At 38.8% G+C, this 72,089-nt stretch overlaps 3 protein-coding genes, 1 non-coding gene and 1 pseudogene across 4 annotated transcripts; 3 read left to right on the top strand and 2 right to left on the bottom strand.

Annotated features, from left to right (window-relative positions):
- The window catches only part of LOC148544988 (uncharacterized), a 2,208-nt pseudogene extending 669 nt beyond the window's left edge, over positions 1-1,539 (bottom strand).
- Positions 1,540-38,470: 36,931 nt separating this feature from the next.
- Positions 38,471-38,578, top strand: LOC148544987 (small nucleolar RNA R71). The gene has a single exon (XR_015900619.1). It is a non-coding gene; the product is annotated as a small nucleolar RNA R71 (small nucleolar RNA).
- Positions 38,579-48,251: 9,673 nt separating this feature from the next.
- On the bottom strand, positions 48,252-50,111 carry LOC107619606 (cyclin-dependent kinase F-4-like). The gene is made up of 5 exons (XM_016321905.3): positions 50,020-50,111; positions 49,887-49,939; positions 49,721-49,787; positions 48,679-48,766; positions 48,252-48,392 (listed from the first exon to the last, which is right to left on the bottom strand). The coding sequence occupies exons 1-5, from the start codon at positions 50,109-50,111 to the stop codon at positions 48,252-48,254; spliced, it is 441 nt and encodes a 146-aa protein (XP_016177391.2).
- Positions 50,112-59,846: 9,735 nt separating this feature from the next.
- On the top strand, positions 59,847-62,692 carry LOC148544986 (uncharacterized). The gene is made up of 2 exons (XM_088497978.1): positions 59,847-59,913; positions 60,816-62,692. Exons 1-2 carry the CDS (start codon positions 59,847-59,849, stop codon positions 62,690-62,692), a joined length of 1,944 nt encoding a protein of 647 aa, XP_088354104.1.
- A 3,712-nt stretch (positions 62,693-66,404) lies between these two features.
- LOC148544985 (uncharacterized) lies at positions 66,405-69,250 on the top strand. Its single transcript, XM_088497979.1, has 2 exons — positions 66,405-66,471; positions 67,374-69,250. Exons 1-2 carry the CDS (start codon positions 66,405-66,407, stop codon positions 69,248-69,250), a joined length of 1,944 nt encoding a protein of 647 aa, XP_088354105.1.
- Positions 69,251-72,089: the final 2,839 nt, after the last annotated feature.

The following is a 72,089-nucleotide window of genomic DNA, read 5'->3' as shown; positions in this document are numbered from 1 at the left end:
TAAGGACATCTGTATTGGTTTCACCTTCCCTATGCCAAGCTTTTTCACTAAGGATGATGGTATTAAATTTATGCTTGCTCCTAAGTCACACATCCCCTTGTTGATAAGTAGATTTCCAATGGTGCAAGGTAGGAAGAAACTTCCAGGGTCTTCCAACTTGGGAGGGAGTCCTTTTCTGATGAGTGCACTGCACTCTTCAGTGAGAAGCACAGTCTCCTTTTCTTGCCAACTCCTCTTCTTGTTGATAAGTTCTTTCAAGAACTTAGCATACATGGGCATTTTCTCAAGTGCTTCGGCTAAGGGAATATTGATCTCCAACTTCTTGAAGACTTCAAGAAATTTTGGAAAGTGTTGGTCCTTAGTCTCCTTGTTGAACCTTTGAGGATATGGTAAAGGTGGTGTGAAGTTCACTCCCTGCCTTTGTTCCTTGATTGGCTCTCTTATTGCTTCCTTTCCTTCTCTTGATTTTTGTGGCCGGTCTTCCTTATCTTTGAGCTCCTCTGAGGCATGCTTGCTTGCTGTTGCATTCTCATCATTGGCCTTTTCTTCCTCAGCTTATTTCTTGTCACTTTCCTTTAGTTTCTTGGTTGCTTCTTCATTTTTCACCAGGGTCTTGCCACTCCTTAGTTGTATTGCCTTGCACTCCTCTTTTGGATTGGGGATAGTGTCACTAGGTAGTGAGCTTGATGGCCTCTCAATGGTGATTTGCTTGGAGAGTTGTCCGATTTGCCTTTCCATATTTTTCATGGAGGCTTCCTGATTCCTCAATGTCATCTCTTGATTCTTCATCATCTTTTCCATCAAGAGCTCCAAGTTGTTAAGCCTCTGAGAGTCTTGTGAAATTGGTTGATTGTGAGGTGTGGAGGTTTGAGGATAAGTGTTTTGGTTTGAGGCTTGGTTATTGGATGGATGATGGTTAGAATTGGGGTAAGTGTTTTGTGGTTTTCTGTAAGTGGTTTGGCTATTATTCTGTTGGTTATTTTGGTTTGTATTTTTCCAATTGTTCTGGTTTGAGTTTCTCTGGCATGGCTGCTGAATTTGATTATGGTTGTCTCCCCATCTGAGGTTGGGATGGTTCTTCCATGAAGGGTTGTAAGTATCACCATAGACTTCATTTGGCCCAGAATTTTGGTTGTGCATGTACTGGACTTGTTCTTGCTGCTGCTCCTCTTGAGTTTCTTCATTTTGCCCCCATGTGGATGATGGTTGGCTTGTGTTGACTGCTGCAACTTGAAGGCTATCAATCCTCTTGGCCATTTGCTCAAATTGTTGTTGAATTTGCTGCTGCATCATTTTGTTTTGAGCTAGGATTGAGTCCACTCCTTCCAACTCCATCACTCCTTTCCTTTGTGATGGTTGGCGTTGCCTTTGGTGAGCAAAGAAATATTGATTGTTGGCCACCATATCAATGAGATTTTGGGCTTCCTCTGCCGTTTTTATTAGTTGTAAAGAGCCTCCTGCTGAATAATCCAAAGCCTCTTGAGATTTCAGTGTCAAGCCTTCATAGAAATTCTGCAATCTGTCCCACTCACTGAACATTCCCGATGGACACTTTCTGATTAGAGCTTTATATCGTTCCCATGCCTCATACAAGGGTTCAGCATCCATTTGTGTGAATGTTTGCACTTCAGTCTTCAATCTACTAACTCTTTGAGGTGGGTAAAACTTAGCAAGGAACTTGGTTACTAGATCATCCCAATTGTTGATGCTATCCCTTGGAAAGGATTCCAACCATTGAGTGGCTTTGTCTCTGAGAGAAAATAGAAATAGCAGTAGCTTGTAACTGTCAGGGTGTACACCATTGGTTTTGACAGTGTCACAAATCCTCAAGAAGGTGGACAAGTGTTGGTTAGGGTCTTCAAGTGGTCCTCCTCCATAAGAACAATTGTTTTGAACCAAGGTGATGAGTTGTGGCTTTAGTTCAAAGTTATTTGCATTAACATTTGGGGTAAGAATGCTACTCCCACAATGTCTAGGATCTGCACATATGTAGGAAGCCAAAACTCTTCTCTGTGGTGGATTATTGTTGTTATTGGCTGCTCCTTCTGTTCCATTTGGTGGATTTGTTAAGTGTTCCTCCATATCTTGGAATTCTTCTTCTGACTCCTCTTCTCCAACAATATTTTTCCCTCTTTCGGTTCTTCTTAATCTTCTGAGCGTTCTTTCGTCTTGTTCACAAAAAGTGGGTGTAATTCTCCTTGTACCTGACATACAACCAAAGCAAAAAAATCACACACCAGAAAGCAATAACACTTCAATCCATGGCTGAAGTGAAATGTTAATTGGCCTAAGCAAAAATTCAAACAGTTAGTGGGTTAGTCAAAAATTAAAGAAGCAGAAAATAAAAACAAAGAAAAAGTGCTTAATCTAGATCTCCACTTCACTTAATCATTGTCAATCTAATCAATCCCCGGCAACGGCGCCAAAAACTTGATACGCGAAAAATTCCTTTTACGTATAACCGGCAAGTATACCGGGTCGTATCAAGTAATAAAAACTCACATGAGTGAGGTCAATCCCACAAGGATTGAAGGATTGAGCAATTTTTGTTTAGTGGTTGATTTAGTCAAGCGAATCAAGTTTGGTTGAGTGATTTGTGCTTTGCAGAAGTCTAAATTGCTTGAAATATAAAGGGAGAGGGGTAAAGTGCAGTAAATTAAAGAGCAGGAAAGTAAAGAAGCAGATTCTTAAATTACAAGTAATATAAATTGCATAAACTTAAATTGCAAGAAATATAAATGGCTGAAGCTTAAAGTGCAAGAAATGTAAATTGCTTGAATCATAAAAGGAATTAGGAATTGGGATTGCAGAATCTGAACAAGAACAACTAAATTTGCATTAAACATAAAAGAGAAAATCTAAGTGCAATGAAGTGGATCTTAACAGAAAAGTAAAATGACTTGAAGAATTTAAAAGCAGGAAAGCAGTGCTTAATTTGCAGCAAAGTAAAAGAGGTTGAAGATCTCAGGAGTGGAGGAGACTAGATAACAATTCTAGATCTCAAATCCTTCCTTGATCCAATAAGAACAATTGCAAGAGAAATGAAGAAAAGTGAATTGCAGAAATTGTAGAAGAAGAAGCAGTAAATGGAAATTTAAATTCAATTATGCAGAAAATTAAAACAAGAGATCTCAAGGTGAGATTGAAACAGAATTTCTTCAATTCTCCACCCAAGATCCAAAGCAAGAAAATAAAAGAGTGCTCAAACAAGAACCAAGAAGAAGAGAGATCAATTCTTCTTCCAAGTTCTCTGAAATCTAAACTCAAAAACCAAAGCTCAAAATGAAAATGAAAGTTCAAAGAAAAATTCAAAATAAAATTCAGCTCCCTAATTACATCAAACTAACTCCTATTTATACACTTTCTATTCTTGGATATTGGAATTTGGATGGGCTTTTGATTTGGTGAAGATTTGAATTAAATTGGACTTTTGGTTGAATTTTCAGCCCATGGGTAATATGCTTCCAGGGGAGTGCTCAGCTCACTTTGTGAGCTGAGCTTTGATACTTAGTGTGGGAAAGCATTGGTAGCGTGCTGCTGTCTTGGGGTGCATCAGGGGAGAGCTCAGGTCACTTTGTGAGCTGAGCATTGGTGCCTTAGTGCCAATTTGTTGTGCTGCCCCTTGGACCGTGTCATGCGCGCTCCGCTCCTTCCCTGGCCGTGTCAAATTTGTTGTGTGATGAACCATGGGCCTTGTCAATTTGTTGCGTGCCGCACTCCCTGGCCGTGTCAAATTGCTTCCTTGCATCAAGGAGTAGCGCTCAGCTCACTTTGTGAGCTGAGCTTTGGTGCATCCAAGGAAGGGTCCTTGGTTCGAAACCCATGGGAAGCATGCGCTACCCTTTTTCTTGGTTGCCTTGCTTCCTTGCTTCCTCAAGGTGTGGGGTTCGATCCTTGGGGAATGCATTTGGCCTATTTTGGCTTATTTTTCCATGTGAGTAGCGCCTCCCCTCTTCCCTTTGGTCATGGGTTCAAGTCTTGGATCATGCATTTGCAAATCATTTTCCTTGAATTATTTCCTTAGTGCTCTCGATAATGCTCACTTTGTGAGCTGAGCTTGGTTCTTCTTTCCTTGTTTCTTGGCCTCATGTTGTGCTCAGCTCACAAAGTGAGCTGAGCTTTGTGCCTTGGTCCTTTGGGAGTGAGTGTAGCGCTCATTTAGTGAGCTTGGTGCTCTTGGAGTGAGCTTCATGGTTTGTTGCACCACACTTCCTCCTTTCTTTGGCCACACTTCCTCTTCCTTGAACCACGCTTCTTAGGCCACGCTTTTCTTCTTTTCTTCTTTTCTTCACCTACAAATAACCAAAACAACCAATCAAAGTATCACCAAATTCACAAGGCTTATAAATCATTAAAAATCAATTAAATTTATCTTAAACCTCATGATTTAGCATCAATTTCATGGTGGTTGTTTGATTCAAAGAAGTTGTGCATTTTCATTCCAAATTGATTTCTTAGGATGCAAGAAAGTGTATAAAACTAAATAAAAATAAAGAAAAAGGCTAGTAAAACTGGGTCAATATGACTTGTCATCGGTCACGACTTTGGGACTTTAATTATTCTCTCATTTAAAATAGATTTAGATTAGTGACAAAATTGTGACAAATTACATTAGCGTGCTTGGCAAATTTGTTTCAAACTTTTCATGAATTTTACATGGATTCATATAGATGTTAGCGATTAGTAACACCATGAAATAAGGATAGAATAAGGATTAATGTTTTCCTTCACAAATTAGAAGCAACATGAAATAAGCAAGGAAAGTCTATCAGTTATTAAGCAGTCGCTAATTCCTCACTAAATAAGCTTTTGATTAGTGACTCAATTGCGACCACTTACTTCTAACATTTTCTCGATTAGTTTTGGATTTGTTATAACTCTGCGATGGATTTCCAACGAGATTCGTGAGTAATTTGCTACAAAATAGGTAGGATATAGCTTTTGCTTTGCGACGAAATTGCAGTTGCCAAGTCGCTCGCTAAACTAAACTTGCGACAACTTAGCGACAACTATATTTCGCTCGCTAATCAGCGACTTGAAATCAGCGAACGAAGTATGTCAGTTGTTAAACGGTCGCAAATTTCTCGCTACTTAGGTCCTAGGTGCTCATCAATATTTTTATTTCCACTTTAGCAACTAATTAGCAAGGAACACTTCCCTAGCTGAATGATTTATACATTGCAACAAGTTAGCGACGACTATTTTCTGTCGTTATCCTAATTTTGAATTTGACAATATTATGCGACAAATTAGCGAGAAACTAGTTGCTCGCTAAAAATAAACACTTTGGTAACAAATTAACTAGGAAATTGTCAATCGCAAAATGTATTTCAAGTCTTCGTGACGGATTAGCTAGTAACATTGTTCCTCACTAATTAGACTTTTTGCACAAACTTTATTTAGCGACAAACTAATGTGTGAATTGTTTCTCGCTAATTGTATATCAAAAAATTGCGACAAAATAGTGACAATAATATCCCTCGCTACTTTACTTTTATTCGATTGAACCCCTATGTGACTGATTTGCTAGAACATTGTCACTCGCTAATTAATTTGTGACAAATTAGCGAAAAAATTTTCCTCGCTCTTTTTTTAGCTACAAAAGTCAATTTGCGAGAAACACAATTACTCATGAATCTCTCGCTAATCAGTCGCTTTTCTCAAGTTCGGATATTTTGTGACCGCTCATTAATTTTGTCGTTAGTGCGTCACTAATTTCTCGGAAGTTAGTGACCGATTAGTGACAAAAAATATTTCCAGCAAAAATACGTCGCAAATTTGTCAAATTCTTGTAGTGAAACCATAAACCCCACACACTAAACCATAAACCCTAAACCATAGATCCTAAACCCTAAACCTTAAACCCTAAACCCCAAACCCTAAATCATCAACCCTAAACCATAAACCCTAAACCATAAACCCTAAAGACAAAACACTAAACCATAAACAATAAAGCCTGAAGCCAAAACCCTAAACCCTAAACCCTAAAGCCTAAACACAAAACCATAAACCACCAACCCTAAACCATAAACGCTAAACACTAAACCCCACTCCCTAAGCCATAAAGCACAAACCCTAAACCATAAACCATAAACCCTAAACTCTCAACCCCAAATCCTAAAACCTAAACCACAAATCCGAAATCCTAAACTATAAACCCTAATAACTAAACCCCAAACCCTAACCCTAAAACCTAAACCTTAAACCCTAAACCATACACAAGAAACTGTAAACCTAAATTCAAAAACCCTAAACCACAAACCCTAAAGCAAAAATCCTAAACCTTGAAACCTAAACCCTAAACCCTAAACAACAAACACTAAAGCCTAAACCCTAAACCCTAAATCCTAAACCATTAACACTCAACCCCAAACTATAAACCATAAACCATAAACCCTAAACTCTAAATCCTAAACCCTAAACCACAAACCCTAAAGCCACAACCCCAAACCATAAACCCTAAACCCTACACCCTAAACCATAAAACACAAACACTAAAGCCTAAACCCTAATCCCTAAACCCTAAACCATAAACCTTCAACCCCAAACCATAAACCCTAAACCCTACACCCGAAACCCATAAGCCACAAACCCTAAACACCAAACCCAAAACCCTAAACCTTACACCCTAAACCATAAACCACAAACTGTAAAGCCCCTAAACCCTCAACCCGAAACCATAAACCCCAAACTCTAAACCACAAACCATAAATACTAAAGCATAAACCCTCAACCCCAAACCATAAACCTTAAACCCAAAATCCTACACCCTAAACCATAAACCACAAACCCTAACGCAAAACCCTAAACTATAAATCCTAAACCCTAAACCATAAACCATAAACCCTCAACCCCAAACCATAAACCCCACACACTAAACCATAAACTCTAAACCATAGATCCTAAACCCTAAACCTTAAACCCTAAACCCTAAACCCTAAACCCTAAATCATCAACCCTAAACCATAAACCCTAAACCACAAACCCTAAGGACAAAACACTAAACCATAAACCCTAAAGCCTAAAGCCAAAACCCTAAAGCCTACAACCTAAACCCTAAACCCTAAACATGAAACCCTAAATCCTAAACCCCTAAACCCTAAACCACAGACCCTAAAGCATAAAGCCTAAACCCTAAACCCCAAATCATAAAGCCTAAACCCTACACGATAAACCCTAAACCCTAAAATCAAAATCCTAAACCCTAAACCATAAACCCTCAACCCCAAACTATAAACCATAAACCAAAAAACCCTAAACCCTAAATCCGAAACCCTAATCCACAAACCCTAAAGCCTCAACCCCAAACCATAAACCCTAAACCATGCACCCTAAACCATAAACCACAAATACTAAAGCCTAAACCCTAAACCCTTAACCCATAAACCTTACACTCTAAACCCTAAACCCTAAACCCTAAACCATAAACACTAAACCCTAAACCCTAAACCCTAAACCACTAAACCACAAATCCTAAAGCCTAAAGCCTAAACCATAAACCCTCAATCCCAAATCCTAAACCCTAAACCATGAACCCTACACCCTAAACTATAAACCCTAAACCATAGATCCAAAATCCTAAACACTAAACATTAAATCATCAACCCTAAACCCTAAAGCCTAAACCTCAAACTCTAAAGCCTAAAGCCTAAAGCCTAAAGCCAAAAGCCTAAAGCCTAAAACACTAAACCCTAAATCCTAAACCCCTAAACCCTAAACCACAAACCCTAAAGCCTAAAGCCAAAACCATAAAGCCCAAACCCTAAAGTCTAAACCCTAAACCATAAACCCTAAACACTAAATAACAAACATTAAAGCCTAAACCCTGAAATATAAACCCTAAACCATAAACCATAAACCCTCAACCCCAAACTATAAACCATAAACCATAAACCATAAACCCTAAACCATAAATCCTAAACCCTAAACAACAAACCGTAAAGCCTAAACCCTAAATTATAAACCATAAACCCTCAACCCTAAAGCCTAAACACTAAAACATAAATCCCAAACCATAAACCCTAAACCATAAACCCTAAACCACAAACCCTAAAGCCTAAACACTAAACTATAAACCACCAACCCCAAACCATAAACACTAAACCATAAACCCTACTCCCTAAGGCATAAACCACAAACCATAAACCCTAAACCCTCAACACATAACCCAAAACCCTAAACCCTAAACCCCAATACCTAAAACCTAAACCACAAACCCCAAACCCTAAACTATAAACCCTAATGCCTAACCCCAAACCCTAAACCCTAAATCCCGACCCCAAACCCTAAACCATAAACCCTCAACCCTAAAGTCTAACCACTAAACCCTAAAACCATAAAGCTTGAACCATAAACTCAAACCCTAACCCTAAACCATAAACCCTACACCCTAAATCCTAAACCCTAAATCCCTAACACATAAACCCTAAACCATAAACCATAAACCCTAACACATAAACCCTAAACCCTAAACCCTAAACCCTAAATCCTAAACGCTAAACACTAAACAACAAACACTAAAGCCTATACCCTAAACCCTAAATCCTAAACCATAAACCCTCAACCCCAAACTGTAAACCATAAACCATAAACCTTAAACCCTAAATTCTAAACCCTAAACTACAAACCCTAAAGCCTCAAGCCTGAACCCTAAACCCTAAACCCTAAACCATAAACCTTTGACCCGAAACCATAAACCCTAAACCCTACACCCTACACCCTAAACCCATGAACCACAAACCCTAAAGCCTAAAGCCTAAACAAAAAACCCTCAACCCCAAGCCCTGAACCCTACTCTAAACCATAAACCTCAAACCCTAAAGCCTAAAGCCTAAACCTCAAACCCTAAACATAAAACCATAAACCCTAAACCATAAACACTCAATCCAAAACCCTAAATCCTAAACCCTAAATCCTATGCCCTAAACCCTAAACCACAAACCCTAAACACTACACCCTAAACCATAAACCACAGGCCCAATGGTAAACCCTAAACTATAAACGTTAATCCCTAAACCATAAACCCTAAATCCTAAACCCTAAATCATCAACCCTAAACCATAAACCCTAAACAACAAACCCTAAAGACTAAAAACTAAATCATAAACAATAAAGCCTAAATCCTAAACCCCAAACCCTAATGCCTAAAGCCTAAACCCTAAAGCCTAAAGCCCAAACCCTAAAGCATGCAACATAAACCCTAAACCCTAAACATGAAACCCTAAATCCTAAATCCCTAAACCCTACACCATAAACCCTAAAGCCTAAAGCCTAAAGCCTAAACCCCAAAATCATAAAGCCTAAACCCTACACGATAAACCCTAAACACTAAACAACAAACACTAAAGCCTAAACCCTAAAATCTAAACCCTAAACCGTAAACCGTAAACCCTCAACCCCAAACTATAAACCATAGACCAAAAACCCAAAACCCTAAATCTGAAACCCTAATCCATAAACCCTAAAGCCTCAACCCCAAACCATAAACCCTAAATCCTGCACCCAAAACCATAAACCACAAATACTAAAGCCTAAACCCTAAACCATTAACCCCTGAACCCTACACTAAAAACCCTAAACCCTAAACCCTAAACCCTAAACAATAAACCCTAAACCACTAAACCACAAACCCTAAAGCCTAAAGCCCAAACCATAAACCCTCAACCCCAAACCCTAAACCCTAAACCATGAATCCTACACCCTAAACCATAAACCCTAAACCATAGATCCTAAACCCTAAACACTAAACCCTAAATCCTAAATCAACAACCCTAAACGCTAAACACTAAACCACAAACCCTAAAGACTAAATACTAAACCGTAAACAACAAAGCCTAAAGCCTAAAGCCTAAACCCTAAAGCCTAAACCCCAAACTCTAAATCCTAAAGCATAAAGCCTAAAGCCTAAAGCCTAAAACACTAAACACTAAACCTTAAATCCAAAACCCCTAAACCCTAAACCACAAACCCTAAAGCCTAAAGCCAAAACTATAAACCCCAAACCCTAAAGTCTAAACACTAAACCATAAACCCTAAACACTAAACAACAAACATTAAAGCCTAAACCCTGAAATCTAAACCCTAAACCCTAAACCATAAACCCTCAACCCCAAACTATAAACCATAAACCATAAACCATAAACCATAAATCCTAAACCCTAAACCACAAACCCTAAAGCCTAAACCCTAAATTATAAACCATAAAGCCTCAGCCCTATAGCCTAAACACTAAACCATAAATCCCAAACCATAAACCATAAACCCTAAACCCTAAACCCTAAACCCTAAATCCCTAACACATAAACCATAAACACTAAACCCTAAACCCTAAACCCTAAACCCTAAATCCTAAACGCTAAACACTAAACAACAAACACTAAAGCCTATACCCTAAACCCTAAATCCTAAACCATAAACCCTCAACCCCCAAACTGTAAACCATAAACCATAAACCTTAAACCCTAAACACTAAATCCTAAACCCTAAACTACAAACCCTAAAGCCTCAAGCATGAACCCTAAACCCTAAACCATAAACCATTGACCCCAAACCATAAACCCTAAACCCTACACCCTAAACCCTGAACCACAAACCCTAAAGCCTAAAGCCTAAACAAAAAACCCTCAACCCCAAACCCTGAACCCTAAACCCTATACCCTAAACCATAAACCACAAACCCTAAAGCCTAAAGCATAAACCTTAAACCCTCAACCCAAAACCATAAACCCTAAACCCTAAACCCTCAATCCAAAACCATAAACCCTAAACCCTAAATCCTATGCCCTAAACCCTAAACCACAAACCCTAAACACTACACTCTAAACCATAAACCACAAACCCAACGGTAAACCCTAAACTATAAACGTTAATCCCTAAAGCATAAACCCTAAATCCTAAACCCTAAATCATCAACCCTAAACCATAAACCCTAAACCACAAACCCTAAAGACTAAATACTAAATCATAAACAATAAAGCCTAAATCCTAAACCCTAAATCCTAAACCCCAAACCCTAATGCCTAAAACCTAAACCCTAAAGCCTAAAGCCCAAACCCTAAAGCCTACAACCTAAACCCTAAACCCAAAACATGAAACCCTAAATCCTAAACCCATAAATCCTAAACCACAAACCCTAAAGCCTAAAGCCTAAACCCTAAACCCCAAATCATAAAGCCTAAACCTACACGATAAACCCTAAACACTAAACAACAAACACTAAAGCCTAAACCCTAAAATCTAAACCCTAAACCGTAAACCGTAAACCCTCAACCCCAAACTATAAACCATAGACCAAAAACCCTAAACCCTAAATCCGAAACCCTAATCCACAAACCCTAAAGCCTCAACCCCAAACCAAAAACCCTAAATCCTACACCCAAAACCATAAACCACAAATACTAAAGCCTAAACCATAAACCCTTAACCCCTAAACCCTACACTCTAAACCCTAAACCCTAAACCCTAAACAATAAACCATAAACCCTAAACCATAAACCACTAAACCATAAACCCTAAAGCCTAAAGCCCAAACCATAAACCCTCAACCCCAAACCATAAACCCTAAACCATGAACCCTACACCCTAAACCATAAACCCTAAACCATAGATCCTAAACCCTAAACACTAAACCCTAAATCAACAACCCTAAATGCTAAACCCTAAACAACAAACCCTAAAGACTAAATACTAAACCGTAAACAACAAAGCCTAAAGCCTAAAGCCTAAAGCCTAAACCCTAAAGCCTAAACCCCAAACTCTAAATCCTAAAGCCTAAAGCCTAAAGCCTAAAGCCTAAAACACCAAACCCTAAATCTTAAACACCTAAACCCTAAACCACAAACCCTAAAGCCTAAAGACTAAAGCCAAAACCATAAATCCCAAACCATAAACCCTAAACCATAAACCCTAAACCACAAACCCTAAAGCCTAAACACTAAACCATAAACCACCAACCCCAAACCATAAACCCTAAACCATAAACCCTACTCCCTAAGGCATAAACCACAAACCAGAAACCCTAAACCCTCAACCCATAACCGAAAACCCAAAACTCCAAACCCCAAACGCTAAACTATAAACCCTAATGCCTAAACCCAAAACCCAAAACCCTAAATCCAAACGCCAAACCCTAAACCATAAACCATCAACCCTAAAGTCTAACCACTAAACCATAAAACCATAAACCTTGAACCATAAACTCAAACCCTAACCCTACACCATAAACCCTACACCATAAATACTAAACCCTAAATCCCTAAACCCAAAATCCATAAACCCTAAACCCTAAACCCTAAACGCTAAACACTAAACAACAAACACTAAAGCATATACCCTAAACCCTAAATCCTAAACCATAAACCCTCAACACCAAACTGTAAACCATAAACCATAAACCTTAAACCCTAAACCCTAAATCCTAAACCCTAAACCACAAACCCTAAAGCCTCAAGCCTGAACCCTAAACCCTAAACCATAAACCTTTGACCCCAAACCATAAACCCTAAATCCTACACACTAAACCCCTGAACCAAAAACCCTAAAGCCTAAAGCCTAAACAAAAAACCCTGAACCCCAAACCCTGAACCCTGAACCCTAAACCCTACACCCTAAACCATAAACCACAAATCCTAAAGCCTAAACCCTAAACCCTAAACCCTCAACCCTCAACCCTCAACCCTCAACCCTCAACCCAGAACCATAAACCCTAAACCCTATGCCCTAAACCGTAAACCCTCAACCCAAAACCATAAACCCTAAACCCTAAACCCTAAACCCTAAACCCTAAACCACAAACCCTAAACACTACACCCTAAACCATAAACCACAAACCCAACGGTAAACCCTAAACTATAAACGTTAATCCCTCAACCATAAACCCTAAATCCTAAACCCTAAATCATAAACCCTAAACCCTAAACCTTAAACCACAAACCCTAAAGACTAAATACTAAATCGTAAACAATAAAGCCAAAATCCTAAACCCTAAACCCTAAATTCTAAACCCCAAACCCTAATGTCTAAAGCCTAAAGCCTAAACCCTAAACAATAAACCCTAAATCCTAAACCCCTAAATCCTAAACCACAAACCCTAAAGCCTAAAGCCTAAAGCCTAAACCCCAAACCCTAAAGCCTAAACCGTAAACTATAAACCCTAAACACTAAACAACAAACACTAAAGCGTAAACCATAAAATCTAAACCCTAAACCCTAAGCTGTAAACGCTCAACCACAAACTATAAACCATAAACCCTAAACCCTAAACCCTAAACCACAAACCCTAAAGCCTAAACCCTAAACGATAAAACCTAAACCCTAAACCATAAAGCCTAAACACTAAACCATAAATCCCAAACCATAAACACTGAACACTAAACCCTAAACCACAAACCCTAAAGCCTAAACCCTAAACCATAAACCCTAAAGCCAAAACACTAAACCATAAACCACCAAAAACCCTAAACCGTACTCCCTAAGCCATAAAACACAAACCTCAAACCCTAAATCCTCAACCCTCAACCCTAAACCCTAAACCATAAACCCCAAATCCTAAAGCCTAAACTATAAACCCTAACACCTAAACCCCAAACCCTAAACCCTAAATCACAACAGCAAACCCTAAACCATAAACACTCAACCCTAAAGTCTAACCCATAAACCCTAAAACCATAAACCCTAAACCATAAACTCCAAACCATAACCCTAAACACTAAACCTTAAACAATAAACCCTACACCCTACACCCTAAACCATAAACCCTAAAACCTAAACCACAAACCCTAATGCCTAAACCCTAAATGATAAACCCTAAATGATAAACCATAAACCCTAAATCCTAAAGCCTAAACACTAAACCATAAATCCCAAACCATAAACCTTAAACCTTAAACCCTAAACCACACACTCTAAAGCCTAAACTCTAAACGATAAACCACAAACCCTAAACCCTAAAGCCTAAACACTAAACCATAAACCACAAACCCCAAACCATAAACCCTAAACCCTACTCCCTAAGCCATAAACCACAAATTCTAAACCCTAAACCCTAAACCCTCATCCCACAACCATAAACCCTAAACCCTAAACTCCAAATCCTAAAACCTAAACCACAAACACCAAACCTAAACTATAAACCCTAATGCCTAAACCCTAAACCCTAAACCATAAATTATAACCACAAAACCAAAACCATAAACCTTCAACCCTAAGTCTAACCCATAAACCCTAAAACCATAAACCCTAAACCATAAACTCCAAACCCTAACCCTAAACACTAAACCTTAAACCTTAAACCCTACACCCAAAACCATAAACCCTAAATCCCTAAACACTAAAGCCTAAAGCCTAAACCCTAAACCCTAAACACTAAGCACTAAACAACAAACACTAAAGGCTAAACCCTAAACCCTAAATCCTAAACCAAAAACCCTCAATCCCAAAATGTAAACCATAAACCCTAAATCCTAAACCCTAAATCCTAAACCATCAACCCCAAACCCTAAAGTCTCAACCCCAAACCATAAACCATAAACCCTGCACCCTAAACTATAAACCACAAACACTAAAGCCTAAACCCAGAACCCTAAACCCTAAACCATAAACCTTCAACCATAACCATAAATCGTAAACCCTAAATCCTACACCCTAAATCCCTAAACCACAAACCCTAAAGCCTAAAGCCTAAGCCATAAACCCTCAACCCCAAACCCTAAACCCTACACCATACACCCTAAACTATAAATCGCAAACCCTAAAGCCTAAACCCTAAACTATAAACCCTAAACCCTAAACCATAAACCTTAAACCCAAAACCACGAACCCTACGACCTAACCGCTAAACAACAAACCCTAAACACTAAACCATAAACCATCAACCCTAAACCATAAACCTTAAACCCTAAACCGTAAACCCTACACCTTAAACCATAAACCACAAACCCTAATGCTAAGCCCTAAACTATAAACCCTAAACCCTAAACCATAAACCCTCAAACCCAAACCATAAACCCTAAACCCTAAACCCTAAACCCTACACACTAAACCCCAAATCCTAAACCATCAACCCTAAACCCTAAACCCTAAATCCTAAACCCTAAACCCTCAATCCAAAACCATAAACCCTAAACCCTAAATCCTATGCCCTAAACCCTAAACCACAAACCCTAAACACTACACCATAAACCATAAACCACAAACCCAACGGTAAACCCTAAGCTATAAACGTTAATCCCTAAACAATAAACCCTAAATTATAAACCCTAAATCATCAACCCTAAACCCTAAACCCTAAACCACAAACCCTAAAGACTAAATACTAAATCATAAACAATAAAGCCTAAATCCTAAACCCTAAACCCTAAATCCTAAACCCCAAACCCTAATGCCTAAAACCTAAAGCCTAAAGCCTAAAGCCCAAACCCTAAAGCCTACAACCTAAACCCTACACCCTAAACCCTAAACCCTAAACACTAAACCATAAATCCCAAACCATAAACATTGAACACTAAACCCTAAACCACAAACCCTAAAGCCTAAACCCTAAACCATAAACCCTAAAGCCAAAACACTAAACCATAAACCACCAAAAACCCTAAACCGTACTCCCTAAGCCATAAAACACAAACCTCAAACCCTAAATCCTCAACCCTCAACCCTAAACCCTAAACCATAAACCCCAAATCCTAAAGCCTAAACTATAAACCCTAACACCTAAACCCCAAACCCTAAACCCTAAATCACAACAGCAAACCCTAAACCATAAACACTCAACCCTAAAGTCTAACCCCTAAACCCTAAAACCATAAACCCTAAACCATAAACTCCAAACCATAACCCTAAACACTAAACCTTAAACAATAAACCCTACACCCTACACCCTAAACCATAAACCCTAAAACCTAAACCACAAACCCTAAAACCTAAACCACAAACCCTAATGCCTAAACCCTAAATGATAAACCCTAAATGATAAACCATAAACCCTAAATCCTAAAGCCTAAACACTAAACCATAAATCCCAAACCATAAACCTTAAACCTTAAACCCTAAACCACACACCCTAAAGCCTAAACTCTAAATGATAAACCACAAACCCTAAACCCTAAAGCTTAAACACTAAACCATAAACCACTAACCCCAAACCATAAACCCTAAACCCTACTCCCTAAGCCATAAACCACAAATTCTAAACCCTAAACCCTAAACCCTCATCCCACAACCATAAACCCTAAACCCTAAACTCAAAATCCTAAAACCTAAACCACAAACACCAAACCTAAACTATAAACCCTAATGCCTAAACCCTAAACCCTAAACCATAAATTATAACCACAAAACCAAAACCATAAACCTTCAACCCTAAGTCTAACCCATAAACCCTAAAACCATAAACCCTAAACCATAAACTCCAAACCCTAACCCTAAACACTAAACCTTAAACCTTAAACCCTACACCCAAAACCATAAACCCTAAATCCCTAAACACTAAAGCCTAAAGCCTAAACCCTAAACCCTAAACACTAAGCACTAAACAACAAACACTAAAGGCTAAACCCTAAACCCTAAATCCTAAACCAAAAACCCTCAATCCCAAAATGTAAACCATAAACCCTAAATCCTAAACCCTAAATCCTAAACCATCAACCCCAAACCCTAAAGTCTCAACCCCAAACCATAAACCCTAAACCCTGCACCCTAAACTATAAACCACAAACACTAAAGCCTAAACCCAGAACCCTAAACCCTAAACCATAAACCTTCAACCATAACCATAAATCGTAAACCCTAAATCCTACAACCTAAACCCCTAAACCACAAACCCTAAAGCCTAAAGCCTAAGCCATAAACCCTCAACCCCAAACCCTAAACCCTACACCATACACCCTAAACTATAAATCGCAAACCCTAAAGCCTAAACCCTAAACTATAAACCCTAAACCCTAAACCATAAACCTTAAACCCAAAACCACGAACCCTACGACCTAACCGCTAAACAACAAACCCTAAACACTAAACCATAAACCCTCAACCCTAAACCATAAACCTTAAACCCTAAACCGTAAACCCTACACCTTAAACCATAAACCACAAACCCTAATGCTAAGCCCTAAACTATAAACCCTAAACCCTAAACCATAAACCCTCAAACCCAAACCATAAACCCTAAACCCTAAACCCTAAACCCTACACACTAAACCCCAAATCCTAAACCATCAACCCTAAACCCTAAACCCTAAACCCTAAATCCTAAACCCTAAACCCTCAATCCAAAACCATAAACCCTAAACCCTAAATCCTATGCCCTAAACCCTAAACCACAAACCCTAAACACTACACCATAAACCATAAACCACAAACCCAACGGTAAACCCTAAGCTATAAACGTTAATCCCTAAACAATAAACCCTAAATCATAAACCCTAAGTCATCAACCCTAAACCCTAAACCCTAAACCACAAACCCTAAAGACTAAATACTAAATCATAAACAATAAAGCCTAAATCCTAAACCCTAAACCCTAAATCCTAAACCCCAAACCCTAATGCCTAAAACCTAAAGCCTAAAGCCTAAAGCCCAAACCCTAAAGCCTACAACCTAAACCCTACACCCTAAACCCTAAACCCTAAACCACAAACTCTAAAGCCTAAACCCTAAATAATAAACCCTAAACCCTAAACCCAAAAGCCTAAACCCTAAACCATAAAGCACCAACCCCAAACCATAAACACTAAATCATAAACCCTCAACCCACAACCCTTAACCCTAAACCATAAACTCCAAGCACTAACTCTAAACTCTAAACCTTAAACGATAAACCCTACACCCTTAACCCTAAACCCTAAATCCCTAAACCCTATACCACAAACCCTAAACCATAGATCCTAAACCCTAAACCCTAAATCATCAACCCAAACCCCTAACCCTAAACCACAAACCCTAAAGACTAAACTCTAAACCACAAACAAGAAAGTCTAAAGCCTAAACCCTAAACCCTAAAGCTTAAACCCCAAACCCTAAAGCCTAAAGCCTCAACACTAAACACTGAACCCTAAATCCTAAACCCCTAAACCCTAAAACATAAACCCTAAAGTCTAAAGCCTAAACCCTAAACCCCAGACCCTAAAGCCTAAACCCTAAACCATAAAGGCTAAATACTAAACAATGAACACTAAAGCCTAAACCCTAAAATCTAAACCCTAAACTCTGAACTGTAAACCCTCAGCCCCAAACTATAAACCATAAACCCTAAACGATAAACCCTAAACCCTCAAGCCTAAACAGTAAACCATAAACCACTAACCCTAAAGCCTAAACACTAAACCATAAAGCACCAACCCCAAACTATAAACCCTAAATCCTAAACCCTCAACCCAAAACCCTAAACCCTAAACCCTAAACCCTAAACCCCAAATCCTAAAACCTAAACCATAAACCCCAAACCATAAACTATAAACCCAAATGCCTAAACCCCAAACCCTAAACCCTAAATCACAACCCCAAACTCTAAACCATAAACCCTCAACCCTAAAGTCTAACCCCTAAACACAAAAACCATAAACCCTAAACCATAAAATCTAAACCATAGCCCTAAACCCTAAACCTTAAACCCTAAACCCGAAACCCTACACCATAAACCATAAACCACAAACTCTAAAGCCTAAACCCTAAACTATAAACCCTAAACCCTAAACCCTAAACCCTCAACCCGAAACCATAACCCCTAAACACTAAACCACAATCCCTAAACACTAAACTATAAACCCTAAACCCCAAACCATAAACGATAATCCCTAAACCCTAAATCCTAAACCCTAAACCACAAACCCTAATGCTAAGTCCTAAATTATAAACCCTAAACACTAAACCATAAACCCTCAACCCCAAACCATAAACCCTAAACCCTACACCCTAAACCATAAATCCTAAACCATAGATCCTAAACCCTAAACCATCAAACCTCAACCCTAAACCCTAAACCACAAACCCTAATGACAAAACACTAAACCATAAACAATAAAGCCTAAAGCCTAAACCCTAAATCCTAAAGCCTAAACCCTAAATCCTAAAGCCTAAACCCCAAACTTTAAAGCCTGAAGCCTAAACCATAAACCATAAACCATAAACACTAACCACTAAATCCTAAACCATAAACCATAAACATTAAACCCTAAATCCTAAACTCCTAAACCCTAAACCACAAACCCTAAAGCCTAAAGACTAAAGCCAAAACCATAAACCCCAAACCCTAAAGTCTAAACCCTAAACCATAAACCCTAAACACTAAACAACAAACATTAAAGCCTAAACCCTGAAATCTAAACCCTAAACCCTAAACCATAAACCCTCAACCCCAAACTATAAACCATAAACCATAAACCCTAAACCATAAATCCTAAACCATAAACCACAAACCCTAAAGCCTAAACCCTAAATTATAAACCATAAACCCTCAACCCTAAAGCCTAAACACTAAACCATAAATCCCAAACCATAAACCCTAAACCATAAACCCTAAACCACAAACCCTAAAGCCTAAACACTAAACTATAAACCACCAACCCCAAACCATAAACACTAAACCATAAACCCTACTCCCTAAGGCATAAACCACAAACCATAAACCCTAAACCCTCAACACATAACCCAAAACCCTAAACCCTAAACCCTACTCCCTAAAGCCTAAACACTAAACCATAAATCCCAAACCATAAACCCTAAACCATAAACCCTAAACCACAAACCCTAAAGCCTAAACACTAAACCATAAACCACCAACCCCAAACCATAAACCCTAAACCATAAACCTACTCCCTAAGGCATAAACCACAAACCAGAAACCCTAAACCCTCAACCCATAACCCAAAACCCTAAACCCTAAACCCCAATACCTAAAGCCTAAACTCAAAATCCCAAACGCTAAACTATAAACCCTAAAGACAAAACCCCAAACCCTAAACCCTAAATCCCAACCCCAAACCCTAAACCATAAACCATCAACCCTAAAGTCTAACCACTAAACCCTAAAACCATAAACCTTGAACCATAAACTCAAACCTTAACCATACACCATAAACCCTACACCATAAATCCTAAACCCTAAATCCCTAAACCCATAATCCATAAACCCTAAACCCTAAACCCTAAACCCTAAACGCTAAACACTAAACAACAAACACTAAAGCCTATACCCTAAACCCTAAATCCTAAACCATAAACCCTCAACCCCAAACTGTAAACCATAAACCATAAACCTTAAGCCCTAAACTCTAAATCCTAAACCCTAAACCACAAACCCTAAAGCCTCAAGCCTGAACCCTAAACCCTAAACCATAAACCTTTGACCCCAGACCATAAACCCTAAATCCTACACCCTAAACCCCTGAACCAAAAACCCTAAAGCCTAAAGCCTAAACAAAAAACCCTCAACCCCAAACCCTGAACCCTAAACCCTACACCCTAAACCATAAACCACAAATCCTAAAGCCTAAACCCTAAACCCTAAACCCTCAACCCTCAACCCTAAACCCAGAACCATAAACCCTAAACCCTATGCCCTAAACCGTAAACCCTCAACCCAAAACCATAAACCCTAAACCCTAAACCCTATGCCCTAAACCCTAAACCACAAACCCTAAACACTACACCCTAAACCATAAACCACAAACCCAACGGTAAACCCTAAACTATAAACGTTAATCCCTCAACCATAAACCCTAAATCCTAAACCCTAAATCATAAACCCTAAACCCTAAACCTTAAACCACAAACCCTAAAGACTAAATACTAAATCGTAAACAATAAAGCCAAAATCCTAAACCCTAAACCCTAAATTCTAAACCCCAAACCCTAATGTCTAAAGCCTAAAGCCTAAACCCTAAACAATAAACCCTAAATCCTAAACCCCTAAATCCTAAACCACAAACCCTAAAGCCTAAAGCCTAAAGCCTAAACCCCAAACCCTAAAGCCTAAACCGTAAACTATAAACCCTAAACACTAAACAACAAACACTAAAGCGTAAACCATAAAATCTAAACCCTAAACCCTAAGCTGTAAATGCTCAACCACAAACTATAAACCATAAACCATAAACCCTAAACCCTAAACCACAAACCCTAAAGCCTAAACCCTAAACGATAAACCCTAAACCCTAAACCATAAAGCCTAAACACTAAACCATAAATCCCAAACCATAAACACTGAACACTAAACCCTAAACCACAAACCCTAAAGCCTAAACCCTAAACCATAAACCCTAAAGCCAACACTAAACCATAAACCACCAAAAACCCTAAACCGTACTCCCTAAGCCATAAAACACAAACCCTAAACCCTAAATCCTCAACCCTAAACCATAAACCCTAAACCATAAACCCCAAATCCTAAAGCCTAAACTATAAACCCTAACACCTAAACCCCAAACCCCAAACCATAAATCACAACAGTAAACCCTAAACCATAAACACTCAACCCTAAAGTCTAACCCCTAAACCCTAAAACCATAAACCCTAAACCATAAACTCCAAACCATAACCCTAAACACTAAACCTTAAACAATAAACCCTACACCCTAAACCATAAACCCTAAAACCTAAACCACAAACCCTAATGCCTAAACCCTAAATGATAAACCCTAAATGATAAACCATAAACCCTAAATCCTAAAGCCTAAACACTAAACCATAAATCCCAAACCATAAACCTTAAACCTTAAACCCTAAACTACACACCCTAAAGCCTAAACTCTAAATGATAAACCACAAACCCTAAACCCTAAAGCCTAAACACTAAACCATAAACCAATAACCCCAAACCATAAACCCTAAACCCTACTCCCTAAGCCATAAACCACAAATTCTAAACCCTAAACCCTAAACCCTCATCCCACAACCCTAAACCCTAAACCATAAACTCCAAATCCTAAAACCTAAATCACAAACACCAAACCTAAACTATAAACCGTATTGCCTAAACCCTAAACCCTAAACCATAAATTATAACCACAAAACCAAAACCATAAACCTTCAACCCTAAGTCTAACCCATAAACCCTAAAACCATAAACCCTAAACAATAAACTCCAAACCCTAACCCTAAACACTAAACCTTAAACCTTAAACCCTACACCCAAATCCAAAAACCCTAAATCCCTAAACACTAAAGCCTAAAGCCTAAAGCCTAAACCCTAAACACTAAGCACTAAACAACAAACACTAAAGGCTAAACCCTAAACCCTAAATCCTAAACCAAAAACCCTCAACCCCAAACTTTAAACCGTAAACCCTAAATCCTAAACCCTAAATCCTAAACCATCAACCCCAAACCCTAAAGTCTCAACCCCAAACCATAAACCATAAACCCTGCACCCTAAACTATAAACCACAAACACTAAAGCCTAAACCCAGAACCCTAAACCCTAAACCATAAACCTTCAACCATAACCATAAATCGTAAACCGTAAACCGTACACCCTAAACCCCTAAACCACAAACCCTAAAGCCTAAAGCCTAAGCCATAAACCCTCAACCCCAAACCCTAAACCCTAAACCCTACACCCTAAACTATAAATCACAAACCCTAACGCCTAAACCCTAAACTATAAACCCTAAACCCTAAACCATAAACCTTAAACCCAAAACCACGAACCCTACGCCCTAACCGCTAAACAACAAACCCTAAACACTAAACCATAAACCCTCAACCCTAAACCATAAACCTTAAACCGTAAACCCTACACCCTAAACCATAAACCACAAACCCTAATGCTAAGCCCTAAACTATAAACCCTAAACCCTAAACCATAAACCCTCAAACCCAAACCATAAACCCTAAACCCTAAACCCTAAACCCTTCACACTAAACCCCAAACCCTAAACCATCAACCCTAAACCCTAAACCATAAATCCTAAACCATAAACCCTCAATCCAAAAACCATAAACCCTAAACCCTAAATCCTATGCCCTAAACCCTAAACCACAAACCCAACGGTAAACCCTAAGCTATAAACGTTAATCCCTAAACCATAAACCCTAAATCCTAAACCCTAAATCATCAACCCTAAACACTAAACCCTAAACCACAAACCCTAAAGACTAAATACTAAATCATAAACAATAAAGCCTAAATCCTAAACCCTAAACCCTAAATCCTAAACCCCAAACCCTAATGCCTAAAACCTAAACCCTAAAGCCTAAAACCCAAACCCTAAAGCCTACAACCTAAACCCTACACCCTAAACCCTAAACCCTAAACCCTAAACCAGAAACATTCAACTCCAAACCATAAACCCTAAACCCTAAACCCTACACCCTGAACGCATAAACCACAAACCCTAAAGCCTAAAGCCTAAACCATAAACCCTCAACCCAAAACCATAAACCCTAAACTATACACCCTAAACTATAAACCACAAACCCTAAAGCCTAAACCCAAAACTATAAACCCTAAACCCTAAACCATAAACCCTAAACCTAAAACCATAAACCCTAAACCCTAAACGATACGGCCTAAACCCTAAACCATAAACCATAAACACTAAACCATAAACCCTCAACCCAAACCCTAAACCTTAAACCCTAAACCATAAACCATAAACCACAAACCATAACGCTAAGCCCTAAACTATAAATTAAACCCTAAACCATAAACCCTCAACCTCAAACTATAAACTATAAACCCTAAACCCTACACCCTAGACCATAAACCCTAAACCATAGATCCTAAACCCTAAACCCTAAATCATCAACACTAAACACTAAGCCCTAAACCACAAACCCTAAAGTCTAAACCATAAATAATAAAGCCAAGAGCCTAAACCCTAAACCATAGGGCTTAAACCCCAAACCCTAAAGCATAAAGCCTAAAGCCTAAATCCTAAATAATGAACCCTAAATCCTAAACCCTTAAACCCTAAACTACAAACCCTAAAGCCTAAAGCCTAAAGCCTAAACCCCAAATCATAAAGCCTAAACCCTAAACCATAAACCCTAAACACTAAACAACAAACACTAAATCCTAAACCCTAACATCTAAACCCTAAACCCTAATCCCTTAACCCTCAACCCTAAAGTATAAACCATGAACCTTAAACCCTAAACGATAAACCATAAACCCTAAACCCTAAACCCTAAACCCTAAACCACAAACTCTAAAGCCTAAACCCTAAATGATAAACCCTAAACCCTAAACCCAAAAGCCTAAACACTAAACCATAAACCACCAACCCCAAACCATAAACACTAAATCATAAACCCTCAACCCACAACCCTTAACCCTAAACCATAAACTCCAAGCCCTAACTCTAAACTCTAAACCTTAAACGATAAACCCTACACCCTTAACCCTAAACCCTAAATCCTAAAGCTTAAACCCCAAACCCTAAAGCCTAAAGCCTCAACACTAAACACTGAACCCTAAATCCTAAACCCCTAAACCCTAAAACATAAACCCTAAAGTCTAAAGCCTAAAGCCTAAACCCCAGACCCTAAAGCCTAAACCCTAAACCATAAAGGCTAAATACTAAACAATGAACACTAAAGCCTAAACCCTAAAATCTAAACCCTAAACTCTGAACTGTAAACCCTCAGCCCCAAACTATAAACCATAAACCCTAAACGATAAACCCTAAACCCTCAAGCCTAAATAATAAACCATAAACCACCAACCCTAAAGCCTAAACCCTAAACGATAAACCATAAACCCTAAACCCTAAAGCCTAAACACTAAACCATAAAGCACCAACCCCAAACTATAAACCCTAAATCATAAACCCTCAACCCAAAATCCTAAACCCTAAACCCTAAACCCCAAATCCTAAAACCTAAACCATAAACCCCAAACCATAAACTATAAACCAAAATGCCTAAACCCCAAACCCTAAACCCTAAATCACAACCCCAAACTCTAAACCATAAACCCTCAACCCTAAAGTCTAACCCCTAAACCCAAAAACCATAAACCCTAAACCATAAACTCTAAACCATAACCCTAAACCCTAAACCTTAAACCCTAAACCCGAAACCCTACACCATAAACCATAAACCACAAACTCTAAAGCCTAAACCCTAAACTATAAATCCTAAACCCTAAACCCTAAACCCTCAACCCAAAACCATAACCCCTAAACACTAAACCACAATCCCTAAACACTAAACTATAAACCCTAAACCCCAAACCATAAACGATAAACCCTAAATCCTAAACCCTAAACCACAAACCCTAATGCTAAGTCCTAAATTATAAACCCTAAACACTAAACCATAAACCCTCAACCCCAAACAATAAACCCTAAACCCTACACCCTAAACCATAAATCCTAAACCATAGATCCTAAACCCTAAACCATCAACCCTCAACCCTAAACCCTAAACCACAAACCCTAATGACAAAACACTAAACCATAAACAATAAAGCCTAAAGCCTAAACCCTAAATCCTAAAGCCTAAACCCCAAACTTTAAAGCCTGAAGCCTAAACCATAAACCATAAATCATAAACACTAACCACTAAATCCTAAACCATAAACCATAAACATTAAACCCTAAATCCTAAACTCCTAAACCCTAAACCACAAACCCTAAAGCCTAAAGACTAAAGCCAAAACCATAAACCCCAAACCATAAACCCCAAACCCTAAACCATAAACCCTAAACACTAAACAACAAACATTAAAGCCTAAACCCTGAAATCTAAACACTAAACCCTAAACCATAAACCCTCAACCCCAAACTATAAACCATAAACCATAAACCCTAAACCATAAATCCTAAACCCTAAACCACAAACCCTAAAGCCTAAACCCTAAATTATAAACCATAAACCCTCAACCCTAAAGCCTAAACACTAAACCATAAATCCCAAACCACAAACCCTAAACCATAAACCCTAAACCACAAACCCTAAAGCCTAAACACTAAACCATAAACCACCAACCCCAAACCATAAACCCTAAACCATAAACCTACTCCCTAAGGCATAAACCACAAACCAGAAACCCTAAACCCTCAACCCATAACCCAAAACCCTAAACCCTAAACCCCAATACCTAAAGCCTAAACCCAAAATCCCAAACGCTAAACTATAAACCCTAAAGCCTAAACCCCAAACCCTAAACACTAAATCCCAACCCCAAACCCTAAACCATAAACCATCAACCCTAAAGTCTAACCACTAAACCCTAAAACCATAAACCTTGAACCATAAAATCAAACCTTAACCCTACACCATAAACCCTACACCATAAATCCTAAACCCTAAATCCCTAAACCCATAATCCATAAACCCTAAACCCTAAACCCTAAACGCTAAACCCTAAACCCTATACCCTAAATGCTAAACACTAAACAACAAACACTAAAGCCTATACCCTAAACCCTAAATCCTAAGACATAAACCCTCAACCCCAAACTGTAAACCATAAACCATAAACCTTAAGCCCTAAACCCTAAATCCTAAACCCTAAACCACAAACCCTAAAGCCTCAAACATGAACCCTAAACCCTAAACCATAAACCTTTGACCCCAGACCATAAACCCTAAATCCTACACCCTAAACCCCTGAACCAAAAACCCTAAAGCCTAAAGCCTAAACAAAAAACCCTCAACCCCAAACCCTGAACCCTAAACCCTACACCCTAAACCATAAACCACAAATCCTAAAGCCTAAACCCTAAACACTCAACCCTCAACCCTCAACCCAGAACCATAAACCCTAAACCCTATGCCCTAAATCGTAAACCCTCAACCCAAAACCATAAACCTTAAACCCTAAACCCTATGCCCTAAACCCTAAACCACAAACCCTAAACACTACACCCTAAACCATAAACCACAAACCCAACGGTAAACCCTAAACTATAAACGTTAATCCCTGAACCATAAACCCTAAATCCTAAACCCTAAATCATAAACCCTAAACCCTAAACCTTAAACCACAAACCCTAAAGACTAAATACTAAATCGTAAACAATAAAGCCAAAATCCTAAACCCTAAACCCTAAATTCTAAACCCCAAACCTTAATGTCTAAAGCCTAAAGCCTAAACCCTAAATAATAAACACTAAATCCTAAACCCCTAAATCCTAAACCACAAACCCTAAAGCCTAAAGCCTAAAGCCTAAACCCCAAACCCTAAAGCCTAAACCGTAAACTATAAACCCTAAACACTAAACAACAAACACTAAAGCGTAAACCATAAAATCTAAACCCTAAACCCTAAGCTGTAAACGCTCAACCACAAACTATAAACCATAAACCAAAACCCTAAACCCTAAACCACAAACCCTAAAACCTAAACCCTAAACGATAAACCCTAAACCCTAAACCATAAAGCCTAAACACTAAACCATAAATCCCAAACCATAAACACTAAACACTAAACCCTAAACCACAAACCCTAAAGCCTAAACCCTAAACCATAAACCCTAAAGCCAAAACACTAAACCATAAACCACCAAAAACCCTAAATCGTACTCCCTAAGCCATAAACACAAACCCTAAACCCTAAATCCTCAACCCTAAACCCTAAACCCTAAACCATAAACCCTAAACCCTAAACCCTCAAATCCTAAAGCCTAAACTATAAACCCTAACACCTAAACCCGAAACCCTAAACCCTAAATCACAACAGCAAACCCTAAACCATAAACACTCAACCCTAAAGTCTAACCCCTAAACCCTAAAACCATAAACCCTAAACCATAAACTCCAAACCATAACCCTAAACACTAAACCTTAAACAATAAACCCTACACCCTACACCCTAAACCATAAACCCTAAAACCTAAACCACAACCCCTAATGCCTAAACCCTAAATGATAAACCCTAAATGATAAACCATAAACCCTAAATCCTAAAGCCTAAACACTAAACCATAAATCCCAAACCATAAACCTTAAACCTTAAACCCTAAACCACACACCCTAAAGCCTAAACTCTAAATGATAAACCACAAACCCTAAACCCTAAAGCTTAAACACTAAACCATAAACCACTAACCCCAAACCATAAACCCTAAACCCTACTCCCTAAGCCATAAACCACAAATTCTAAACCCTAAACCCTAAACCCTCATCCCACAACCCTAAACCCTAAACCATAAACTCCAAATCCTAAAACCTAAACCACAAACACCAAACCTAAGCTATAAACACTAATGCCTAAACCCTAAACCCTAAACCATAAATTATAACCACAAAACCAAAACCATAAACCTTCAACCCTAAGTCTAACCCATAAACCCTAAAACCATAAACCCTAAACCATAAACTCCAAACCCTAACCCTAAACACTAAACCTTAAACCTTAAACCCTACACCCAAAACCATAAACCATAAATCCCTAAACACTAAAGCCTAAAGCCTAAAGCCTAAACCCTAAACACTAAGCACTAAACAACAAACACTAAAGGCTAAACCCTAAACCCTAAATCCTAAACCAAAAACCCTCAACCCCAAACTGTAAACCGTAAACCCTAAATCCTAAACCCTAAATCCTAAACCATCAACCCCAAACCCTAAAGTCTCAACCCCAAACCATAAACCATAAACCCTGCACCCTAAACTATAAACCACAAACACTAAAGCCTAAACCCAGAACCCTAAACCCTAAACCATAAACCTTCAACCATAACCATAAATCGTAAACCGTAAACCGTACACCCTAAACCCATAAACCACAAACCCTAAAGCCTAAAGCCTAAGCCATAAACCCTCAACCCCAAACCCTAAACCCTAAACCCTACACCCTAAACTATAAATCGCAAACCCTAAAGCCTAAACCCTAAACTATAAACCCTAAACCCTAAACCATAAACCTTAAACCCAAAACCACGAACCCTACGCCCTAACCGCTAAACAACAAACCCTAAACACTAAACCATAAACCCTCAACCCTAAACCTTAAACCTTAAACCGTAAACCCTACACCCTAAACCATAAACCACAAACCCTAATGCTAAGCCCTAAACTATAAACCCTAAACCCAAAACCATAAACCCTCAAACCCAAACCATAAACCCTAAACCCTAAACCCTAAACCCTTCACACTAAACCCCAAACCCTAAACCATCAACCCTAAACCCTAAACCATAAATCCTAAACCATAAACCCTCAATCCAAAAACCATAAACCCTAAACCCTAAATCATATGCCCTAAACCCTAAACCACAAACCCAATGGTAAACCCTAAGCTATAAACGTTAATCCCTAAACCATAAATCCTAAATCCTAAACCCTAAATCATCAACCCTAAACACTAAACCCTAAACCACAAACCCTAAAGACTAAATACTAAATCATAAACAATAAAGCCTAAACCCTAAACCCTAAGCCTAAATCCTAAACCCCAAACCCTAATGCCTAAAACCTAAACCCTAAAGCCTAAAGCCCAAACCCTAAAGCCTACAACCTAAACCCTACACCCTAAACCCTAAACCGTAAACCATAAACCACAAATACTATACCCTAAACCCTAAACCCTAAACCCTAAACCAGAAACATTCAACTCCAAACCATAAACCCTAAACCCTAAACCCTACACCCTGAACGCATAAACCACAAACCCTAAAGCCTAAAGCCTAAACCATAAACCCTCAACCCCAAACCATAAACCCTAAACTATACACCCTAAACTATAAACCACAAACCCTAAAGCCTAAACCCAAAACTATAAACCCTAAACCCTAAACCATAAACCCTAAACCTAAAACCATAAACCCTAAACCCTAAACCATACAGCCTAAAGCCTAAACCATAAAACATAAACACTAAACCATAAACCCTCAACCCAAACCCTAAACTTTAAACCCTAAACCCTAAACCATAAACCACAAACCCTAACGCTAAGCCCTAAACTATAAATTAAACCCTAAACCATTAACCCTCAACCTCAAACTATAAACTATAAACCCTAAACCCTACACCCTAAACCATAAACCCTAAACCATAGATCCTAAACCCTAAACCCTAAATCATCAACACTAAACACTAAACCCTAAACCACAAACCCTAAACTCTAAACCATAAACAATAAAGCCAAGAGCCTAAACCCTAAACCATAGGGCTTAAACCCCAAACCCTAAAGCATAAAGCCTAAAGCCTAAATCCTAAATAATGAACCCTAAATCCTAAACCCTTAAACCCTAAACTACAAACCCTAAAGCCTAAAGCCTAAAGCCTAAACCCCAAATCATAAAGCCTAAACCCTAAACCATAAACCCTAAACACTAAACAACAAACACTAAATCCTAAACCCTAAAATCTAAACCCTAAACCCTAAACCCTTAACCCTCATGAACCTTAAACCCTAAACGATAAACCCTAAACCCTAAACCCTAAACCCTAAACCACAAACTCTAAAGCCTAAACCCTAAATGATAAACCCTAAACCCTAAACCCAAAAGCCTAAACACTAAACCATAAACCACCAACCCCAAACCATAAACACTAAATCATAAACCCTCAACCCACAACCCTTAACCCTAAACCATAAACTCCAAGCCCTAACTCTAAACTCTAAACCTTAAACGATAAACCCTACACCTTAACCCTAAACCCTAAATCCCTAAACCCTATACCACAAACCCTAAACCATAGATCCTAAACCCTAAATCCTAAATCATCAACCCAAACCCCTAACCCTAAACCACAAACCCTAAAGACTAAACTCTAAACCACAAACAAGAAAGTCAAAAGCCTAAACCCTAAACCCTAAAGCTTAAACCCCAAACCCTAAAGTCTAAAGCCTTAACACTAAACACTGAACCCTAAATCCTAAGCCCCTAAACCCTAAAACATAAACCCTAAAGTCTAAAGCCTAAAGCCTAAACCCCAGACCCTAAAGCCTAAACCCTAAACCATAAAGGCTAAATACTAAACAATGAACACTAAAGCCTAAACCCTAAAATCTAAACCCTAAACTCTGAACTGTAAACCCTCAGCCCCAAACTATAAACCATAAACCCTAAACGATAAACCCTAAACCCTCAAGCCTAAACAGTAAACCATAAACCACCAACCCTAAAGCCTAAACCCTAAACGATAAACCATAAACCCTAAACCCTAAAGCCTAAACACTAAACCATAAAGCACCAACCCCAAACTATAAACCCTAAATCCTAAACTCTCAACCCAAAACCCAAAACCCCAAATCCTAAAACCTAAACCATAAACCCCAAACGATAAACTATAAACCCAAATGCCTAAACCCCAAACCCTAAACCCTAAATCACAACCCCAACTCTAAACCATAAACCCTCAACCCTAAAGTCTAACCCCTAAACCCAAAAACCATAAACCCTAAACCATAAACTCTAAACCATAACCCTAAACCCTAAACCTTAAACCCTAAACCCGAAACTCTACACCATAAACCATAAACCACAAACTCTAAAGCCTAAACCCTAAACTATAAACCCTAAACCCTAAACCCTAAACCCTCAACCCGAAACCATAACCCCTAAACACTAAACTATAAACCCTAAACCCCAAACCATAAACGATAAACCCTAAACCCTAAATCCTAAACCTTAAACCACAAACCCTAATGCTAAGTCCTAAATTATAAACCCTAAACACTAAACCATAAACCCTCAACTCCAAACCATAAACCCTAAACCCTACACCCTAAACCATAAATCATAAACCATAGATCCTAAACCCTAAACCATGAACCCTCAACCCTAAACCATCAACCCTAAACCCTAAACCCTAAACCACAAATCCTAAAGACAAAACACTAAACCATAAACAATAAAGCCTAAAGCCTAAACCCTAAATCCTAAAGCCTAAACCCCAAACTTTAAAGCCTGAAGCCTAAACCATAAACCATAAACCATAAACACTAACCACTAAATCCTAAACCATAAACCATAAACATTAAACCCTAAATCCTAAACCCCTAAACCCTAAACCATAAACCCTAAAGCCAAATGCCTAAACCCTAAACCCCAAACCCAAAAGCCTAAACCCTAAACCATAAACCATAATCACTAAAAACCAAATACTATAGCCTAAACCATAAACCCTAAACTGTAAACCCTCAACCCCAAACTATAAACCATAAACCATAAACCCTAAACCCTAAATCCTAAACCCTAAACCACAAACACTAAAGCCTAAACCCTAAACGATAAATCTTAAACCCTAAACACAAAGGCCTAAACACTAAACCATAAATCCCAAACCATAAACCCTAAACCTTAAACCCTAAACCACAAACCCTAAAGCCTAAACCCTAAACGCTAAAACACTAAAACCTAAACCATAAAGCCTAAACACTAAACCATAAACCACCAACCCCAAATCATAAACCCTAAACCCTACTCCCTAAGCATAAACGACAAACCCTAAACCATAAACCCTAAACCCTAAACCATCAAACCATAACCCTAAACCCTAAACCCTAAACACCAAATCCTAAAACCTAAACCACAAACCCCAAACCCTAAGCTATAAACCCTAAAGCATAAACCCCAAACACTAAATCCTAAATCACAACCACAAACCCTAAACCATAAACCTTCAACCCTAAAGTCTAACCCATAAACCCAAAAACCATAAACCGTAAACCATAAACTCCAAACCCTAACCCTAAACACTAAGCCTTAAACCCTAAATCCTAAACCATACACCCTATACCCTAAATCCTTAAACCCTAAAGCCTAAACCATAAACCCTAAACCCTAAACCCTAAACACTAAACAACAAACACTAAAGTCTAAACCCTAAACCCTAAATCATAAAACAAAAACCCTTAACCCCAATGTGTAAACTATAAACCATAAACCCTAAACCCTAAAACCAAAACCCTAAACCACAAACCCTAAAGCCTCAACCCCAAACCCTAAACCCTAAACCATGCATCCTAACCATAAACCACAAATACTAAACCCTAAACCCTAAACCCTAAACCCTAAACCATAAACCTTCAACTCCAAACCATAAACCCTAAACCCTAAACCCTAAACCCTACACCCTGAACGCATAAACCATAAACCCTAAAGCCTAAAGCCTAAACTATAAACCCTCAACCCCAAACCATAAACCCTAAACCGTACACCCTAAACTATAAACCACAAACCCTAAAGCCTAAACCCAAAACTATAAACCCTAAACCATAAACCATAAACCCTAAACTTAAAACCATAAACCCTAAACCCTAAACCATATGCCCTAAACCCTAAATCATAAACCATAAACACTAAACCATAAACCCTCAGCCCAAACCCTAAACCTTAAACCCTAAACCCTAGACCCTAAACCATAAACCACAAACCCTAACGCTAAGCCCTAAACTATAAACAAAACCCTAAACCAAAAACCCTCAACCTCAAACTATAAACTATAAACCATAAACCCTACACCCTAAACCATAAACCCTAAACCATAGATCCTAAACCCTAAACCCTAAATCATCAACCCTAAACCCTAAACCCTAAACCATAAACCCTAAACTATAAACCATAAACAATAAAGCCAAAAGCCTAAACCCTAAACCCTAGGGCTTAAACCCCAAACCCTAAAGCATAAAGCCTAAAGCCTAAATCCTAAATAATGAACCCTAAATCCTAAACCCTTAAACCCTAAACTACAAACCCTAAAGCCTAAAGCCTAAAGCCTAAACCCCAAATCATAAAGCCTAAACCCTAAACCATAAACCCTAAACACTAAACAACAAACACTAAATCCTAAACCCTAAAATCTAAACCCTAAACACTAAACCCTTAATCCTCAACCCTAAAGTATAAACCATGAACCATAAACCCTAAACGATAAACCCTAAACCCTAAACCCTAAAGCCTAAACACTAAACCATAAATCACAAACCATAAACCCTAAACCCTAAACCCTAAACCACAAACTCTAAAGCCTAAACCCTAAATGATAAACCCTAAACCCTAAACCCAAAAGCCTAAACACTAAACCATCAACCACCAACCCCAAACCATAAACCCTAAATCATAAGCCCTCAACCCATAACCCTTAACCATAAACCCTAAATCCATAAACCATATACCACAAACCCTAAACCATAGATCTTAAACCATAAACCCTAAATCATCAACCCTAAACCCTAAACCACAAACCCTAAACTCTAAACCATAAACAATAAAGCCAAAAACCTAAACCCAAAATCGTAAAACTTAAAACCCAAACTCAAAACCCTCAACCTCAGACCATAAACCCCATACACTAAACCATAAACTCTAAATCATAGATCCTAAACCCTAAATCAACAACCCTAAATCATAAACCCTAAACCACAAACCCTAAAGACAAAACACTAAACCATAAACAATAAAGCCTAAAGCCTAAACCCTAAAGCCTAAACCCCAAACCCTAAAGCATACAACCTAAACCCTAAACCCTAAACATGAAACCCTAAATCCTAAACCCATAAACCCTAAACCACAAACCCTAAAGCCAAAATCCTAAACTCTAAACCCCAAACCCTAAAGCCTAAACCCTACACGATAAACCCTAAACACTAAACAACAAACACTAAAGCCTAAACTATAAAATCTAAACCCTAAACCCAAAACCGTAAACCCTCAACCCCAAACTATAAACCATAAACCAAAAACCCTAAACCCTAAATTAGAAACCCTAATCCACAAACCCTAAAGCCTCAACCCCAAAACATAAACCCTAAACCCTGCACCCTAAACCATAAACCATAAACCTAAACCCTAAACCCTAAACATTAAACCATAAACCATAAATCCTAAACACTAAACCCTAAACCCTAAACCATAAACCCCTAAGCCACAAACCTTAAAGCCTAAAGCCTAAACCATAAACCCTCAACCCTAAACCCTAAACCCTAAACCATGAACCCTACACCCTAAACCATAAACCCTAAACCATAGATCCTAAACCCTAAACCCTAAATCATCAACCTTAAACCCTAAACCCTAAACCACAAACCCTAAAGACTAAACACTAAACCATAAACAATAAAGCCTAAAGCCTAAACCCTAAACTCTAAAGCCTAAACCCCAAACCCTAAAGCCTAAAGCCTAAAGACTAAAGCCTAAACACTAAACCATAAATCCTAAACCCCTAAACCCTAAACCACAAATCCTAAAGCCTAAATCCTAAACCCTAAACCCCAAACCCTAAAGCCCAAACCCTAAACCATAAACCCTAAACACTAAACAACAAACATTAAAGCTTAAACCCTAAAATCTAAATCCTAAAAGCTAAACCATAAACCCTCAACCCCAAACTATAAATGCTAAAGCCTAAATCCTAAATCCTAAACCACAAACCCCAAAGCCTAAACCCTAAACACTAAATGATAAACCCTAAACACTAAACCCTAAACACTAAACCATAAATCCCAAACCATAAACCCTAAACCCTAAACCACAAACCCTAAAGCCTAAACCCTAAACGATAAACCTTAAAGCATAAACACTAAACCATAAACCACCAACCCCAAACTATAAACCCTAAACCCTACTACCTAAGCCATAAACCACAAACCCTACACACTAAACCCTCAACCCACAACCCAAAACCCAAAATCCTAAACCCTAAACCTACGACCCAAAACCCTAAACCCAAAACACCAAATCCTAAAACCTAAACCACAATCCCCAAACCCTAAACAATAAACCTTAATGCCTAAACCCCAAACCCTAAACCCTAAATCACAACCACAAACCCTAAACCATAAACCTTCAACCCTAAAGTCTAACCCCTGAACCCTAAAACCATAAACCATAAACCATAAACTCCAAACCCTAACCCTAAACACTAAACCTTAAACCCTAAACCCTAAACCATACAACTTAAACCCTAAATCCCTAAACACTAAGGCCTAAACACTAAACCCTAAACCCTAAACCCTAAACACTAAACAACAAACACTAAAGCCTAAACCCTAAACGCTAAATCCTAAAACAAAAACCCTCAACCCAAATGTGTAAACCATAAACCATAAACCTTAAACCCTAAATCCGAAACCCTAAACCAAAAACCCTAAAGCCTCAACCCCAAACCATAAACCCTAAACCCTGCACCCTAACCATAAACCACAAACACTAAAGCCTAAAGCCTAAACCCTAAACGCTAAACCATAAACCTTCAACCCCAAACCATAAATCCTAAACCATAAACCCTACACCCTAAACCCATAAACTATAAACCCTAAAGCCTAAAGCCTAAACCATATTCCCTCAATCCCAAACCATAAACCCTAAACCCTACACCCTAAACCAAAAACCACAAACCCTAAAGCCTAAACCCTAAACTATAAACCCTAAACCCTAAGCCATAAATCCTAAACCTGAAACCAAAAACTCTAAACCCTAAACCCTATACCCTAAACCCTAAACCATAAACCCTAAACACTAAACCATAAACCCTCAACCCAAACCATAAACCTTAAAATCTAAACCCTACACCCTAAACCATAAACCACAAACCCTAAACTATAAACTAAACCCTAAACCATAAACCATCAACCCTAAACTATAAACTATAAACCCTAAACCCTACACCCTAAACCATAAATCCTAAACCATAGATCTTAAACCCTAAACCCTAAACCCTAAATCAACAACCCTAAACCCTAAACCACAAATCCTAAAGTCTAAACCATAAACAATAAAGCCAAAAGCCTAAACCCTAAACCATAAAGCTTAAACCCCAAACCCCAAACCCTAAAGCCTAAAGCCTAAAGCCTAAACCCTAAACACTAAACCCTAAATCCTAAACCCCAAACCCTAAAGCACAAACCCTAAAGTCTATAGCCTAAACCCTAAACCCCAAACCTTAAAGCCTAAACCCTAAACCATAAACCATAAACACTAAACAACAAACACTAAATCCTAAACCCTAAAATTTAAACCCTAAACCCTAAACCCAAAACCCTCAACCCAAAACTATAAACCATGAACCATAAACCCTAAACCTAAAATGATAAACCATAAACCCTAAACCATAAATCCCAAACCATAAACCTTAAACCCTAAACCCTAAACCACAAACCCTAAAGCCTAAACCCTAGTTGAAGGACCAACTCTCCTCTGTCAACATCAATCACAGCTTTTGCTGTGGCTAGAAAGGGTCTGCCAAGGATGATGGATTCATCCTCATCCTTCCCCGTGTCTAGGATTATGAAATCAGTAGGAATGTAAAGGCCTTCAACCTTTGATAGCATGTCCTCTACTAGTCCATAAGCCTTTTTCATTGATTTTTTTACCATCTCTAGTGAGATTCTTGCAGCTTGTACCTCAAAGATTCCCAGTTTCTCCATTACAGACAGTGGCATGAGGTTTATCCCTGACCCCAGGTCACACTGAGCCTTCTCAAAGGTCATGGTGCCTATGGTACAAGGTATGAAGAATTTTCCAGGATTCGGTTTCTTCTGAGGTAATGTCTGCCTCATTAATGCATTCAGTTCATTGGTGAACAAGGGGGGGTTCATCCTCCCAAGTCTCATTACCAAATAACTTGGCATTCAGCTTCATGATTGCTCCTAGATATTTAGCAACTTGCTCTTCAGTGATGTCTTCATCCTCTTCAGAGGAAGAATATTCACCAGAGCTCATGAATGGTAGAAGGAAGTTCAATGGAATCTCTATGGTCTCTGTATGAGCCTTAGATTCCTTTGGTTCCTCAAAGGGAAACTCCTTTCTGTCCAGAGGACGTCCCATGAGGCTTTTCTCATTGGGACTCACGTCCTCCTCACTCTCTCCAGGTTCAGCCATGTTGATCATGATTATGGCCTTGCACTCTCTCTTAGGATTTTCTTCTGTATTGCTTAGGAGAGTACTGAGAGGAGTTTTAGTAATCTTCTTACTCAGCTGACCCACCTGTGCCTCCAAATTTCTAATGGAGGACCTTGTTTCATTCATGAAACTTAGTGTGGTCTTGGATAGATCAGAGACTATGGTTGCCAGGCCAGAATGGTTCTGTTCAGAATTCTCTATCTGTTGCTGAGAGGATGATGGAAAAGGATTGCTATTGCTAAACCTATTTCTTCCACCATTATTGTTGAAGCCTTGTTGAGACTTCTGTTGGTCCTTCCATGAGAAATTTGGATGATTTTTCCATGAAGGATTATAGGTGTTTCCATAAGGTTCTCCCATGTAATTCACCTCTGCCATTGCAGAGTTCTCAGAATCATAAGCTTTTCTTTCAGAAGATGCTTCTTTAGTACTGTTGGATGCAGCTTGCAATCCATTCAGACTCTGAGAAATCATATTGCTTGTTGAGTCAATATTTTGTTCTGAGCCAATATGGCATTCAGAGTATCAATTTTAAGAACTCCCTTCTTTTGAGGCATCCCATTGTTCATAGAATTCCTCTCAGAGGTGTACATGAACTGGTTATTTGCAACCATTTCAATGAGTTTCTGAGCTTCTGCAGGTATTTTCAGATGAAGGGATCCTCCTACAGAATGGTCCAATGACATTTTTGACAACTCAGACAAACCATCATAGAATATACATATGATGCTCCATTTTGGAAGCATGTCACTAGGACACCTTTTGATCAATTGCTTATATCTTTCCCAAGCTTCATAGAGGGACTCACCTTCCTTCTGTCTGAAGGTTTGGATTTCCACTCTAAGCTTGCTCATCTTTTGAGGTGGAAAGAATTTGGCCAGGAAAGCACCGACCAACTTTTCCCAAGAGTTTAGGCTTTCCTTAGGTTGTGAATCCAACCATGTTCTAGCTCTGTCTCTTACAGCAAAAGCGTAAAGCATAAGCCTGTAGACCTCGAGATCAACTCTATTGGTCTTGACAGTGTCACAGATTTGCAAGAATTCAGCTAAGAACCGATGAAGATTTTCCAATAGAAGTCCATGAAACTTGCAATTGTGCTGCATCAGAGAATTCTTGGGCAAAGTATGGACTATGATATATTGCTGGATGTATACTTTCCAACGCGATTGAGAGTGCGCCAAATGGATTTCTGTAGCTCCAGAAAATCCACTTCGAGTGCAGGGAGGTCAGAATCCAACAGCATCTACAGTCCTTTTTCGGCCTCTGAATCAGATTTTTGCTTAAGTCCCTTATTTTCAGCTAGAAAATACATGAAATCACAGAAAAACACACAAACTCATAGTAAAGTGCAGAAATGTGAATTTTGCATAAAAACTAAAAAAAACATAGTAAAAACTAACTAAATTATACTAAAAAATACCTAAAAACAATGCCAAAAAGCGTATAAATTATCCACTCATCACGTGCGTGTAAATTGGAGTTCGCATGGCGATGCGTGCGCGTGCTTGACGTGTACGCGTGACACGAGAAGCTGACCAGCGACGTGTACGCGTGACTGACGCAGAAATCGCAGAAAACGCTTGGGGCGATTTTGGGCCGAGTTTGGACCCAGTTTTTGGCCCAGAAACACAGACTAGAGCCAGGGGACAAGCAGAGACTCAACACACATTCTCATTAGCATAGTTTTTAGTTTTAAATTAGAATATTAGAGAGAAATCACTACTTCCTCTAGGTTTTCTTCACATTCATAGATTTCTAGTTTTTATGCTTTTGATGCTTTTGCTTTGGATATTGAGAAGAGATACTACCTCTATTGAAGTCGCTATTATTCTTGTTTGCTTTCTTAGCCCATTAACCCTGTTCAGATAAGGATGTTGCATTTTGGGATTTATTAATGCAAAGAATTACTTTTACCTTTAATTAATTTTTAGTTCCTGTTTTATTTAATTTATCATGTCTTCTTCTTATATGTTTTTGAACGTTGTATTCATGTCAATGCGTAGACTCCCAACTTGACTTGGGGTATGATTAAAAAGAGACCCTTGAGTTGGAATACTCAAGTGATTAGTTCAATTGGAAGTTGTTGGCTAACTATCTATTTACTAACGCTAATGCTTCCTTAAGGAGAGGATTAGGACTTGCGAATAAGAGTTAGCTTAATCCCTTGACTTTCCTTTATTTAGTAAGGGTTAACTAAGTGAAAATAACAACCTCTTGATACTACACTTGGGAAAATCCAACAAGGATAGAACTTCCAATTAATCTTTCCCCAGGTCAAGGCTTTTTATTCAGAATACATAAATCTCTTTTAATTTACATTGCTTTAATTCACAACCCTTTATTTTTCTGTTCTCCAACTCTCAAAATTTCTCGAAAAATTCCTGGCTGATAAAATAGCACCCTTTTGTCAACTTATTGGGAGACGACCTATGATTCATACTCCCAGTATTTTTATTCTAAATTTGTGACAACCCTTTTAAATTGATAAGAGGATTTTGTTGGTTAAGAACTGTACTTGCAATGCTGTTCTTATTATAAATTCTTAATTGGCTAATTTCCACCGCATCAATTTTTGGCGCCGTTGCCGGGGTGTTGCAATAGTGTGCTAAATTATTGGTTGGTGTACATATTTTTAATTTTTGCAAATTTTATTTTATTTTATTACCATGAGCTATATGTTTCTTTCGTTGAATGACGCGTTCACTGCCTGACACGAGCTTAGCTGCGTTTGATCCTGAAATTGAAAGAACTATTTCACGTATTAGGCGAGGTCGGCGTCGGTTAGCCTTTAAGGGTGGTGAAGTGGTTACTACCAATTCACCAGTCTCTTTTGAAGGCAAATCTGAAGCGCCATCTAAGGAAGAAACAAGCTCCACTACTACTGATTCTGTTGATTCACGTGCAGGTAATATGGCGGAGCCCAGAAGGATTACTCTCCTGGAAGAAGGAGCTCCAGACTTTACACTGCAACCATATCTAGTGCGTCACCCAAATTTGGCTGCAGAATTTGAACTGAAGACTGTGCTAATCAACCTAATAACAAAGTTTCATGGCTTACCTGCTCAGGAGCCTATCAAGCACCTCAGGGATTCTCAGACATCCTGCTCTACTGCTAGGCATCACGGTGTAGATGAAACTACTATTTTGCTGTCTGCCTTCCCATTTTCTCTTGAGGGAAAGGCAAGTCTACACTCAACCTGAAGTAGTCGTTACCAACTGAGATCTACTCAGAAGGGAGTTCCTGGAAAAATACTTTCCAGCTGAAGTTACAGATAGACTGAGGAAGGAGATTTCCTGCATTATCCAAGGCGAGTCAGAGACCCTTTACGAATATTGGAAGCACTTCAGAAATCTCCTAGACTCATGCCCCACCACAAAATTGACCAGATGGTGTTGATCAGCTACTTCACACAAGGCTTGAAGCCTCAGGATAAGACTACATTAGATGCTGCAAGTAGTGGCTCTCTGAAGAAGTACAAGACGTCGACAGAAGCGTGGTCAACTGATCACCGATCTAGCTGAATCTACCCAAAATGTCAGGCACAGGAACAACCATTCCAAGGCTGTTGTGGAGGTTTCCTCTAGTAGTGAGACTGCTGCTCTCACTCAGACTCTGGGAGAGATGACCAACATACTGAAGCAGCTACAGCTGAATCAACAACAACCTCAGCCTCCCCCATCAAAACACAGTCAACAGTTGGTTCCTCAAAGAGTATGCAGAATATGTGCCAATTATACTCATTACACTGATGAGTGTCCGCAGCTCCAACAAGAAGACAACACCTTGGCAACTACTCATAACTTCTATGACTGCCCGAATCAAAGATACTATCAACAAGGCGACAATTATAACCAAGGTGGGAACCATAACCAAGGTTGGCAAGACAACTCTAACCAGGGGTGGAGGGATAACTCCAACCAAGGATGGAGGGACAACTATAACAGAGGAGGCAGAGACAACCAGGGAAATTAGAGGTGGAATAATAATAATAACAATCAGCAAAACTGGTATCAGCAGCATCCTCCCTATCAACAGCAGAACCAAAACCAGCCTTACAGAGCACCTCACTAAAGGCAGTCTCAAGTGCCTCAAAAGAACCAACAGCAGGCCCTTCAAATCACTTACCCCCCTTCTTCTTCTAATGATGAGATGCTTCGCACTATGACGCAGGACACCAAGACATTCAGAATATACTTAACTCTACCATGAATGGTCTGAATGCTACTTTACAAGCTCTCGTCTCCCGGATGGATTCACTAATTGCCTCCAACAATCAACCTTCAAGCTCCGGTACCATTCCTTTTCAGCCTTTACCCAACCCCAAAGGCGGCGTCAATGCCATCACTTTGAGGTCCGGAACCACAGTACAAGAGAGGAATCATGAGGAACCAAGCTCAAAGGAGAACATTCAAGTTAAAGATGTTGTTGAGGTAGAAGATGCTAAAGAGGAGGATGAAGTACAAGACATGGTTGAAGAAGAAGCAGCTCAACCAGAAAATAGCGCACCAATGGAAGCTGAAGCTACAAGAGATGCCATCCCTATCCCCTTCCCACACCTTGCTAGGAAGTCCAGAAAGCAGATGGAACTCGACCCCAAGATGGTAGAAATCTTCAAAAAGGTTGTGGTAACCTTTTCCCCTTTTTGATGCCATTAGCTAGGTATCTAAATATGCGAAGTTTCTAAAGGATTTATGCATGCATAAAGATAGAATTCAGGATTTAGAAACCATTCCCATAAGTAGCTCAATATCTACTTTAATGGGTACTATACCAGAAAAATGTGGGGATCCAGGGCCATGTATGGTTACGTGTACCATTGGGGTGTAACATTTTCTGACTGCATGTGTGATTTAGGAGCGTGTGTGAGTATTATGTCCTTGTCTGTATATGATGCTTTGAGGCTCCCTCTCTTCAAAAACGTCGGCAACTTGTTTTGTTTTGGCAGATAAAAGCATAATCACAGTGGTTGGAATTACTGAAGACGTGCTGGTGAGCATTAAGGGGCTCACATTTCCTATTGACTTCTATATTTTGGAAATGCCCCCTAATGAGTCAGGAAGACCATCATCCATCCTGCTCGGAAGGCCATTCCTGAAGACTTCAAAGTTCAAATTAGATACCTTCTCAGGAACTTACTCTTTTGAGATAGATGGTAGAGTAGTGAGCTTCAACCTGGATAAAGCTATGAAGCACCCTCCGGAAGATCATTCCATTTTTTAGTGCGACATCATTGTTGAGACTGTAGCTGCAGTTCACCAAGAAGAAGTAGAAGAGATGCACATGGAGCAAGATACAAGTGTGGGAAAACCCTCTGAACATAATGCGGACACTTTGCCATCATCACTAGCTCCAGATGATCAAGTGCCCAGTCATGAGCAAACAATGGAGTTAAAGCCCCTTCCACCCCATCTCAAGTATGCTTACCTTGAGGACAACCAGAAGCTCCCAGTTATCATTGCAAGGGAACTCACTTCCCAGCAGGTGGAACAGTTGCTTAGTGTGCTGAGAAGACACAAGAAAGTAATTGGGTGGAGCTTGGCGGATATAGTAGGCATCAGCCCTAAAGTTTGTGAGCACATGATATTTTTAGAAGAGGGAGCAAGACCTGTCCATCAACCTCAATGGAGATTGAACCCCACTATCTTAGAAGTTGTCAAGAAAGAAGTGACCAGGCTACTTGAAGCTGATATTATCTACCCCATCTCAGATAGTGAATGGGTCAGCCCAGTACAAGTGGTGCCCAAGAAGTCTGGAGTCACAACAGTGAAGAATGAGCATGGAGAGCTCATAGCAACTACAGTGCAGAATTCATGGAGAGTTTGCATTGATTACAGGTGCCTCAACCAAGCTACTAGCAAGGATCATTACCCCTTGCCATTTATTGATCAGGTGCTTGATCGCCTATCATGTAAATCACATTACTTCTCTTTAGATGGTTATACATGCTATTTTCAATTTCATATAGCTCCTGAAGATCAGGAGAAGACTACTTTTACATGTCCCTTTGAAATGTATGCATACAAAAGGATGCCTTTTGGCTTGTGTAATGCACCGGCTACTTTCCAAAGGTGCATGATGAGCATTTTCTCTGATCTTATTGAGAGCTGTATGGAAGTTTTCATGGATGATTTTAGCGTATATGGTGATTCATTTAACCTTTGCTTGGATAGTTTAGCCAGAGTATTAGACAGGTGTGTTTGTTCAAACCTTGTATTAAATTTTGAAAAATGCCATTTTCTGTTAAAACAAGGTATTGTTCTAGGACACGTTGTTTCTAATATTGGTATTTCTATAGATCCAGCAAAGGTAGATGTAATTTCTAGTTTGCCTTATCCCTCCTCCGTGAGGGAAGTCCGTTCGTTCCTTGGCCATGCAGGTTTTTACCGGAGATTTATCAAGGACTTCAGTAAGGTAGCATTGCCTTTATCCAGACTGCTGCAGAAAGATGTTGAGTTCGAGCTGAGTGAGGACTGCATGAATGCATTTGATAAGCTGAAGATCGCCTTAACTTAAGCCCCGATTGTGAGAGGACCAGACTGGAGCCAGCCTTTTGAGATTATGTGTGATGCCTCCAACCATGTTGTAGGAGCGGCGCTAGCTCAGCGTGAAGGTAAGGATCCTTTCGTAATTGCTTATGCTTCTAAGACCTTAGACGCTGCTCAGTCTAATTACACTACCACTGAAAAAAAGCTTCTGGCTATTGTTTTTGCTCTGGATAAATTCCGAGCCTATTTACTTGGTACTAAGGTAGTAGTGTACTCAGACCATGCAGCTCTAAAATATTTATTAGCTAAAAAAGAGTCCAAACTAAGGCTAATATGTTGGATATTATTGCTGCAAGAATTTGATTTAGAGATTAGGGATATGAGTGGTTTCCAGAATTTAGTGGCAGACCACTTGAGTCGCCTTGAGCACATTAAGGATGACTCCACTCCTATCAATGATGCTTTTCCATTAGATAGCTTACACGCAATATCTGAAGTAGTTCTTTGGTATGCACCTATAGCAAATTATTTAGTCAGTCATACCTTCCCTCCCAATTTTACTAAGCATCAAAAGGACAAGCTCAAAAGCGAGTCCAAATATTATATATGGGATGACCCATATTTATGGAGGTATGGTGCTGACTAGATAATTAGAAGGTGTGTATCTCAATCAGAATTCCAGTCCATTTTAGAAGCCTGCCACTCTTCTGAGAGTGGAGGACATTTTGGCCCTCAAAGAACGGCTAGAAAAATTTTAGACTGTGGATTCTGGTGGCCTACTCTTTTTAAGGATGCTACTATCTTTCGTAAATCTTGTTCCCCATGCCAAAGGTTTGGTAATATATCCAAGAGGGATGAGATGCCCCAACAGCTTATGCTATTCTGTGAAATTTTTTATGTTTGGGGCATTGACTTCATGGGTCCATTCCCAAACTCTAGTGGTTTCTTATATATATTGTTAGCTGTAGATTATGTTTCTAAATGGGTGGAAGCAATTCCTACTTGCACCGATGATGCTAACACTACTGTCTCCTTTGTTAGAAACCATATTATCTGTCGCTTTGGATCACCACGAGCAATTGTGAGTGATTAAGGCACTCACTTTTGTAATAGGAGATTAGCAGGACTACTGAAGAAGCATGGGATTGTCCACAATATAGCAAAAGCTTACCATCCCCAGACTAATGGAAAAGCAGAGGTATCTAACAGAGAGATAAAGCACATTCTGAAGAAGATAATCAATCCTCATAGGAAGTACTAGAGCACCAGACTTGTTGATGCGCTCTGGGCTTATCGTACAGCGTACAAGACATCCATTGGGATGAGCCCGTTCCGCTTATTGTACAGAAAAGCTTGTCACCTCCCCCGTGGAAGTGGAACACAAGGCTTTCTGGGCTGTAAGAGAATGCAACATGGGATTTGAGAAGGCTGGTGCTGAAAGGAAGCTGCAACTGGCAGAACTAGAGACCCTTCGACTCGAAGCATATGACAAATCCAGACTATATAAAGAGAAGGCGAAGGCTGTGCATGACAAGCATATCAAGAGAAGAGAGTTCAGACCTGGGGAGCTAGTTCTCCTTTACAACTCAAGGCTGAGACTCATGCCAGGAAAGCTGAGATCCAAATGGGAAGGCCCCTACAGAGTAGAGACGGCAAAGCCATACAGAGTCTTCTACCTGAGTCATCCTTCGAGTTCCAAATTTATCAAGGTCAATGGACATCGCTTAAACCTATATCATGGTGAGAAGATGAAGGAAAATAAAGAGCTAGAGGTCTTCCTCTTGGAGGATCCACCAACAGAAGCAGATTGAGCTTGTAGACCGTCCAACTTAAGGACGTAAAAGTAAATTGCTCGGTGGGAGACAACCCACCATGGTATGATCGTTCCTTTTCATTCCCAGTTTTATTTTCTTTTGTTTTCCATGGTGTTCATTCATGATTTCTGAATATTCATCTGCATGCTGCATTTTGCATTTTGCATAAAAAATAAAAAAAAAGAGCACACGACATGCAAGCATTGATGACGCGTACGCGTCATATGTGCGTGCATGAAAAATAAAATTGAACAGAGAGTTGGGGAGGAGTGGTGCTGGTGGCGTCCCTAGCGCACAAGCAAGTCCACGCGTACGCGTCTATCACGCGTACGCGTCGCTTGCGTTTTCACCAGTCCATGCGTACGCGTCCCTCACGCGTACGGGTGACCCTGCAAATCGGCGTAAATAGGGTGTATGGCCAGAGAGTTATGATGGTGTGGGGTTGGAATTGTGCTAGCAACACAAGCCCCATCACGCGTACGCGTCCTTGACGCGTGTGCGTCATTTTCCCAATAGGGCCATCCACGCGTGAGCGTACCTGATGCGCACTCATCGTATGCCATTTTTGCCCCACGCCCAGAGCGAACAGAGAGTTGTGCGTACGCGTCCTTCACACAATTCACAAAATCCAAGGCACGCGTACGCGTGCCTGACGCTTATGCATCGCTTGGAAATCGCGCAACCCACGCGTACGCGGTATGCACGCCTACGCATCGCATACGACGCACAATTAAACCACCTCAGTGCCTGATTTCAAATCATCCACCCCCTAATCCTAATTCTTTTCAATTCTAATTATTTCTTCTTTCTTCTTTCTTTCTTCTTCCCTATTCTTCCTTCATATCTATTACTTTCTTCTTTTCTTCTTCATCTTCTTCATCAGGTTTCTCTTCCCCCTCCCATCTACTCTTTCATTATTGCATTTATTTATGTTTCTTCCTCTCTATTTTTCTTTTAGCATAATTACTTATAGTTTCTTCTTCTTTTCTTTTTCTTGCATTCTTATGTTGGTATTGGAATTTTATTTGGGTATTACGTTACTATACTAAAGCTTGTAGATATTATGAGGAGTGATTTGACAATTGATATTTTAATTTGGCTCTCATATAAATTTGGATTATATTATTTTCATTCCTACTTTAACTTGCTCACCAAGTGTTTGTGAAAAAGCCTATGGCATCTTGAACTCTATTTTGTTTTACTCTGTTACTTGAATACCTCTTTTTCACAACACTTGTACTCCACATGTATTTGGGATTATCCTTCACAATTGTCATTATACACATACTCTCTAATTTGGCACATTTAATTATTGATGCTTGAATTATGACTCTCATGCCCCTTTTTTGCATGCTTTTACCTCTTGCATCTATTGAATTATGAATTGCTTTCTTGCTCTTAATTGAGCACTACAAGAAAAACACCCATTCAGATACACTTGAAAAGTGTAGCCAAAAGTGAAAAAAAATGATGCCTTAGGCTACGGCTACGCTTTTTGGGCTACGGCTACGCTTTTTGGGGTGATTCCTATTTGGCCGTTGCCTATTCTCAAAGGCTACGCTTTTCTGCACCAAAGGCTACGCTTTTGGCGTTTGGGAATAGACTACGCTTTTCAAGTGATGCTGTCCAGGATCAAAGGCTACGCTTTTCAGCTTTCATTTTTTCAGAATAGGCTACGCTTTTCAACGCTACTGCATCACTTGTAAAGCGTAGCCACATTGTATACCATAGCTACTTTTTATAAGCGTAGCTTTAGGTCCCTCTTTTTTTTTTTTGTATACTATAGCTACTGTATATAAGTGTAGCCTTAGGTCCCTCATTGTTTTTTTTTTTATTTTCTATATATATATATATATATTCTAATAATTTTTTTTAAAACCTAATATTTAGTAATATGATTATATATATAATCCTATTTTTTTAATTAAATTGGTCAAAAATTATAAAATAAAAATAAATACATAATAATACCATATAATATTCTTTAAATAATAAAAATTATCCTTTAACAAAATATATTTATAATGAACTAAAAATATTGAGATGATCATAAATGAGTATTCATACATCTCACACTAAATTAAATATACCCATATCAAAATATACATTAGACCACTTAGAATTTACTACTAATAAATTATAAAAAACCAAAATATTGTATTCTACATAAGTATCTTCTAATAAAAGTTATTAATCTTCTGATAGAAGAGAAAAAAACAAATTAATGCCAAATAGAGCACCTAACATCTGCGACTGAATTGAACATATATTGAAGCAAATTCTTGGCTTCTCCCATTGAGCGCAACTGATTCCGGCGTCCTCTATTCGTAAAGGCCCGCTCTCGTTTTTTTGCCTCGGAAAGCTGAGAAGTCATTGCCACAAGTTAATTAGATGATATGCTTAACATGCCTTCAAAGAAAAGAGTGCAGGTGTCTCCATATGTCAGCGATCATTAGTGACATAGTAGTAAAGTTAACTTACCAACTTGACACATAGTGATATCTTTCAAGAACTAAATTGAAAGTATTGAATCTTTAATCAGTTTAATGAACCATATCGACTTATGTGTGATTTTTGATAATCCAATTTTAATATTATCTCGTGAATCAAGTCACGTGAGACCAAATAGGTTAATTGACACTACTTACCAATACCTTCAATGATAGTTTTTCATCACTTAGAATAGGCAATTTGCTTCCGAAAACTAGCTTTGATACATCAGGTGCTTTTGATGACCTGCATTATTATCCAACAACTCATATATTTTGTCACTTTCTCCTAATAAAGGAAGAAACAAATATGAATGATGATGATTCATTAGTTAATAGTACCTAGTTTCATCAACACAGAAGGAAGTAGAAGTAGAAGTAGTAATAGTTGTAGTAGTTGAGGTTCCATTTCCATAATTTGAAAGACAGAAATAAATTGGTGTTAGTTCAGAAAGTTGGTCATTTGCAATAGCCAAAATGCCAAATGGTCCAAAAAATATGTCCAACTGAACAACAAAAAATAAATAAATAAATAAAAATCAGGAAAATGTAAAGTAAAACCATGATTACTGTGAGATACAAGTTGTAACAATGCAACCAATAACTATGGAAAAATCCTGTGTTGCAGCGCCAATGTGTAATGGCACTACTGTGCCAGGTTTAACCAATAATTCCTTAAATTCATCACTGCTAAGTCTCAAGCTCTCTATTTCTTCCACTGGCCATTGAAGCAAATTAGTTCCAGTCTTCTTGTCATACAATACTGTTCACGAAATAATCTGATTCCAGCAGCCAAAACACAAACATTTGTGGATTAGAGATTCTTACTAATTAATGTAATTTACCCATCAATATATAAGATCAAATTACAATGTGTCAAACTTTTAAAGTTGACTCTTTGTGCTACTAAAGTACTTGTTTTCTATTTTCTTTCTTTTCCTTTTGAATTCAGGCATTATCATATTGAAATTGGTACAGTAGGCCAGTAGCACATGTTTGAAAGTGCCATTTGAAACTTGAAGTAGATTCACAAAAACCAGGACTAAAAATTATTAGATAAACATTACCAATCAAGAACACATAACACAACATAAGGAACCAAAAAAAGATAAACATTACCAGACACTTAACATCGATAAAATGACATAAGATCTTTGACGGAAGATCGTATTTGAGAGAGAGAGAGAGAGAGAGAGACTACCTGGCACCAGGGAAAAGAGGACGAAGAGAGAACAGTTTAGCCATTATAGCACCCATTGCCCACATGTCTAAATGAGTGACAGAAAATTCAGTAAATAAAATGGTACTTATCATTACTCCAAACAGTATTAATTTGATCATTATCGCTGTTTAAAGCATATACTTACCAACTTTGGAGCTATACAGATAAGATTGAAGTAGCACTTCAGGAGCACGATACCTAACAGAAGCCAGCGTACAACTTATAAACTGCACAATACACAACTGAACAAATTACATACAAAAGTTGAAAGCACTTACCACCGTGTGGAGACATACTCAGTGTAGGGTGGTTGTGAACTGATCTCACGTGCTAGGCCAAAATCAGAATAGACCATAGTATAAATCTCCATTTGCTGCACAATAACAACTTCATTAAAATGTCAACCTAAATGATTCATAATTGATAGACAAAGCTAGGTAATTCTTGAGAAGTTTGAAAAAAAAAAAAGCTAACATACTCAAAAAGCATGTTCTCTATTTTATCATATAGCACATTTAACAAAGGATTCGGATGCAATGATAAACGTACCAGGCTTCAGATAACGGTGGAAGTATCCCACTGGTGCATATAAGCAAGACCTTGGAAAACTTGAAAACACCAATTCCTAACTTCACCCTCAGAAAACATCTTCTCCCTGTCTTTCATAAGTTGGTACAGGTTGCATTCCAAAATCACCCAAAAAATTGAAACATCAATTACTGGACTTTGCACAAGATGATGCAGACCACATCTAATGAAGAACTGGCCACCCACCATGTACTCAAAAACAAAGTACAGAATGTCACTTTCTTGAATAACTTCCTTTAGCTTCACAATATTTGGGTGGTTCATTTTTCTTAGTGACTGCAAACCAAGAGAAATTGAAGTAAGTTATAAACAGAAAATAAAAAGCCATATAGCGATAATGTTAGTCCTCACAGCAGTGGCCATGGTTGCAGCAAAACAGAATATTCAAATTGGATAGGAATTAAAAGCAATTACAACCCTGGGGATTCAAGATAAAGTAAGGACTAGAATTAAAATCAGAATATGGAAACCATAGCGGTGATAAAACAGAGCATACAAATTCAATCTAATCGATGGCAGCAGCGGTGGCGGAGCAGGACGGCATGAGAGCAGACCTCGCCCTTCTCCCCCTTGTCGCGTTTCTGCTCCTCTGTCTTCCGTGCATCTCTCATGCTTTCCACTCTCCTCTGCCCTAATCAGCGTTGACTATGTCTGTGGTGACGAAGACTTCGGCGGTTACCATGAAGTGCGGCGGCGCGTCGGTGGCCATGGAAGTACCGCGACAACAAGGCGTCACCTCCCTCCTGCGCGACGCTCCTCCTGATTCTCCCTCTCTCAGGCACGACTCTTCCTCTCCAAACGACGCGATGGCAGTGACAGCACCAAGTCCCGCAGCGAGATGGCGACGCGGCGAGACACGAGCGGCGGGCTCCAGGCCGGCGGTGGCGGCTCGCGAGGACGACGACAACGAAGCGGCGATGGCCAGTGGCGCCGGCGCAACCTTCCTCTTCTCTTCTTCCCCCTCGGTTCTCTCTTTCTCTCCGCTATCCCTTTTCCCTCTTTTCCTTTTACTGCTGCTGTGTCTTAGGTTGAATTAGGAAGAAAGGAAAACTGCTGCTGTGTATTGGTCAGAGAAGGGAAACATTGGCGGTGGCTAGGTTAGAAGGGGTTAGGGCTTTTTGGGGATTAATTTAGGAATTAGGGTATAATTTGGGACAAAAGTAAAATTAAAAATTTCGGATAAATTGGGGTTTGGTCAATTTTAATAAAATTAAAGTATATTATAAAAAATTAAAATCTAATTTGCTCTTTTAAAATTATTTTAAAAATACTACTTAATTATCAATTTATTAATCAGTTTTTAATCAAATAATCTAATTTTAAAATTAGAAATATAATTTATTTTCTGTTTATAAAAATTAAAGTATTAAATTCTAAAATCTCAATTATTTAACTAAATCGTATAAAATTCTTATTCTTTTACAACTGTTAAGTTGTATAATTTAAATATATAAAATTATTCAATAATTATAAAATTAAGTAAAATTTTCAATTTAATTATCAAAACTTGATTTAATTACTTTTAATAAAATAATTTCTAAAAATAAAATTTTTAATGAATATATAAGTTGAAATTAACTCATAGTAATATTTTTCGAAAATTTTGGATCTTACATCTTTTTTGATGGTGAGAGGTTTCTGAAGGCTACTAAGTGTGAGTTTTGAAGGGACAAAAATTTGACTAAGTGTGTGAGTTTGCTTTTGAGAAAGTGAGGAAAAAAATTTATCAAGTGTAAGCTTTTGGCTTTAGATACATTAGGCATCACTTTTAAAGTGCACCCAAAACTTAATAAATAGGCTACCCTTTAAAAGCACTCTCTTTAATACAAAAAGTGAACTCATAGATATCAATATACGGCTACGCTTTATAAATGATTTCTATAATACCTAAGGCTACACTTTTTAAATGATGCCAGAATTGTGTTTCCTTTTTTCTTATAAAAAGGCAACACTGAGAAAAGCGTAGCCTATTCTATGAATAGGCTACGCTTTTCAAATGTAGCTTAAAAAAAGTGTGGCTGAATGGGTATTTTTCTTGTAGTGGAGGTCTTACCTACGTGTTGTAGCTACCATGTATTTAGGCTAACATCTTTCCTTTGGCATTCATTACCACTTGGAATTTTCTCCCTTCCGATTCTTTAGTTATCTACACTTCACATTCTTCCTTTTTCTTGCTTCCTTAGGCATGGGTACCAAGAAAGGAAAGGAGAAGGCCACTGACAAGACACCAGCAAAGAGAGGAACCAAGAGAACACTGGAAAAAGCACTTCCATCTACCAGTGTAAAGCCACCAACAATGCGGGTGAAAAGGATCATTAAAGTTGATTATCCGAGAAAGCCTTTCCCGCCCAGGATTCCACACGGTTTGCTAACCGTTATTGCGAACAGATGTTTCCCATCCTAGCTGAGAGGAACTACAACAATGAGCATCTGCTCATTCTCCCAACACACTTTATTGATTTTGTGGAGCCCCGAATTGAGAGGAGACAGTGGGAATTTTTGAGGAGACAGCCACGGGAGGCCAACTTATCATGTGTAGTTGAATTCTACTCAAACTTCTACTCACCTACTCTGCAGACTGTCTTCGTCTGTCAACAGCAGGTCCATGTCTCCGAGAGTGCCATACAGAGAGTACTGGACCTTCCACCTAGTCCAGATGGATGGGATGCATATCAAGAGGCATCTCGTAAGCGTCAGATGTATCAGTTCAACTGGGATATCATACTTGGAGTTATAGCCCAACCTGGCAGCACCTGGATCTATGGGTAGCATCGTTCAAAACCCAAGAGCATCTCAGCCCAGTCACTCACACTGGAGGCTCGCGTGTGGGCACAGATTATGTCCCACTATGTCTTTCCGAGCACTCATGAAGACCTTCACAGCGGACATGGCTGTTCTCATCTGGTGCATCCTGAAGAGCAACCCCTCAACCTACCCCGACACATCGGCAAGCAATGGGACATGTACAGATTATGGGTAACCTGCCTTTCTCTGCCTTGGTTTTAGACTTAGTCTCTGCAGCAGGTGCGTCCTATCGGGCAGGAGACACGAAGGTCATGATCCCTAAAGCCGACCAGTATGTCCCGAACGGGAAGTACATCAGGCTGCCAGTCTCCTCTGCGAGCCGGCCTGCATGCCCATCTTTGGGTACTCCTCCTACCTCTACTCCACCATCATCCACACCACAAGCACCATCCATCCATCCATCAGATGTTCCTTCAGATCCTTGAGAGGTTCGACCGGCAAGACCGGTGAATGGAGCAAATGGAGCGTCGTAACAAGCGCAGATACAACTATCTGAAGGACCTCATAGCTGGTACTCACCCACCTCCAGAACAGAAGGACACCCCAGACTCTCCTTCATCCAGTAGCACAGGTAGCCAAGGCGAACAAGATACTGGAGGCGACGCTTCCAGCCTTCCCTTGCTCCTTACTGATGGCATGGAGGACCGTGCCAAGCCTTAAGTGTGGGGAGGTCAGTCCTTAACTTCCAGAGATAACTTTTCTCTCTTAACACCAATATTCGACTTTTTCTTTTGATTAGATAGATAGATTGCATAATAACAATTGTTTGCATGTATGTTTTGCTTGGTTGAAGTAATGAGTTTCTTTTCAAGACCCTTTTTCTAGCATTTCACTAATTTAAATTGAAAATTTGTGTTACACTTGTTTGAAGATTGTAATCTGGAACATGAATTATAGCTAAGAACACAAAACCTGTGAGATTTGAGCTTAATTACATGGTTACATTATTTAACTATAATATTTTATTCTTGTGTGTTTTTTTCTCTATGATTGTAACCTATATTTTGTTCCATTCTATATTTCCATTGTTTAGTGTATTTACATGCTTGCATATGATTGAGGCCATCGTTTGTTATTAGCTCACTTATCCCAAATAGCCTACCCTTTCAATTACCTTTGTTTGCCACTTTGAGCCTTTTAATCCCCTTTTGTTCTATATTTTACCACATCACTAGCCTTAAGCAGAAAAACAATTAATTATCCCAAGTGAATCTTTGGTTAGTTTAAGATAGAGATTGTGTATTAATTAAGTGTGGGGAACTGTGGGAAAGACCTAGAAAAGACCTCATGATGTTTGCATTGGTATACTAAATATCTGTTGATTAGTTAGATGAAGAACAAAGTCTAGAAAGCATGACTAGAGAAGAGTAGAGTGATTAACCCTAGACACTTGAGAGATTAGAGTGCATTTACACTAACAGTGAGGGTTCAATGCTTGATTCTATGTTCCCTGCTTTCATGAGCTATCTTCTTACAAGTTTACTTGTCTTTTATTGTATGATTTGAATTAGTGGAATCTGATTTACTTTTGTCTTGGAAAGCTTATTTACTTTTAACCAAGTAGACAAAATCATCTTAGCATATAGTTGCATTCATAGGTTGCATCTCATGAGTCTTACTTTCCCCCATTCATTCTTTATATCTCCTTGAGCTTAGCATGAGGACATGCTAATGTTTAAGTGTGGGGAGATTGATAAACCACTATTTTATGGTTTATTTTGTGTTCAATTGAGTGGTTATATCAAGTCTTTACACACTTATTCATACAATTTGCATGAATTTACAATTCCTTCCCAATTTTACTCTATGGTTGAAAACTTGCTTCCTAAGCCTTTAAATTATGTATTTTTAATCCCCTTTATACCATTCGATGCCGTGATCTATGTGTTAAGTGTTTTCAGGCTTTATAGGGCAGAAATGGCTTAGAGGATGGAGAAGAAGCTTGCAAAAATGGAAGGAGTACAAGAAATAAAGGAGATAACCAGTGAGGAGCAACGCACACGCATGGCTCACGCGTGCGCGTAAATTGGAGTTCGCACGGCGACACATGTGCGTTCCTGACGCGTACGCGTGACACGCGAAGATGACTAGCGACGCGTACACGTGACTGATGCAGAAATCACAGAAAACACTGGGGGCGATTTTGGGCCAAGTTTGGACCCAGTTTTCGGCCCAGAAACACAGACTAGTGCCAGGGGACAAGCAAAGACTCAACACACATTCTCATTAGCATAGTTTTTAGTTTGAGATTAGAATCTTAGAGAGAAATCACTACTTCCTCTAGGTTTTCTTCACATTCATAGATTTCTAGTTTTTATGCTTTGGATGCTTTTGCTTTGGGTGTTGAGAAGAGATACTACCTCCATTGAAGTCGCTATTATTCTAGTTTGCTTTCTTATTTCTTTACTCTTTTAACTGCCCATTAACCCTGTTCAGATAAGGATGTTGCATTTTGGAATTTATTAATGCAAAAAATTACTTTTACCTTTAATTAATTTTCAGTTCCTATTTTATTTAATTTATTATGTCTTCTTCTTATATGTTTTTGAATGTTGTATTCATGTCAATGGAGTAGACTCCCAACTTGACTTGGGGAATGATTAAAATGAGACCCTTGAGTTGGAATACTCAAGTGATTAGTTTAATTGGAAGTTTTTGGCTAACTCTCTATTTACTAATGGTAATCCTTCCTTAAGGAGAGGATTAGAACTTGTGAATAAGAGTTAGCTGATGAGCGGATAATTTATACCCTTTTTGGCATTATTTTTACATAGTTTTTAGTATGTTTTAATTACTTTTTATTATATTTTTATTAGATTTTATTCAAAAATCACATTTCTGGACTTTACTATGAGTTTGTGTGTTTTTCTGTGATTCCAGGTATTTTCTGGCTGAAATTGAGGGACCTGAGCAAAAATATGATTCAGAGGCTGAAAAAGGACTGCAGATGCTATTGGATTCTGACCTCCCTGTACTCGAAGTGGATTTTCTAGAGCTATAGAAGCCCAATTGGCGCGCTCTTAATTGCGTTGAAAAGTAGACATCCTAGGCTTTTCAGCAATATATAATAGTCTATGCTTTGCCCGAGATTTGATGTCCCAAACTGGCGTCCAAAATCAGCCTAAAACATCTTGGCGTAAAACCCCCAAACTGGCACCAGAATTGGAGTTAAACGCCCAAACTGGCACCAAAGCTGGCATTTAACTCCAGAAACAGCCTATGCACGGAAAAACTTCAATGCTCAGCCCAAGTACACACCAAGTGGGCCCCGAAAGTGGATTTCTGCACTATCTGCACTTAGTTACTCATTTTCTGTAATCCATAGTAACTAATTTAGTATAAATAGCACTTTTTACTATTGCATTCATATCGAGTTTTAATCTTTGATCTTTTGATCATTGTTGTTCATGTTTGGAGGCTGGCCTCACGGCCATGTCTAGACCTTTTTCACTTATGTATTTTCAACGGTGGAGTTTCTACACACCATAGATTAAGGTGTGGAGCTCTGCTGTTCTTCATGAATTAATGCAATTACTAGTGTTTTCTATTCAATTCATGCCTACTTCTTCTCCAAGATATACTCTCGTACTAGGCCAGTATGATAGTAATGACCATGCGATCATCATGTCCTGGGATAATGCCTGTTGCATCTTCTTGTGTAAAGGTAATAGTGGGGAGGTCAGATGACCTCTCTCCTTCCCCTACATGATATACTTCTTTAAGGTGTTTTTTGCAAGATGATTTAGAGATCCCTCCTCCTGCGAATCCTCCATTTATCATATGGACAAGTCTCTTAGGAGTGTGAGGTCGTCGTTCAACCTGTCCGACCTCTTCATCCCTTCTTCTTTTTCTTGGTTCATCCGTTTTGTTGGCTAAGTACTGATCTAGTCGCCCTTCCCTTGCCAATTTCTCTATGACATTCTTCAGGTCGAAGCATTTGTTAGTAGGATGTCTATAAATTTGGTGGTACTCACAGTACTCTGTCCGACTTCCCCCTCCTTTTTTGCTTTTGATGGATCTTCTCAGTGTTGCATATTTCTCGGTAAACATCTACAAGAGACACCCGAAGAGGGGCGTAATTGTGGTATTTTCTAGGCTTCTCATTGAGTTTAGCTCCTTTTTTTTCTTGGATTTTTTATCCTTGACCCGAGAGAGGTAGAAGAATCCAGGTTTTGAGGTTTTTTCTAATCGAGAGTTCTCCTCTATGTTAATATACTTTTCTGCCCATTCTTATACCTCGTTCAGGGATGTTGGATGCTTTTTCGATATGGAGTGGCTAAAAGGTCCTTCTCTTAGGCCATTGATGAGACCCATGATGGCTGCTTCTGTTGGCAGACATTGTATATCCAGACACGCTTTGTTGAATCTTTCCATGTAGCAGCGAAGACTTTCCCGTTCTCCTTGCTTGATCCCTAACAGGCTCGGGACATGTTTGGCTTTGTCCTTCTAGATGGAGAATCTGACAAGGAATTTTTTAGCTAAGCCATCAAAACTTGTGATGGATCTAGGAGGAAAACTGTCAAACCACTTTATTGCTGTCTTTGTCAGGGTAGTCGGGAAGGCTTTGCAATGAACGGCGTCTGAGGCATCAAAGAGACACATTCTGCTTCTGAAATTGCTTAGATGATGGCTGGGATCCGAGGTGCCATCATATAATGTCATATCGGGAGCTTTAAAATCCATTGGAACTTTAGCTTTCATGATCTCCTTGGGGAATGGATCTTGGTCCTTGTGGGAACTGTCATCGGGACTGAATTGAACGGTTTTAGCTTTGAGATCAGCCTCAAACTTTAGGAGCTTGTCCTCTAGCTCTTGTCGTCGCCTAGTTTCTCTCCGGAGGTTTCTCTCAGCTTCTCGTTGATGTTCGGCCTCTTTTTTGAGCTGTTTGAGACGATCCTGCTGAGATTGTATGGCTTCTAGGATTTCTGTATTTGGCGAATGCTTATCTCCATTTGGTTGAGATGTATCTTTTGGTGTGATGTCCGCGTTCTTATGTGGCATTCTATTTTCCAAATCAGTGTTGTGGTCGTTGGCAAGGTTGTCGACCACGATGATGGAATGACTTCCAGGTTCCCCAGCAATGACGCCAATGTTCTGAGGGTTAATTGAAACTGAAGGTCGATCTCGGATGAGATCTGCTGTGGTGGCCGGAGCTGTTGTGTCCAACTTGTTGGACTTGGTGGTGCTGCTGATCCTTCGTTACCGAAGGGTGGTGGTACCTGCAAGAGACTCTGATGCTTAAGTTAGCATGGGCTTTAAGGAGGTTTTTATGTAGAATTAGAGTATAAGTTATACCTGGGTGCTCCAGTGTATTTATAGTAGTGTGGGCTGACCTTTCTGGATAAGATAAGTTAGTCATCTTATCTTATCTTTAAGTGAGGTCATCTTTACCTCTTAGGGGAACCGCCCTTATATTTTTAGGCTTTAGCTGCCTTTAGATTGGGCTGTGTCCCTTCATTTGGGCCTGCTTGGGCCTCTCATGGCAGTTTGGCCGACGTCTTTTGAGAAGAGGTTGGGGCGACCTATCTAAAGAGGTCAGTCACTTTATCTTTAATCAGTCCGGGTCGGAAAGCTCGACCCAGGGTATGAACAATGTTACTACTATAAAATTGTACACATACAATATGAAAATAATCCATATAGGTAGCAGGTCCCTTATTCTGAATGCTTGTTCTTTATAAACTAACAAATGTTTAATTTAACCTTACCATCCTTTACTCTGAGTAAAACTAAACAGAATGCTGATATCAATATCATGGTCCAATCCAGAAAAGAAAAAGAAAAAGGAACAAATATATGTTATATAAGGATAAGAAACACTTAAAAATATAAAATTGAAGATGCTACTTTATTCATAGCTGCCATCCAGAAGAATGGGCATGCATAGTGACAAACCCCATTTGTAGGGTTTATCTTGTATTGATTTTTGGGGATTTTATCACCTTTTACCCATATTTATTCAAGAAATAGCATGGTTTTGTATATTCTCCTTTAATTGTGCTTAAGAGTGAAAACATGCTTTTTAGGACTTAAAATAGCTAAATTTAATTCACCTTGATTCTATTGGATGCCTTGATATGTTTGTTAAGTGATTTAAGGTTTAGGAGGCAAAGATTGGATCAAGGGAATGAAGAAAGAAAGCATGAAAAGTTGGAGAACTTATGAAGAAATGAAAGAACCGGAAAGCTGTCAAGCCGACCTCTTTGCACTTAAACGACCATAACTTGAGCTACAGAGGTTCAATTGATGCGGTTCCAGTTGGGTTGGAAAGCTAACATCCGGGGCTTCGAAACGATATAAGATTTGCCATAGTTGCATCGCGCATAGGGGCGCGCACGCGCACGGTACGCGGACGCACCGATGGTGGCACATGACCCACTTAATGCAAACGTGGCCAGCGATTTTAGAAGCCTTGTGGGCCCAATCCAACTCATTTCTGATGCTATTTAAGCCAAGGATTGAAAGGGAATCAACATACTTTTACATACTTTTCATACTTTAGAAGTTAGTTACCATTAGTTTAGTTTTAGCTTAGTTTAGTAGTGAGAGTTAGTTTCTAGAGAGAGAAGCTCTCTCTTCTCTCTAAAATTAGGATTAGAATTAGGTTTAGTTTTTAGATCTAGGTTTTAATCTTTGCTTTCTTCCACTTCTATCTCTCAATTCTTTGTTGCTACATTCAATCTTCTTCTATTCCTTTGTTGTAATTTCCTTTATGTTGTTCTTATATTTTGTTGTAGATCTAGTATTGTTCCTTCTACATTCTTCCAATTCAATAAGAGGTAATTCATAATAATTGTTCTTCTTTGCTTTTCTATTGTTGATCTCTTGCCTTTGTAGTTGTAGATTCCTTTAATTCTTGCAATTAATAATGTTTACTTCTATTGCACTCTATGTGTTTGTTGAAATGCCTCTTCTAGATATAGTGTAGATTTTGTTCCTCTTGGCCTAGGTAGAGTAATTAGTGACACTTGAGTTATCTAATTCCTTTGTTGATTGATAATTGGAGAGATTGCTAATTGGTTTGGAGTGCACTAAAGCTAGTCTTTCCTTGGAAGTTGGCTAGGACTTGTGGCTCAAGTCAATTCATCCACTTGACTTTCCTTTGATTAGTAAGGGTTAACTAAGTGGTAGCAATGAACAATTCTCATCACAATTGAGAAGGATAACTAGGATAGGACTTCTAGCTCTCACACCTCTCCAAGAGCCTTTTATAGTTTTTAGTTTATTTTCATCGCCATTTACTTTTCATGCTTCTTATCCAAAACCCCAAAATAACTCATAACCAATAACAAGACACTTTATTGTAATTCCTAGGGAGAACGACCCGAGGTTTGAATACTTCGGTTTATAAATTTTAGGGGTTTGTTTTAGTGACAAACAACTTTTTGTATGAAAGGATTAGTGATTGGTTTAGAAACTATACTTGCAACGAGATTTCATTTGTGAAATTCTAAACCATCAAAAATCCATTCATCAAAATGGCGCCGTTGCCAGGGATTTGCAATGGTGTTATGTTATTGGTTATTGTACATATGTGAATAGTGTGAATATCTTGCTTTTTGCTTTATTTGCTAGTTGTAGAATTTTGTTTCTTTTGTTTTCTATTAGCTTTTGTTTTTATTTTATCTTTTCACCATGAATTCTCATTTTGGGTATGAGTGTGATTACAACTATGTTGTAGGTGATGGGAGCTACAATGAAGATGTGTATCAAGGATGGGACAACCAAAGGTGGGAGGAGCCATATGCATATGATCAATCCCCATGGCAACAACCTCCACCAATGCACTATGAAGAAGAGCCATTCTATGATGCATACCAACCCAATGGCTATGGTGAATCTCCTTGTGACTTTCAAGAACCACCACCATATGCCTATGAGTCATATCCTCAACATGAACCTCAACCACACTCACAAGCCTATTTTCACCAAATACCTCCATATGACCCTAATTCTTATCCACCATACCAACCACCTTATGAGCCATATGAACCACACATAGAGCCACCACCACGCCAACATCAACATTTTCAAGAGCCACCTCCTTCACATTATTACCAAGATGAACCACCTCCAATATATGAAAATTTTCAACCACAAGATGAATACTACTTTCCACCACAACCTTCCATGGAAGAATACTCATATCCATTGACCCAAGAGCCACATGACCCTAATCATATTATCCAAGAGGAACAAGAGTCAAGGGATCGTCTCAAGGAAGCATTGGATCAATTTCAAGCAACCATGGAGTGTGTTGTGCAACAAGTAGAAAGAGTGGAAAATATAGAACCACCACAACTCTACCAAGAAGAACCACCTTCCTACTATGAACCCTCCCCCCAATTTAATGAAACCTTTCACCCACCCCAATCTCTAAGGGATGAAACCCTTGGTGTTCTTGTTCAAGGGCAAGAAGAGATGAAAAGGGATGTGCAAAATTTCATGGCCGCCTTGGATGCGGTAACAAATCAATTAGCCTCCCAATGCTTGAACACTCAAGGAACTCCCATGGCTACATGTGGAGAATCAAATGAAGAACATAGCATGAAGGAGAGATTGGAAACTCCGGTGGGAAATGAGGGAAGTTGCTTTGTATTGGAACAATTGGAGGAAGCTTTAATTGTTGAAGACAAGGAAGAAGTGGTAGAAGACTTAGGAGATGCGGAGCTTCCATGGGAACATAGAGTTGAAGAAAACCCCTCCAAGATGATTGAAATTGATGCTAGGGAGGAAAGTGCACACCTTCCAAGGCATATTCCATATGAAGACTTGGATGGGATAGAGCAAGAACCGAGTTCCCATGGCAATAAAGAGCAAGCATCAAGTCCTAGTAGTGGAGAATCCTTTGAACTTGAAAAACCTTCTCCCGGTGCATTTGAAAAGGTTGTGGAGGTAAACTCCTTTCACCCTCCCAATTATAGTTTGATTAAGGGAAAAGGCTTAGATAGTTTGATTATTAATGAACAAAGGATTGAATTAGAAAAATCTTGTGAAGAGGTGGCAGTCCCTAGAAATAGAAGAACGGGGGTTGGTTATGCTTTGTCAAGATCTTTGGAAGCATCTTTGCCTAGGTGGTCATCTACTCCTTCACTTGAGTGGGTAAAATTCATCTCTATTAGCTTTATTGTCCCACTTGAGTATGGCTTGCTTGAAACGGATGGTCAACTTAGGATCCTTTGTGGGATGAAGCGTAAGCGAAAGATGTTTCGTGGTTGGCGTTGCAAATCAAGGATCATTATGGTTGATGCATCAAACATGAGATATAAAGGTTGGAGTAGTGCTCAATTAGATGGGTCTAGGAGGATTGTTGGCCACTATATAGAGAATTCACCTCACTCACCACCCGGTTGGACTAATAATGATGATCAACCTCAAGACGGGTGTGAAAACAAAGTGTGGGATCCCGGATTACAAGAAGAGGATCAACTTTGGGAGCCCCAAGCTTGTGAAGAACTCCATCAAGACTTGGCTCAATCCATGAAGAATCTTGGGGCACAATGGAGAACCAAGCATTGGTGGGAGTTCCAAGATGAATACAAGCACAAGCCACCTTGATGAGGAGCTCCCCATAAGTCCAACTTAAGGACAATAAACAAAAGTGCTAGGTGGGAGACAACCCACCATGGTAAAATCCTCTCATTTTCTCTTTTGTACATATTGATAGAATTAGTTTAATTTCATGTTTTGTTTAGATAGTTGAGTTTAATTGGTAGTTTAGTATGTTAAATAAAGTTTTAGGGTGTTTTGGTAGATGCTTGGAGGTTTAGAATGCTGAGATTGGTGCAAAAAAAAAAAAAAAAAAACGGCCATCGGCGCGTTAGCACGCTGTGCGCGCGCGCGCACATTGCACTTCCGCAACTTCTGGTACAAAAACCAGAGAGTTGTGCGTGCGTTGTGCCAGCATTGTGCTGGGAGCACAAGCTCATCCACGCGTAAGCGCGCTGTGCGCGCGCGCGCGGATCGTCCCTGTTGCATCCACGCGTAAGCGCGCTGTGCGCGCGCGCGCGGATTTGCTCCCTGCTTTTCTCCTTCCTCCTTTCTCCTTCCTCTTTCCTCCTCTCTTCTTCTTTCTTTCTAATTTTTTTTCTCCTTCCTCTCTTAGAAATTTTTTTTCCTTTTAATATAAATGAAATTTTTTTTTAATAAAAAAAAAATAATAATAATATAATAATAATAAATAAATAAATAAATAAAATACTAAAAAAAAATTTTTTTTCTCTTTTCCTCCATTTTCTTTTATTGCATTTGCTTATTTTCATTCATTGCATTTTAATTTTGTTTTTTTTTTTACCTTGTTCTCATTTTATTTTCTAAGTTTTCCATTTTAAGAATGGTGTTGAACTTTCCTACTCAATTGTTGAGACTTTCTTACATTATTTTGGTGCTTCTTGACTTGTTTGATATTGTTGGGTGATGAAACTTTTAAATCAATGCTTCATCTTGTATGACTTTTGTGTCTTTGTACATTGATATGACCTCATATTGTCTTTCATGACCCACTTCTTCTCATTTGAACTTGATGCTCAACACACTCTTCATACTTTGACTTTACTCTTGCATCGAGCTTAATGATATGCCTTAGCTTACATTGTTTTCTCACTCACATGCTTAGCTAACATGTAGTAGGAAATCATACTCTTATTTGGCATTAGCCCCGCCTATGTTCTAATTGCCTTGATATCCTTGTTATAGGCTTAATTTTCTTTCCTTTTCTTTCCTTTTAGGTTGGCCACCAAGAAGGGAGAAAGGAAAAGCTTTTAAATGGGGCACCAAACAAGTCCTCCGCGCAGCCTTGTGAAGAAGCTCATCAATTGTAGCAACCCGTCCACCTTGCTCTTCTTTGCATGCACCGAGGACGGTGCAATCTTCAAGTGTGGGGAGGTCGTCTGACCGATCTCCATGGGTAAAAAAATTTCCTTTTCAACACCAAATTTTTTTATTTTCTTTAATTAGATTAGCTATTGCATTGCATGATAGGTTGCATGTTAGTTAGAATTTGTACACATTTTTACCACTTCTTTGTTATTAGGACTACTTGGTTAGGGTGATGATTTTCTTTCCAAGAAACCGTTTTAAGGCAACCTACCAATTTGAAAACTTTTTGTTGAACTTGCTTGAAAGAATTTATTTTGGAACATGGTTTTTGAGCTAAGAACATAAGCAAGTGAGATTTGTGCCTAATTGCGTGGTTACATCTTATAACCACTTATTTTTCCTTCTTGTGTGCATTATTCTCTTCCTATGATTGTGATCTTTGATTTGTTTGATTCTTTATGTCCATTATTTGGTGTATTCATGCATTTATATGATTGAGGCCATCATTTCATTAGCTCACTCACCCAAATGGCCTTACCTTCTATGTTCCTTTGTTAGCCAAATTTGAGCCTACGATTAACCCACTTTGTTCTTAATTTAGCACATTACAAGCCTTAAAGCGGAAAACAATAAAAGTCCTTATTTGGATCTTTGATTAGCTTAGGCTAGTGTGTGTGAGTATCACTCAAGTGTGGGAACCTTGGGACATTGGGTGAATAAAAGGGTAGTTTTGTATTATTATTGTAAATATTGGGAATTGGGTACATACTCATGCGTTAATTAAATGTAAGACCTTATGCATTGATATTCTTGAAAAAAAAAAATGAGAAAAATAAAAGAAAAAGAAAAAAAAGAAAAAAAAATAAATGTGAAAAAAAAAAAGAAAAAGAAAAGAAAAGAAAAAGAAGAAAAAGAAAGAAATAAAAAGGGGACAAAATGTCCCAAAGTAAAGTCCAATAAAGATCAATGCATAAGTATTGTGAAATGAAAAGGGATGCATGAGTATGTGAAAAAGTGAGGAATGGGTAGTTAGATTAGTACTTAATTGTATAGGTCATTATATAGGTTAGGTGGGAAAGTTTAAGTTAATCAAAGATTCAAATCCTAAGTCCACTAGCCATATATGATCCTACCTTGACCCTAGCCCCATTACAACCTAAAGAAAAGACCTCATGATACATGTATGCATGCATTGAATAATTGTTGATTGTTAGAAGAAAAACAAATCTTGGAAAGCATGATTAGGGGAGAATTGAGAGAATCAACCCCAAACACCGAGCGACTAGAGTGCAAACACTTCCGGTGAGGGTTCGATGCTCAATTCCTTGATTCCTGGCTTTCATGAGCGTTCTTCTCGCAAGTCTACTTGAACTTCATTTTGATATTCGAATTGGTAGGATTCATGAATCGTTATATGATCTTGACCCTACTTGGGCATGTATGACTTGGAGGATTGATTTATTTTTAACCAAGTAGGTAAAACCATTTTGCATTTAGTTGCATCCATTTAGATAATTGCATATAGTTTAGGTTGCATATAGTTTATTTACATTGAATAAATGTTGATACCCTTTGTTTCTCTCTTGGCTTAAGCATGAGGACATGCTTGGTTTAAGTGTGGGGAGGTTGACAAACCCCATTTGTAGGGTTTATCTTGTATTGATTTTTGGGGATTTTATCACCTTTTACCCATATTTATTCAAGAAATAGCATGGTTTTGTATATTCTCCTTTAATTGTGCTTAAGAGTGAAAACATGCTTTTTAGGACTTAAAATAGCTAAATTTAATTCACCTTCATTCTATTGGATGCCTTGATATGTTTGTTAAGTGATTTAAGGTTTAGGAGGCAAAGATTGGATCAAGGGAATGAAGAAAGAAAGCATGAAAAGTTGGAGAACTTATGAAGAAATGAAAGAACCGGAAAGCTGTCAAGCCGACCTCTTTGCACTTAAACGACCATAACTTGAGCTACAGAGGTCCAATTGATGCGGTTCCAGTTGGGTTGGAAAGCTAACATCCGGGGCTTCGAAACGATATAAGATTTGCCATAGTTGCATCGCGCATAGGGGCGCGCACGCGCACGGTACGCGGACGCACCGATGGTGGCACATGACCCACTTAATGCAAACGTGGCCAGCGATTTTAGAAGCCTTGTGGGCCCAATCCAACTCATTTCTGATGCTATTTAAGCCAAGGATTGAAAGGGAATCAACATACTTTTACATACTTTTCATACTTTAGAAGTTAGTTACCATTAGTTTAGTTTTAGCTTAGTTTAGTAGTGAGAGTTAGTTTCTAGAGAGAGAAGCTCTCTCTTCTCTCTAAAATTAGGATTAGAATTAGGTTTAGTTTTTAGATCTAGGTTTTAATCTTTGCTTTCTTCCACTTCTATCTCTCAATTCTTTGTTGCTACATTCAATCTTCTTCTATTCCTTTGTTGTAATTTCCTTTATGTTGTTCTTATATTTTGTTGTAGATCTAGTATTGTTCCTTCTACATTCTTCCAATTCAATAAGAGGTAATTCATAATAATTGTTCTTCTTTGCTTTTCTATTGTTGATCTCTTGCCTTTGTAGTTGTAGATTCCTTTAATTCTTGCAATTAATAATGTTTACTTCTATTGCACTCTATGTGTTTGTTGAAATGCCTCTTCTAGATATAGTGTAGATTTTGTTCCTCTTGGCCTAGGTAGAGTAATTAGTGACACTTGAGTTATCTAATTCCTTTGTTGATTGATAATTGGAGAGATTGCTAATTGGTTTGGAGTGCACTAAAGCTAGTCTTTCCTTGGAAGTTGGCTAGGACTTGTGGCTCAAGTCAATTCATCCACTTGACTTTCCTTTGATTAGTAAGGGTTAACTAAGTGGTAGCAATGAACAATTCTCATCACAATTGAGAAGGATAACTAGGATAGGACTTCTAGCTCTCACACCTCTCCAAGAGCCTTTTATAGTTTTTAGTTTATTTTCATCGCCATTTACTTTTCATGCTTCTTATCCAAAACCCCAAAATAACTCATAACCAATAACAAGACACTTTATTGTAATTCCTAGGGAGAACGACCCGAGGTTTGAATACTTCGGTTTATAAATTTTAGGGGTTTGTTTTAGTGACAAACAACTTTTTGTATGAAAGGATTAGTGATTGGTTTAGAAACTATACTTGCAACGAGATTTCATTTGTGAAATTCTAAACCATCAAAAATCCATTCATCAAAATGGCGCCGTTGCCAGGGATTTGCAATGGTGTTATGTTATTGGTTATTGTACATATGTGAATAGTGTGAATATCTTGCTTTTTGCTTTATTTGCTAGTTGTAGAATTTTGTTTCTTTTGTTTTCTATTAGCTTTTGTTTTTATTTTATCTTTTCACCATGAATTCTCATTTTGGGTATGAGTGTGATTACAACTATGTTGTAGGTGATGGGAGCTACAATGAAGATGTGTATCAAGGATGGGACAACCAAAGGTGGGAGGAGCCATATGCATATGATCAATCCCCATGGCAACAACCTCCACCAATGCACTATGAAGAAGAGCCATTCTATGATGCATACCAACCCAATGGCTATGGTGAATCTCCTTGTGACTTTCAAGAACCACCACCATATGCCTATGAGTCATATCCTCAACATGAACCTCAACCACACTCACAAGCCTATTTTCACCAAATACCTCCATATGACCCTAATTCTTATCCACCATACCAACCACCTTATGAGCCATATGAACCACACATAGAGCCACCACCACGCCAACATCAACATTTTCAAGAGCCACCTCCTTCACATTATTACCAAGATGAACCACCTCCAATATATGAAAATTTTCAACCACAAGATGAATACTACTTTCCACCACAACCTTCCATGGAAGAATACTCATATCCATTGACCCAAGAGCCACATGACCCTAATCATATTATCCAAGAGGAACAAGAGTCAAGGGATCGTCTCAAGGAAGCATTGGATCAATTTCAAGCAACCATGGAGTGTGTTGTGCAACAAGTAGAAAGAGTGGAAAATATAGAACCACCACAACTCTACCAAGAAGAACCACCTTCCTACTATGAACCCTCCCCCCAATTTAATGAAACCTTTCACCCACCCCAATCTCTAAGGGATGAAACCCTTGGTGTTCTTGTTCAAGGGCAAGAAGAGATGAAAAGGGATGTGCAAAATTTCATGGCCGCCTTGGATGCGGTAACAAATCAATTAGCCTCCCAATGCTTGAACACTCAAGGAACTCCCATGGCTACATGTGGAGAATCAAATGAAGAACATAGCATGAAGGAGAGATTGGAAACTCCGGTGGGAAATGAGGGAAGTTGCTTTGTATTGGAACAATTGGAGGAAGCTTTAATTGTTGAAGACAAGGAAGAAGTGGTAGAAGACTTAGGAGATGCGGAGCTTCCATGGGAACATAGAGTTGAAGAAAACCCCTCCAAGATGATTGAAATTGATGCTAGGGAGGAAAGTGCACACCTTCCAAGGCATATTCCATATGAAGACTTGGATGGGATAGAGCAAGAACCGAGTTCCCATGGCAATAAAGAGCAAGCATCAAGTCCTAGTAGTGGAGAATCCTTTGAACTTGAAAAACCTTCTCCCGGTGCATTTGAAAAGGTTGTGGAGGTAAACTCCTCTCACCCTCCCAATTATAGTTTGATTAAGGGAAAAGGCTTAGATAGTTTGATTATTAATGAACAAAGGATTGAATTAGAGAAATCTTGTGAAGAGGTGGCAGTCCCTAGAAATAGAAGAACGGGGGTTGGTTATGCTTTGTCAAGATCTTTGGAAGCATCTTTGCCTAGGTGGTCATCTACTCCTTCACTTGAGTGGGTAAAATTCATCTCTATTAGCTTTATTGTCCCACTTGAGTATGGCTTGCTTGAAACGGATGGTCAACTTAGGATCCTTTGTGGGATGAAGCGTAAGCGAAAGATGTTTCGTGGTTGGCGTTGCAAATCAAGGCTCATTATGGTTGATGCATCAAACATGAGATATAAAGGTTGGAGTAGTGCTCAATTAGATGGGTCTAGGAGGATTGTTGGCCACTATATAGAGAATTCACCTCACTCACCACCCGGTTGGACTAATAATGATGATCAACCTCAAGACGGGTGTGAAAACAAAGTGTGGGATCCCGGATTACAAGAAGAGGATCAACTTTGGGAGCCCCAAGCTTGTGAAGAACTCCATCAAGACTTGGCTCAATCCATGAAGAATCTTGGGGCACAATGGAGAACCAAGCATTGGTGGGAGTTCCAAGATGAATACAAGCACAAGCCACCTTGATGAGGAGCTCCCCATAAGTCCAACTTAAGGACAATAAACAAAAGTGCTAGGTGGGAGACAACCCACCATGGTAAAATCCTCTCATTTTCTCTTTTGTACATATTGATAGAATTAGTTTAATTTCATGTTTTATTTAGATAGTTGAGTTTAATTGGTAGTTTAGTATGTTAAATAAGGTTTTAGGGTGTTTTGGTAGATGCTTGGAGGTTTAGAATGCTGAGATTGGTGCAAAAAAAAAAAAAAAAAAAAACGGCCATCGGCGCGTTAGCACGCTGTGCGCGCGCGCGCACATTGCACTTCCGCAACTTCTGGTACAAAAACCAGAGAGTTGTGCGCGCATTGTGCCAGCATTGTGCTGGGAGCACAAGCTCATCCACGCGTAAGCGCGCTGTGCGCGCGCGCGCGGATCGTCCCTGCTGCATCCACGCGTAAGCGCGCTGTGCGCGCGCGCGCGGATTTGCTCCCTGCTTTTCTCCTTCCTCCTTTCTCCTTCCTCTTTCCTCCTCTCTTCTTCTTTCTTTCTAATTTTTTTTCTCCTTCCTCTCTTAGAAATTTTTTTTCCTTTTAATATAAATGAAATTTTTTTTAATAAAAAAATAATAATAATAATATAATAATAATAAATAAATAAATAAATAAATAAAATACTAAAAAAAAATTTTTTTTCTCTTTTCCTCCATTTTCTTTTATTGCATTTGCTTATTTTCATTCATTGCATTTTAATTTTGTTTTTTTTTTTTACCTTGTTCTCATTTTATTTTCTAAGTTTTCCATTTTAAGAATGGTGTTGAACTTTCCTACTCAATTGTTGAGACTTTCTTACATTATTTTGGTGCTTCTTGACTTGTTTGATATTGTTGGGTGATGAAACTTTTAAATCAATGCTTCATCTTGTATGACTTTTGTGTCTTTGTACATTGATATGACCTCATATTGTCTTTCATGACCCACTTCTTCTCATTTGAACTTGATGCTCAACACACTCTTCATACTTTGACTTTACTCTTGCATCGAGCTTAATGATATGCCTTAGCTTACATTGTTTTCTCACTCACATGCTTAGCTAACATGTAGTAGGAAATCATACTCTTATTTGGCATTAGCCCCGCCTATGTTCTAATTGCCTTGATATCCTTTTTATAGGCTTAATTTTCTTTCCTTTTCTTTCCTTTTAGGTTGGCCACCAAGAAGGGAGAAAGGAAAAGCTTTTAAATGGGGCACCAAACAAGTCCTCCGCGCAGCCTTGTGAAGAAGCTCATCAATTGTAGCAACCCGTCCACCTTGCTCTTCTTTGCATGCACCGAGGACGGTGCAATCTTCAAGTGTGGGGAGGTCGTCTGACCGATCTCCATGGGTAAAAAAATTTCCTTTTCAACACCAAATTTTTTTATTTTCTTTAATTAGATTAGCTATTGCATTGCATGATAGGTTGCATGTTAGTTAGAATTTGTACACATTTTTATCACTTCTTTGTTATTAGGACTACTTGGTTAGGGTGATGATTTTCTTTCCAAGAAACTGTTTTAGGGCAACCTACCAATTTGAAAACTTTTTGTTGAACTTGCTTGAAAGAATTTATTTTGGAACATGGTTTTTGAGCTAAGAACATAAGCAAGTGAGATTTGTGCCTAATTGCGTGGTTACATCTTATAACCGCTTATTTTTCCTTCTTGTGTGCATTATTCTCTTCCTATGATTGTGATCTTTGATTTGTTTGATTCTTTATGTCCATTATTTGGTGTATTCATGCATTTATATGATTGAGGCCATCATTTCATTAGCTCACTCACCCAAATGGCCTTACCTTCTATCTTCCTTTGTTAGCCAAATTTGAGCCTACGATTAACCCACTTTGTTCTTAATTTAGCACATTACAAGCCTTAAAGCGGAAAACAATAAAAGTCCTTATTTGGATCTTTGATTAGCTTAGGCTAGTGTGTGTGAGTATCACTCAAGTGTGGGAACCTTGGGACATTGGGTGAATAAAAGGGTAGTTTTGTATTATTATTGTAAATATTGGGAATTGGGTACATACTCATGCGTTAATTAAATGTAAGACCTTATGCATTGATATTCTTGAAAAAAAAAATGAGAAAAATAAAAGAAAAAGAAAAAAAAGAAAAAAAAATAAATGTGAAAAAAAAAAGAAAAAGAAAAGAAAAGAAAAAGAAGAAAAAGAAAGAAATAAAAAGGGGACAAAATGTCCCAAAGTAAAGTCCAATAAAGATCAATGCATAAGTATTGTGAAATGAAAAGGGATGCATGAGTATGTGAAAAAGTGAGGAATGGGTAGTTAGATTAGTACTTAATTGTATAGGTCATTATATAGGTTAGGTGGGAAAGTTTAAGTTAATCAAAGATTCAAATCCTAAGTCCACTAGCCATATATGATCCTACCTTGACCCTAGCCCCATTACAACCTAAAGAAAAGACCTCATGATACATGTATGCATGCATTGAATAATTGTTGATTGTTAGAAGAAAAACAAATCTTGGAAAGCATGATTAGGGGAGAATTGAGAGAATCAACCCCAAACACCGAGCGACTAGAGTGCAAACACTTCCGGTGAGGGTTCGATGCTCAATTCCTTGATTCCTGGCTTTCATGAGCGTTCTTCTCGCAAGTCTACTTGAACTTCATTTTGATATTCGAATTGGTAGGATTCATGAATCGTTATATGATCTTGACCCTACTTGGGCATGTATGACTTGGAGGATTGATTTATTTTTAACCAAGTAGGTAAAACCATTTTGCATTTAGTTGCATCCATTTAGATAATTGCATATAGTTTAGGTTGCATATAGTTTATTTACATTGAATAAATGTTGATACCCTTTG

Source organism: Arachis ipaensis, chromosome B9 (genome assembly GCF_059453495.1).
Source record: "Arachis ipaensis isolate K30076 ecotype BB chromosome B9, ASM5945349v1, whole genome shotgun sequence".
In the NCBI taxonomy this organism is placed as follows: domain Eukaryota; kingdom Viridiplantae; phylum Streptophyta; class Magnoliopsida; order Fabales; family Fabaceae; genus Arachis; species Arachis ipaensis.
The sequence above is the reverse complement of the archived record's forward strand: the minus strand, read 5'-3'. Positions and strand labels throughout refer to the sequence as shown.

What these genes read in the sequence shown, in the direction of transcription:
- LOC107619606 (XM_016321905.3), bottom strand. Translation starts at nt 50,111, where the DNA reads ATGGAGATTTATACTATGGTCTATTCTGATTTTGGCCTAGCACGTGAG. An exon ending in CCTCTTTTCCCTGGTGCCAG is followed by an intron (nt 48,767 to 49,720) that starts GTAGTCTCTCTC and finishes ATAATAATGCAG; the next exon opens with GTCATCAAAAGCACCTGATG. An exon ending in AACTATCATTGAAGGTATTG is followed by an intron (nt 48,393 to 48,678) that starts GTAAGTAGTGTC and finishes ATGACTTCTCAG; the next exon opens with CTTTCCGAGGCAAAAAAACG.
- LOC148544986 (XM_088497978.1), top strand. Translation starts at nt 59,847, where the DNA reads ATGTTGTTCTTATATTTTGTTGTAGATCTAGTATTGTTCCTTCTACAT. An exon ending in TTCTTCCAATTCAATAAGAG is followed by an intron (nt 59,914 to 60,815) that starts GTAATTCATAAT and finishes ACTATGTTGTAG; the next exon opens with GTGATGGGAGCTACAATGAA.
- LOC148544985 (XM_088497979.1), top strand. Translation starts at nt 66,405, where the DNA reads ATGTTGTTCTTATATTTTGTTGTAGATCTAGTATTGTTCCTTCTACAT. An exon ending in TTCTTCCAATTCAATAAGAG is followed by an intron (nt 66,472 to 67,373) that starts GTAATTCATAAT and finishes ACTATGTTGTAG; the next exon opens with GTGATGGGAGCTACAATGAA.